Source organism: Mchenga conophoros, linkage group LG2 (genome assembly GCF_057382185.1).
Source record: "Mchenga conophoros isolate Kocher_MC1m ecotype Shallow Benthic linkage group LG2, M_conophoros_male_GT1.1, whole genome shotgun sequence".
NCBI classification, from domain to species: Eukaryota; Metazoa; Chordata; class Actinopteri; order Cichliformes; family Cichlidae; genus Mchenga; species Mchenga conophoros.
Window position 1 is genome coordinate 9,113,823 of NC_140527.1, and position 72,089 is coordinate 9,185,911.

Genomic DNA, 72,089 nt, shown 5'->3' on the forward strand with positions numbered 1-72,089 from the left:
CCTGGTGGAAGGTAACTTGTCTCCAAATAATTGCAGTTAGATTGAACCTGACTGCAGTCACCTCTCAGACAGAGAAGTAAAGATTTGCAAATAACTGCTGTCTAATTAATAAATGCAGACAGACACTGCAATCAGCATGACTCAGTCTGCAGTGATTAGGGACTCAACTGGTTCTATTCCTGTATAAAACCAAGGTTGCCATGTGTCTGTCATTTTGAAGTTAAATCGTCATCAGGCAGCAACTATCTGATCTGAATGGCAACAGATATTGCTGTATTATTGGGGCGACCGTGGCTCAGGGGGTTGGAAAGCGTATCTGTAACCGGAAGGTCGCTGGTTCGATCCCTGGGCTCTCTGTCCTGGTCGTTGTGTCCTTGGGCAAGACACTTTACCCTACCGCCTACTGGTGTTGGCCAGAGGGGCCGATGGCGCGATATGGCAGCCTCGCCTCTGTCAGTCTGCCGTAGCTTGCCTCCACCAGTGTGTGAATGCGAGAGTGAATGAATAGTGGCATTGTAAAGTGCTTTGGGTGCCTTGAAAAGTGCTATATAAATCCAATCCATTATTATTATTATTATTATTACAAACACATTGTATGTAAATGCCAACATGACCCCCATTCAAATGCAAACTGACAACTGAAAGCAGACGACTCCATCTCATTGCTGTTCCAACACTGTATTGTCGTACCAAAGTTGCTTTGAACACGACGACCTGGTCCCTGTATGTTTCAAAAGCGATGATTGTTCACGGTGCACGCGGTGGAAACAGTTTTGGTTATGCCGCAGTCTCCAGCCACTTTTTGTCCTAGTGTGACTGTCGCATTAACAACACTTATTTCTATCCAGGCATTCTAGAAAGTCACAAAGGATGTCAAAATACAAAATTCTAGGCCTCTGGCACTGGAGCACCTACAAGATTCTTCCACTTTATTTTTTTTTTACATTTGAGTTTTGACTAAATACACCTATGAAAATATCATCTGTGATACACGTAGTTTGTTTTAGTGATAATATGTTAATGATTTTCTCTTGGTTTCTTAAAGTACAAAAAAACTCTCTTCTCTTGGACTATTCAGCAGGAAAACTAAAGGAAAGAGAAAAGAAGAGCTCAGGGAGTCCATTAGAAGACTTTTGAGTGACATTTAATTGAATCAGACAACATAAAAGAGAACACAATGCACTGACACGATAAAAGAATAACAGAAATGCTTAATTCTAGCTCCAGAGAGTGATTTACTACAGCTAGCACGCATGGGTATTTAACGACATTCTAACACTGTCTTTAGATTTTACAAGCTGCTGCATCCCACAAAGAGAGAAATGGTCCATATTATTGGTGCTTCTAATGGCTTCTATCTTCAATTTGAGGCCCTGCACACCCATGTATTTTATTTCAACCAGTGCCTCAATAAGAAGTTTATATTGGTTATTTGGTTAGATTTGGGGGGGGGAACAGCAATATAGCTTGTTTTGGGTTAAAATGTGACTTTAAAGAAGTTTGGCAGAAGTTGAATTGAGACCCCTTTTGAAATTTGTTATGATACAGTTAAATTTTAAGGTACCAGTGTTGTTTCTATGGCGTTCTGTCGGCAGTTAGGTCAAACCTTACGAGAACAAAAAGATGTAAGCTGGTTGTACCTTAACAGATGAAGTAAAGCTAGCTGGAGGTTAAGGAGGTGTCAGTTTCTCACAGGAAAAATAATTAAATTGGCTGTTTCAAAGAAAAATGTTTAGAACCTTTGCTGTCAGCATTTAATGTGGTTCAGTATTCATCTATGTGCTAAACAGCTTTTAAATCTCCAAGGAAGTGGTATTCTTTATCTTGGTGTTGAACTTGACAGATTCATAAATATTCAGGATGCAAAAAGATTAAGTAAGCTACTTGACAGCTTGAATTCATGACTCGTGACTCATTTTTCTCCACACTGTAATCATTTGCTTTATGGGTATTTATGTATTTATTATGGTTTGTGTCTATGACCCTAAAACCTCTATAGTCGTGGAAATTAGTTAAGAATGTATAAACTGCTTGTTATATCTTTGAAGGAAAATCATGTATATAGCATCAATAACAATGGTAAAACCATCATCATAATCTCGTAATTACAGGACTGGATGTGGTTTGACAGAATGAGCCATTATAAAACGAAGAAGAAATATCTGATGTTACCTTTATGCATCTTGTTTAGTGTCGAGGTTGTGTTTGAACAGCAGTCTGTGCTGATCAGCCAAATTCAATTAGGACCTTATCTCTTATTCACAGTCAATTAAAATGACAAAGAACTGTCACAACGCTGCAGACTGCCATACTGGCTGCCTGCCGCACCAGCTGCCTGCCAGGTAACTTTTAAAGTCACTTTTACCAGAAAACAACGAACACAAGGCAACATTCACCACAGCACAGCAGAAGGGTTTGGTACTTGGGTTAAATGTGAGTCCATTTTTTTCCACACAAACAAATAAAACTTCTTTCTTCCTACTTTGGCCAAGTGTTTTGTTTTATTTTAAAGAGATCTCCTGATTGTTGAGGATTCTCTATTGTAATATCTTTATATTAGAGTAAATTAAACATCTTGAGGGTACTTTTGTTGTGAATTGGCACAATATAAATACTGATTTGCATTGAGATGAATTAAATAGTCATTTTTCAGCTACAGTTTTTGCGTGGAGTTTATGACCACTGTCATGAACCGAAGTTCCGAGCGCAGGCAGGACCCAGTAGCAGAACACACACACTAGGGTAGGAGCGAATAAAGAAAGTAATTTTTATTGCAACTAAAGGTGTCCCGTGAGGGTAGCCTGAAAAACAACGTATGGAACCAGAAGAAACCGAGGGACCGCGCAGGGAACGCCGAGAGCGGGGCTGTGAGAGGCTGTAAAACAAAAAGAGAGACAGATTACTGGGGTGCGGAAAAAAGGCAGCATACGAGGGAAGGTGGAGTGTGCGTCTCACGGTGATAGCTGGGCCGAGTGAACCAGAGGGGGGTGGAGCTCCAAAAGGGGTCGAGACGGCGAAGCTGATGGTGAACCAAATCTCAGGCGGACAGGTGGACAGGCAGGTGGCTCGTAAACAAAAACACGCCGAGTTGTGATCTGGGTACACAGGGAAAAAACAGTGTTAGGTCCGATGGAGAGTTTGTCATAAGAGTTCTTTTCCCGCAGGCGTACGTTACCGCTGAGAGGCGACTACGGACTGGCGTGGAGCAGCAGGTAGGGCAGGATTAAATAGTCCACCTGATGATCGCCTGGGATGGGATGCAGGTGTGGGGTTAGCAGCCACGCTCGTGGGCGTGGACATCCCAGCAGCACCCCGGACGCCGGGCCGCGGACCATGACAACCACAATGGATGATGTACTTTTAACCTCATGGTATCTTGAAGAGCAACTTCAGAAAGATGTTTTGAAACTGAAAATGACACAAAAAGAACATGCACAGAAAGTGAAAGTGAGTAAAAGGTAAAACAATTTACTGTTGTGCATACAATGTTATAAGGCTTTGGCAGTCTCTGTAATTAGAAAGTATTACTGGCGATTGTATAAATAATAGGAGTGACAAATGGTAAAATAAACATGTTGCGTCATCAGATTTTAATAAAATATAACACAATTGGAAGAGATTTTCCAAAATATTTGCAGTTACTTTTCAGAAGCTGCTTGGTGAGACATTCCCAGTGCAAAAGGCTCAGACAGTGTGTCGTCTTCTGTATGTTTTACTCTCAACTTAAATCGCCTTACAATGAGAACTTGAGAAATATTGAGCAGCAAACTTCCTATATATTTCCAGGCAAATGTTAGAACAAGTTAGAACAAAAGAGATGAATTCAGCTTGAAGTTCAGTCCCGCAGAGCTGTGGTGATGCAAGAACCTCATTTTAACAGAGCTTCTTTGAAATGGCACCGGCTTTGTGTGGTTTTGAAGTGAAAAAGAACAAACAGGCATGTATTCTGAGTTTTTTTTCCTGCACCTTGCAGAATGAGTTCATTGGCAAGTTGCTTTATTTAGAAACAAACAGACGTCTGCTCGCCTTGAGACCTCAGTTTCCCACAGAAAGCCCCGATGTAATATGCTAATGCAATCATGCACTTCTTCTGGCTCTCTGAGAAAGAAGTGCTGCACCCTGGTAACACTTCAGAACCATTTAAACTTGCCATTTGTATAAATCCCCCCATTCAAGTCACTCAGAACTCCAAATAATACTAATTTCTGATCCTCTTTTGAATTTTTAACCATTATAAATGTGGTATTTGCATCCAGATTTGTCTGCATTGATGCTTAGCCAAATGTTACAAAATTGTTTTGTGTTGCAGGGATTTGGGACACACTGAAGGTCCCGCTGGTGCTGATCCACTGCACACAGAACAAGCATGAATCATTAAAGAGAGGCTTTGCTTTGATGTTTATCAGTGGCTGCCTGAGTGTCTATGCATATTCCCCACAGGGATGGGGAATCTCTTCCCTTCCAGATGTGGCTGTAACCTGGAACAACCTGTGCTTTTATGTGCTTGTAGCCAACAGATCTGCTAACTGTAGCCTGGGTCTTAGTGTGTCACTGATATGCTCAGGTAAATTCAGAAATGTGCCCGATCTTTAGATCTTAATATTAATGATGTGATGGGCATTATACATTAACAATTTATATATTTATTTATATAGCTTGACACTTATGGATCAATGGAATTGGGTTGAAGAGGCAGTTTCCTTTGATAAATTTTCACCTGTCAGCATAAGTCTCAAGAAAGAAGGTATATGAAAATATGAGTTTGCCTGGCTATTGAACTGCATTTGATTCTGGGAACTTATTGTTTAATTTGCAAATATGAGTATTGAGCAGATTTCAAGTGGAAACCAGAAGGTTTTCCTGAGAAGATGATTGTGCCCCTTGACAACAGATTCTACTCAGAGAGGTGAACACATCTTTGTGTAGAACACACAGCAGTAACACCAGATTACAGCCTAACGTGTACAGTGTAAGTAATCTAATCCACAACTGCAGGTCCAAAGGAAAAGACTTACATTTTAAGGGAACAAATCAGATCCCGATCTGCTCTCATTATGAGCTATGTATAGCCATTACTGTAGGCTACTTGCTGTGAGTTTGGGGGAAGATGGGATCATTGATTCTGTAACCATTATTATTCAGAGATTGTATTTTTAAATTAACATGGCCTACTTACCAGCACTGGAGGGGGAAAACACAAAATAACAAAGCAAAATGGGGGTAGGCAGAGGAAAGAGGACACACTTCTTTTTATAGGTTTTGGGCTTTTGTTGTGTAACTAGAAGGGAATCTCAGTTTCTGAACACTTCATCAGCAAACTATTGTTTTGATGCTCATCTATGAGTCATATGAGCTCATCAATGATCCACAGGACATCTGAAAATACCCTGCCATCAGTGGCACACAGCCAATCTTGAGCATAATAACTGTTGTAACATAGTGATTGTTCGCTTAATTTGAAGTGCTGTTTAATTTTGCTCAACAAAATGAACATTGTGCTTATGATTTTTGTATAATCTGTATTAAAACATCCCCCAAAATTAGTAAATGTGTGAATTTGATTGGACTACACTCATGGCTTAAATTGAAAATATTATGTTAGTCTATAAATGTTTTCATGGTGACTATAGAACTGCTGCTGGGTGAAGCCAAATCACAATAAGGTACAAGTGTTGACTCTAATGCAGGACTCCAAAATGTAATATATTCTTAATAAAACAAACTCACTAGGAAAAACGGCCCCATAAGGAATTGATTCCACATGACCAAAGGGGCAAAACAAGTATCCAAATAGTCCAGGAAATGGACCGTAAGGTAACGAGGGTTAAGAATTGGAAGGCAGAGACTCCAGAGAATTCCAGAGAAAACAAGGAACAAAGTACCTACAAAGTAGGTATCTATAGATACGTTAGATACGTTTATCCTACCATAAAACAATAAGACAAGGTATGACCTCTCCCATGCTCCCAGAATGTTGGTGTGAATGCCAGAACATTCTGGAATGCACACAAAGCCTTTGTAGACTATTAAGGATCACACATCCTATCACTACACAATCGATTATACACCTCTAAGCATATATGGTTAAATATTTCTAAGCATAAATGACAATAAACAATACAAATCTAACAAGAGCTGTTGCCACATTCACATGATAGGGTTATGTACCCACAGTCTGGGCTGCTGATGGTGGTGCTGGGGTGTTATCTTGGCACAAAGGAAGCTTTCTGGCATCTCCCTGAAAATTTTAAACAGCTCTGAAGACTATTGGGTCAGAGTGAAAGTTCATTTTTGCTCTCAATTAGTATCTAACCATTCAACTTATTATCAAAATATTAAAAGTTTCACATTGAAAAGAAAATACAAATGTACTAAGTTTCTGGAGCAGGACTTGTATTAAACCTCTTCTGACAGAACAGTCTGAACAGTTATTATATATTAATACATTTTTAAATTTGTTGCAGGCCATTTTTTGACAGTATGAGCAAAGTTTTACTGTGAATGGAAATCCAAGATTTAAAAGACGACAAAGCTAGCTGCCCTGTTGCCTCAGAATTCTTACGAATTATTTAGTCTGGCTCTGAAATGACCTGAAAGATGTTTTTCTTGAGCCGCACTGTTTCATGTTTTCCCAGTTAAATTTTTAATGGAACAAAGGGTGAGTAAAACCCCTGCTAAGTAAAGACAGTTAAATACTTTTTTTGGCAGGCGTATTCATTCAAAGTCACTGATGTAAGTGTTTGACAATAGGCTTTCCACACGCCCACTCAGGTTTGCCTATGCTGATGAAAACACACTCTGTGTGACGCTTCAAGTTGATAGTATCTGTCATTTTCTATAAGACAAGAGGCACTGAACTGCTGCTGGGTTTCATTTCTGCTTCCATTGAAGTTTTTCTAAGCCCTGAAGCAGCTGTCCGCCAGTACAAATTTACGAAACCACATTGGTGGACTTAGTCTGCATATGGTGTGGTGATTCAGATCATTATTACTGACCCAGAGGAGCTAATACACATCCAGTGGTACTATAATTGATTAAAATACAAAAGGCTTCCGGTTTACTACACATCTTATGAGTACGGAGCCTTTCAGTATACTCTGCTTCTTTATTAATATAATTATTTACATTTTTCTAAACTCAATAGGAAGTTTTTTGTGCACTGGGATTCATACAAATATTTTGGTTTCTAATACAAAAGCTATAGAAATACATTTCATTGATATTGATGTTTAAATATGCAATGATGCAGAATTCACATTTAGTCCAATTCTATACAAAGTCACAAAATTGAGACCTGGAAGTAAGTTAGTTAACACTAGATTTACTAAACCTGCGCAAATTTGCGTAACTTCCCTAAATCCAACACCTACTAGAATTACTGGCTTTTTTATTTTCTGGTGGAAGTCCCGAGGTGTTAATCACCCCTGCTGAGATTTTCACAGGTCGTCAGCTCTTTCCTCCTCCAGCTTTTGTTGTGCAAACCACCCATTATCCTTGAGGCCTGGCCCGTTTGCATTTGCTCACTCAGAGTTGCTCAGATCCAAGCCAGGCCAAACCTCTGTGTTACAACCTTCAGAAACAATTTCAAAGTGTTTCAAACTTTACAGCATTTGCAGACCCAGTGTTCATCATCCCTGCATTTGGCACAGGTGAATTTCTGACATGTTGCACAGGTAAACCTGCTGCGATTCCTGTTGCAGCTCTCTTGCACCTGGCACTGCGTTGTCTTTCCAGTCCCTGGCACAGCAGCTGCAGCAGCTTCAGCAGCCTGTGCTAATATTTCCTTGTGCTGCATGAATCGGCAACGTAGTTCTTGAGCTAGAAGACTCAGAAACAATCTTCTTTTGCCTGTCCACCCTGTACATACCTTGTACAAAATGTAGGCATTCCCAGCCGCCAGGTCCAGCATATTGTAGAAAACTGCTACTGGCCACCTGCGTGTTGCTGCTCTTACGGAATACATCCGTGCAAGTTGAGGAAGTTCACGCCAGACTTTATTCACCGTGCCCAGCAATGTTGTTTTGCGCTGCAGCAGTCTGTGCGACAGTGACAGTGAAGTAAAGAAATTGTCCGTTGTGACCTTTCTCCTATCATCCAAAAACGGCTCCATCAGTTTCATGACCACGTTCTCTGCCAGCCTCTCTCCCTTCTGACGACTGGGGTCTTTTCCCAAGTGAGGAGATGCACTGCAGACATATTTGGTGTCCAAGTCTGTGGCCATCCAGAACTTGATCCCAAATTTGTCTGGCTTGGTTGCAATATACTGTGTGAATGGACAACAAACCTTGGTAGGGAACAGTTGTTCATCTATGGTCATGCGTTCTCCTGGAGTGAAACTCTTAGCACAGTTCTCGTTGAAGTGTGTCCAGATGTCGGAGATCGCTGCAAATTTGTCTGTTTTCACCCGTTCTGCCCGCGTGTCCTTGTCATCAAATCGAAGGTGTTGCATAATTGAAATGAATCTATCTCGGGGCATTGTCTCTTTGATTACTGGCACCAGAAATCTTTCTGACCAGCAATCCACAATGGCACCAACAGGACACATGATTGCTCTTACAAACAGGATTGAAATGAATGCCATCAGTTCATGAACTGACAAATTCCAGTCCGGCTCTGTTCTGCGGGCTTGATGTACCGTATACTCTCTGATGGTGTGTAGCATTCCCACGTCTAACAGGCAAAGGAAGCTTTGGAGCACACTTGTAATTTTACGCTGTCAGAAGATAAATAGAGAATGGTAAATTTACATGAACCTCACTCTAAATGGGTTTATATAAATATCATATTGTAATGACCTGGCTGGGGTTGTTAGCCAGATGCATTCTGGGTATTGTGTTGTCTGTGTTTTCTATCGTTCTGCTAGTTCCTATGTGTTTGATTCGCATGTTGTGTTAGTGTTATGTTAATGTAAGCCACAGTGAAGTTGATGTGTGTTCTGTGGAGTGGGTTGAATTGGCATGGTTGGCTGACACCGCGACTCTATGTGGTGGGAGCGGGATAGGGGTTCGGTGTCAGCAGCGTTACGTTGTTGTAGAAAAAGATGGTAAATAAACGACTGGTGTGAACCACTACTGCCTCCTGCTGGATCATTTGGGGATTATCGGCCTGCTGCTGAGACGCTCGGGGTCGTGCGGTGTATGAGGCACAAGCGCTCTCCATCCGTTGCGAAGTTTAGCGATAGCCGCTAGCGCCCCACTAGCCGTTTAGCTAGTGAGCAGTTTAGCCAGTTTAGCTCCACTAACCCACGGTCGTTACAATATGTAATATGGCAGTGACAAACCTTAGCAGACTCTGTGGGTCCAGCTTGCACAGTGAAGCACGAGCGATTTGCTCCTGCACTGGGCATTCCAATGTCCTCCTCTACCCACACAGTGCAGTCTTTTGCCGTCTGGCTCAAACAGGGCTTCCCAGCACCACGGGGCCTCTTCCGTGGAGGCATGTTGGGTTCTTGTTCCGTCTCCTTTTCAGATTCTTCTGAGGAGGTATCAGTGGCCTGCTGGACAAATGAAACCTCTCCTCCGTCAGAATCTGCTTCGTCCATTTCCTGAAGCAAGGCCCAAGCCTGTTGCGCGGAGAGGTTCTTCCTGCGTGGCAGTGATACAGAGGCCATCCTGATGTGCGTTCTCAGAAATGCGAACAAGAAATGATTCTCCCTCCTGGTCGGTCTGCTTTTATGCACAGCACTGTGCTGTAGTCAAGCAATGCCACTCCTACACAAACACAAATCTCTCCTGGTTGGGGGAGGGTGTTTTGCGCAACGAAAGCAGGAGAACAATGGAGCTGAAGGCCTGTGAAAATCTCAGCGGGGTGTTAGTACTAGAATTACTGAGCCTTTTTTTCCTGCTGTAAGTCCCTACTACTACATTTACTAACCCTGTGCAAATTTGCGTAAATTCCCTGAACCTATCACCTCCTAGCACCCTGCTGAGAGGCTTTCATCTCCATTGTAGGGTTGTAACACCGATTTTTCTCTTGCCTTGGATCTGAGCTACTCTGAGTGAACAAATGCAAATGTTCCAGGCCTCAAAGATAATGGGTGGTTTGCACAACAAAAGCAGGAGGAGAATCGAGCTGATGATCTGTGAAAATTTCAGCAGGGGTGATTAACACCTCGGGACTTCCACCAGAAAATAAAAAAGTCAGTAATTCTAGGAGGTCTTACGGGGAGGTTCAGGGGATTTACGCAAATTTGCGCAGGGCTAATAAATCTAGTAGTAGGGACTTGCACCAGGAAAAAAAAGGCTCAGTAATTCTAGTGTTAAAGTACTTTTATTCAAAACTAACCAAGTCTGGCAGATCACATTGAATTTTGAATTTAATGACACTTGCTACGCCAGAGTCAGTTTGATGAAGGCAGAGCTGGATCCAGCTCAGGCATACAAAGATGTGGTCTGGTGGAAAAGTAGCCATACCAAAACCAGAACACGTGTGTATTGGTAGTGCTTGGATTCCACATAGTACACATCAGTCATAACTAATCTGGAAGCACCTTTAATAACAGGCCAATGTTATGGCCTCATTTGCATGTAAACGTGAATTCTTGATGTAAAAAAGATGCTTTAGTGGCATCAATGTAATGAGCCTAGGAATTTTCCATATCAACCTCACATCTTGGTCTCCATTTAGACATGACCAGACCTCCCTCTGCCGGCCACTTCCTCCAACTCCCCCAGTGGGACACCGAGGAATTCTCAGACCAGCCAAGAGATGTAACCTCTCCAGCCTCCTCCCACTAGGACATGCCCCAAACGGAGGCATCCCGGTCAGACGCTTAAACCACCTTTACTGCCTTCTTTCAATGTGGAGGAGTAGCAGCTCTACTCTGGGCTCAAGAAGGAGCTCGTTCATTTGGGAGAAGCTCAGACAACCTACAAAAAACCTTCATTCCTATTGCTTGTATCTTCTGTATATTCTTTTGGTCACTAGATTGTGACTGCTCCACTCTCACCTCACTCATGAAGAAAATCAAAATAAGTAAATTCCCATCTGTGAGCACTGGGAGATGCTTAAGCTTGGGCTTTCAAATCATTAAAAGAAAAAAAAAACCCTCTAAACATACTGATGAAGATGATCATGGATTTTGTGCTGCTTTGTAGGTTGGAAGGGTTTGTTTGGTGACCTGCAGTTAGCCAATTAAAGCTCTCTCTCCACAGCTTTTGCTCTCTTCTTAAAAACATTTCCTCTACTAAACAAAAGAACACCTGGAAATAAACACAATGCACTGACTGATTTTCTTTTCACAAAACAACTGCAGTAATTGGTTTTAGCTATAGGGCTGAAAAAGGTCAGAGATTGTTTAGTGCAACATTTATTTAAAAATGTTATGCAAATGTATTCATGGTTCTAGTTATGCTTTTCTGCTTACAACAGGGAATGACTGCTGTTGTACTTTCCTCTGATGGAGGTTTTTGTAACGTTTGATGTTGCAACTTGGAGCCAAATTTGCAGCTTTAATGGAGGAAATGTACTGGAAGACTACACAATGGCTGCCAGGAGTCCAATAAAGTCCTTCCTCTGACTGTACAGACAAGCAAATTTCCTGTGTCTGCATACCTGACAAATGATAACAAAATATTGTTTTGAAGACCATTTCCAAGCACACACATTTCTGTCAAAACAACTGGAGGCAATTGTCATGGTCCCCGCACCTCGCCAGCTGACAGCAGTCAGGCGCTTTGTTTTGTTTATTCTCCTCTCTCGCCTCTGCTCTCGCTTTCTCTCTCGTCCTCTCCCACTCTCTCTTTCTCCTGCCGGGGCGGAGCTCAGTATGGGCTCCCGCTCCTGGCCCACGCACCTGGGGATGATCAGCACACCTGCCGCTGATTACGAGAATTGGAGTCCTACTTAAGATGGCGAGTCTGCTCTACTCGTCGCTGGATCGTTGAGGTATCAGCGTCAATCGTCCTGCACTCTGCAAAGTTTGTTCGTGAGTACGTCTGAACCAGGAGACTAACTGTTTCCTCTGTCTGTGTATAGATTTCCCCTGGACCCGTTTCCCTGTGCACGGTGACTGAGCATGAGCAAGAGTGGTAGAGGAAAGAAGAGGAGCTGTGTGTGTTTGCGAGGGCTGTATGGAAATCTCCCCTCCCTGGACTCCTGCCCCTTTCACTCCAGGACCCTGGAACCCCGGCCCCTTTTCCCCAGACACAGTTGTGTGTGTGTGTGTGTGTGTGTGTGTGTGTGTGTGTGTGTGTGTGTGTGTGTGTGTGTGTGTGTGTGTGTGTATATATATATATATATATATATATATATATATATATATATATTTCACTGTGGAGAACACTGTAAATAAATTCACTTTTGATTTGAAGGAACTTGTAGTCTGCGCCTGAGTCCGCTCCACTAATCGTGACAGCAATGAAGCTGAACAAAAAACAGCTTCTTGTTTTAATCAGCAATTCAAAGTAAAAAAAAAAAAAGTCAGAGATTGTTTATAGGCCTTATATTTCATGCCAGCAGTCATTTTGGATAAAAGAAAGATACCCGTCTTTCTCCCCCCCAAGAGTGAACCCACATTTGCAGGGAATGAACCATAAAAGCTGGTGACATCCATGGGTTTTCATCCTGTTATAAGCAGCACAGGTGCATCATGGCTGTGGTATCACCTCCCGTCATTGGCTGCGCATCACATGGCCTGTCCATGAGCTGGTTGACAGAAAATGTGGCAGCAAAGTGAGGGGGTGGAAATCAAACAGGGAAAAAAAAAAAGTAAAATGGGGTTTACTGTGGCACAATGACAGTTCAATCGGCACGCGGTCTTTGGAGTCTCCGATGGGTTACACAGCCTCAGTGTTTAGCTGTCTCTTTGTAAATGTCATAGACAAAGCAGAAATGCCAGGCTTTGTGTATTTTCTGGCTGTAGCATGTCCTGCAGCAGAACAAAAGGAGTTATTTACATAAACACGGTGCAGATGTCCGTCACGCGTGTGATTTGGCAGCATTGGGCCTCACACAGAAAGGACTACGTGTGGCACGGGAAAATAACTGCTTTATGTGAGCTTCTTTTTTTTAAGGGTCTAAAAGGTACTGTGATTAGTAGGTAGATCTGCTGTGGCTGGTACAGCTTTGTCTCTAAAATATTTTCAGTAGGTTTATTATGCCCGGTTTAAGGGGGCTGAGATGCAAAATGAAAAGCATCCATTTTCCCAGAGCAGCCTCATGAACAGCTAACTAATGATGAATAAAGGTTTTATTTATTAATCAACACTTTTACAAACATAGGAGATTAAATTAGTGTTGGGGTAAGTTAGGGCCAGAATAACAAATCAGTCCACAAGTCCCAAACAAGATAAACCCAACTAAAACACGAAGGCTTACCTTACCCTACCAAAATAAAAAGGCCTATGCCTGCTTTAAGTTTGAGCACAAAGCTCACAGCAGAAGTTGCATAAAACCACTTGTGTTGCTGGTTGGGAGCTGGTTCCTTATGTATGGTGTGGTCATCAGGTTGGAACCAACATCTTTGAACTCAATATTGGCAGACCTTTGCACAAAAGGAGAAAACACCACCTTACCCCCAAATTAAGCATCTTACTGCAATGTTTAATTCAAGAATAAAGCCAATTTAATGAAAAGCAGGTGATTGGTTATAGGTTAATCTATACCCTGGTAGTCTAGTGGAAAAGCATAACTTACACTAAATCGATTGGTGTTAAGCTTAAGTTTAAAAGGAAGAGCAAAACTGGCAAGTCAAAGGATCAAACAAAAGGCTTCAATAAACTAATCAAAATTTTTAGATGAGTCACTAAATCAGTCAGTCGTAAAACAAATCTAAGCTAACAACAATACTTTCCTATAAAACAGCCTTTCTCTCTGCATTTTTTTATTCATTCGTTTATTTTTCATTCCCTTGTCTTAATTTTTGGCACAGGGCCCGCATCCTTGCAGACATTCTGCTGAGCATTTTCAACAAGTTTCCGTTCACTTCTATTCAGTTTAAATTAATTTTTTGTTATAAAACACCAAATCACAACAGCAGTTGCCTCAAGGCTCTTTATATTGCAAGATAAAAACATTATTCGCTATAATATTCCACTAGATAGTGATATATTTTATTAGAACAGCACAGCAATTGCAAACATATGCATAAATAACAATGACAATGTTAATAAAAATCACACAGTATTGACAATACAAGATATTTTTAAAGGCAGTAGCACTCCAAGATAGTGTGTGTCTGTGGGTACCTGTGTGTACACCTATGTGAACACTTGTGTACACATCTGTGTGTGTGTGTGTGTGTGGGTGTGTGTGTGAGCGTGCTTATGTTCATAAGGTTTCTCCATGTAGTGTCTCATAGTGGGTGTGGGGAGCCACAGCCCCTGCCTGAAGCAGGCATGGAGGAGACCTGGACCACAGTCATCCAAAGACCTAAGACCCAGGAACACCTTAGCCCCCAGCAGGGATCTGACAGAGCCAGGGGGCTGAGGCCCGCCAAGCAGCTCCTGGGAGTGAGCCAGCACACAACAGAGCATCCACCCAGTGGGGAGTCTGACTCTTGACCTGACACATAGACAAACAGGCACACACAGTCACAAGCATGCATTCCCACCCTCATGCACACATACACACCCAACATGAAGACACACAGCAGAGAGACATGCAGATGGCCCCTGCCCAGAACCCTAAATGTCCACATGCAATTTAAAATTGACAAGAGCGCACCGGCTCCAGAGGTGAGGCTGAATGAATAGATCCCCCTCTGGATGTCGTTCAGTGTGTCCACCCCTAAGACCCTATATGTATGTGTCTTGAGAATGTAATGAATAAGAGTGTCTAAGTTGTGAAGTAAAATTGAGACACAGACGGCCATGGGGGCAGAGAGAAGGAGGACCTCCTCTGCACCTCAGTGATGCACCTGCACCCCAAGGTCCTGCATGAGTGGGTTGATGGAACGAGAGGAGGGATGTAATTAGGGATGGGGAGGAAAGGACCAGCTGGGCACAATACCGCTGTTACTCAGAGAGGTGTGGTGAGGGAAACATCAGTCTTCACTCTATCTTAACTGAAGTAATTGCTTTTATTATCTCTCGCCAATATCATGCACATACTCAAAGGAGCTTGTAAAGAAAAGCGTCTGGACTTCTTTAAGTGCACATGCACATGCACATACAGACAGCATCTATACTTTAATTCCATTGTTTGTTCTCAAATTCCATCGTTTTCATTTTAATTCCGTTGTTTTCGTTCAAATTCTTTGGTTTTTGATCAAATTCTGTTGTTTTCATTCAAATTCCATTGTTTGTTCTCAAATTCTGTTCGTTTCATTGAAATTCCGTTGTTTTCATTCAAATGCATTTGTTTTCATTCTAATTCTACTCTTTTTATTCAAATTCTATTGTTTGTTTTGGAATTCTGTTGCTTTCATTCTAACTCTGTTGTATACATTCTAATTTCGTTGTTTTCATTCAAATTCCGTTGTTTTCATGCAAATTATTTTGTTTTTGATCAAATTCTGTTCTGTTCATTCAAATTCCATTGTTTTGATTCAAATTCTGTTCTGTACATTCTAAATCCGTTGTTTTCATTCAAATTCCGTTGTTTTCATGCAAATTATTTTGCTTTTGATCAAATTCTGTTGTTTTCATTCTAATTCCGTTGTTTTCATTCAAATTTTGTTCTGTTCATTCAAATTCCATTGTTTTGATTCAAATTCTGTTCTGTACATTCTAAATCCGTTGTTTTCATTCAAATTCCGTTGTTTTCATTCAAACTCTGTTCTGTACATTCTAAATCCGTTGTTTTCATTCAAATTCCGTTGTTTTCATTCTAATTCTGTTGTTTTCATGCAAATTATTTTGTTTTTGATCAAATTCTGTTGTTTTCATTCAAACTCTGTTCTATACATACTAATTTCGTTGTTTTCATTCAAATTCCGTTGTTTTCATTCAAACTCTGTTCTGTACATTCTAAATCCATTGTTTTCATTCAAATTCCGTTGTTTTCATGCAAATTATTTTGTTTTTGATCAAATTCTGTTCTGTTCATTCAAATTCCGTTGTTTTCATTCAAATTCCGTTGTTTTCATGCAAATTTTGTTCTGTTTATTCAAATTCCATTGTTTTGATTCAAATTCCGTTGTTTTCATTCAAACTCTGTTCTATACATTGTAAATCTGTTGTTTTCATTCAAATTCCGTTGTTTTCATTCAAACTCTGTTCTGTACATTCTAAATCTGTTGTTTTCATTCAAATTCTGTTGTTTTCATGCAAATTATTTTGTTTTTGATCAAATTCCGTTGTTTTCATTCAAACTGTTCTATACATTCTAATTTCGTTGTTTTGATTCAAATTCCGTTGTTTTCATTCAAACTCTGTTCTATACATTCTAATTCCATTGTTTTCATTCTAATTCTGTTGTTTTCATGCAAATTATTTTGTTTTTGATCAAATTCTTTTGTTTTCATTCAAACTCTGTTCTGTTCATTCTAATTCTTTGGTTTCATTCAAACTCTGTTCTGTACATTCTAATTCCGTTGTTTTCATTCAAATTTTGTTCTGTTCATTCAAATTCCATTGTTTTGATTCAAATTCTGTTCTGTTCATTCAAATCCCGTTGTTTTCATTCAAATTCCGTTGTTTTCATTCAAACTCTGTTCTGTACATTCTAAATCCGTTGTTTTCATTCAAATTCCGTTGTTTTCATTCTAATTCTGTTGTTTTCATGCAAATTATTTTGTTTTTGATCAAATTCTGTTGTTTTCATTCAAACTCTGTTCTATACATACTAATTTCGTTGTTTTCATTCAAACTCTGTTCTGTACATTCTAAATCCATTGTTTTCATTCAAATTCCGTTGTTTTCATTCTAATTCCATTGTTTTCATGCAAATTTCGTTGTTTTCATTCAAATTCCGTTGTTTTCATTCAAACTCTGTTCTGTACATTCTAAATCCGTTGTTTTCATTCTAATTCCATTGTTTTCATGCAAATTATTTTGTTTTTGATCAAATTCTGTTCTGTTCATTCAAATTCCGTTGTTTTCATTCAAATTCCGTTGTTTTCATGCAAATTTTGTTCTGTTTATTCAAATTCCGTTGTTTTCATTCAAACTCTGTTCTATACATTGTAAATCTGTTGTTTTCATTCAAATTCCGTTGTTTTCATTCTAATTCTGTTCTGTTCATTCTAATTCCGTTGTTTTCATTCAAACTCTGTTCTGTTCATTCTAATTCCATTGTTTTCATTCAAACTCTGTTCTGTACATTCTAAATCTGTTGTTTTCATTCAAATTCTGTTGTTTTCATGCAAATTATTTTGTTTTTGATCAAATTCCGTTGTTTTCATTCAAACTCTGTTCTATACATTCTAATTTCGTTGTTTTGATTCAAATTCCGTTGTTTTCATTCAAACTCTGTTCTATACATTCTAAATCCGTTGTTTTCATTCAAATTCCATTGTTTTCATTCTAATTCTGTTGTTTTCATGCAAATTATTTTGTTTTTGATCAAATTCTTTTGTTTTCATTCAAACTCTGTTCTGTTCATTCTAATTCTTTGGTTTCATTCAAACTCTGTTCTGTACATTCTAATTCCGTTGTTTTCATTCAAATTTTGTTTTGATTCAAATTCTGTTCTGTTCATTCAAATCCCGTTGTTTTCATTCAAATTTTGTTCTGTTCATTCAAATTCCATTGTTTTGATTCAAATTCTGTTCATTCAAATTCCGTTGTTTTCATTACAGTTTCACTCTATTGGTTTGGCTCATTTCTTGAAACCGAGATGACATTCTTAAAACCATAAGGTCATTTGCCCAAACAGTCTTACAGTTCTGCCCAACATTATAGCTCACTAGCAAAATCAAATATCTTTCCCCAAACTCTTCGTCCATGCTTCAAAAGCAGATTCCTTTCTCATATAAAAGGTCAGTACAGTCAAAATAGCACAGATCCTTCTCAATTGCCTTGGCACATCTGCATTCATTTAGTGCTTTTGTCAAAATAACCTGGATGGTTTAGCACAACACCATGGATCCCCTGCAAAAGCTCATATCTCTCCCAAAAGAGTTTATCCATGTGTCAAAACTAAATATCCTCATATAAATAGTCAATGCCCCCAAAATGCATTATACCTTTGGCATTGTTTAAGCACTGCAAGTCAAAATGCTTAGACGTTTTGTCACTGAGGCACAGGTCTAGCAACAGAATACCACTATGAATAAAACTAAAAGATTTTACAGTAAAATCAGCCTCCAATAAACCACTCATACTCAAGGAAACTGTAAACATTTTTATTCGTACAAAGAAATGTTAACATTAGAGAACATACTGTGAAAAGAAAACATATACAGGATTCTGTAAATGTGAACAGTTATAAACACAAACAAAAAAAACAAAAAACTCTAGCCTACCATACTGTAAATAAAGTTTCAGAACTATAGTACAGTAATATTTTCAGTGGTCGCCATTGTCACCCTCTCTTTCCTGGCCACATCCTCATCCCCCTGGCCATCGACGCGCTGCTCTCTGTCAGGCCATAAATTCTCATCCACATCGCAACGGATATTTTCTCTTGCGATGCAGCGAGGGAAGAAACGGCGTGAATCTCTCAACCATCCCCTACATTGATCCCCTGTGATGTCCTCACATGCAGCATCCATTGCATGCAGCAGGGCCCTCTGGTCTTGAGCCTGATGCTCATACACCCTCCACCTCCAAGCTGAAAAAAACTCCTCAATTGGATTTAGGAAAGGAGAGTAAGGTGGAAGAAACTCCATTAGCATCCGGGGATGGGTGGTGAACCAGGTTCTGATGCATGGGCCGCGGTGGAAGTTCACATTATCCCACACAATGACATAATGTGGTAGCTGAGGTCTTTCTTCACCCCTCTCATTTTCTGGGATCAGATCAGTATAAAGGTGGTCCAAAAAATTGAGGAGCTTTTGTGTATTGTAGGGCCCTAAACTGGGAATGTGTGGCCACACCTCTTTCTGATATAGCGGCACACATTGTTATATTTGCTCCTCGCTGGCCTGGGACATCCACAGTGGCTCGGTGGCCAATGATGTTACGGCCACGCCTTTGACCTTTGGCCAGGTTGAAGCCAGCTTCATCAACGAACACTAGGATGTGAGGGGTTTCGTTGCCTTCTAATGTCATTATTCTCTACAATAGAAGAGAAATAAATCTAATCAGTCAAGTAGAGACAGATACTGCAGGGAGGATCTAAAGTACTGTAAAAACAGGGAGTGGAAAACTGAAGACAATTTCTAGGCAAAATGCTCTAGTCACACAAAGCTGGATTCTGAAGGTAAAAAGGATAACGCAAAACAAAAAAACAGTGGTAACCATGTCTTACTGTAATAGTGTTACAATGATAGACAACCAGTAGTTGACTTACATGCACATACTGGTACCGCAGCCCTTTCACTCTGTCAGTTTCTCTCAAATGGTACCCTGTAAATCTGTTTCATGGTCATCTGATGTTTCTTCAATACCCGGTCTATTGTGGAGATGCTGATAGAGTTTATATTTTGGAACATTACATTGTCTAGCAGGATTGCATTACGAATCTGTCTCAGTGTGATGGCATTATTTGCAATGACCATGTTGCATATTTCTCGTTCTTGTTGTTCATTTAGAAGTTTTCTTCTGCCACCCACTTGAGGCTGTCGTCCAATCCTAGACATACAAGTCAAAGGTCAACACTGTAAATTTGTTACAAAATGAGTTACCAATGTAATTGTACTGCTGTTGTATGGTACTAAAAGTGTGATGCACTGCACAGTGACTGGAATACTATTCACAGTATTTTCTCCATTTTTATAGTATCATATAACATCACATGAAGATATTACAGTACTCTAGGCCTACACACACACCAACACTGAATAGTTCAATAGCATAGTTCTGTACCTGTTTTCCCTGCGAAAGGTTTGGATGATGGAGGAGACTGTAGACCGAGGCACATTAGGCTGCACTCGGCGACCTGCCTCTGCCATTGTGAGGCGATGGTTTATAACGTGGTCAATAAGGGTGGCCCGGATTTCATCTGGGACATCATGGTGCCTCTGTGCTCCTCGGCCTCTTCCCCCTATTCCTTCATGCATTCTCACTCCTCCTCTTCCTCTTCCTCTTCCTCCTCTTCCTCGAGCAGGAAGTTGCTGTTGTACTTGGCGAGGTGCTTCCATGTTCACACTGCAAATGAAACTGGCCCCGGGCCAAGCTCTGTCTATATACTTTTGGCAGCAGTCATAATCATAGACAACACCTGTCAGGTATCTAAACAACCTGTTTGATTGGTCATCTGAGATGTGGGAAACTGCTCCTTCGTTAGTTCTAATTTCACCTGATTGTCAAGTACTGTCATAACTTTATCAAATGTTCCAAGATATTCTTTCATGGTATTATATCTTTGACTAATTTTGACAGTTGAACAGACAATTGTGCATATGATGACTTACACAATGAAACCCTGCTGATATGTTTTGGAGTGAGTAACTATTTCACTGAAAAATCAACTAATCAGTTTAGATCGCCAAGATCTATTTATTTGGAAAATGTGCTAAATGTGGGCTCATTGTGCTAACTGTAGCTACTTGTACATAATCATTTGAAAAGAAGCACAGAGTCACTTGAGACATGTACTAAAGCATTTGCAATTTGATAAAACCAGTGAAAAATGACATTCTGTTGTGAACAATTGCAAGGTGGTTTGGAGATTTGTCCATGTTATTTTGAGAATGTCATCTCGGTTTCAAGAAATGAGCCAAACCAATCGAGAAAAACTGTAATTTATTTTGTTCTGATCTTCAATTACTGCTCACATCAATACACACAACTGGGAATCTCCAATGCAGCTGACTTGGAACTTAACACAGACCCTCAAAGATCAAATATTTGGCTGTCTCATGTCACTAAAAGTCTGTTATTCAGGGTAATTACACTCAAGTTTTCAGGATGTAGTGTTATTTGATCAAAGCACAATTTTAATTCAAGCACTGTCAGACAGCAGAGTCAAACAAGCAAATATTTCTCAGCTCGAATAAATTTACTAGGCCACATAAACACGTACTCCTTCAAATTTTTCAAAGAGAAATTTTGTCAGTTTAAAGCTCATCAACTTTTTAAGCTTTTACTTAAATTATGACATGTTTTTTGCTTTAAATAATTTGCAACAGGCACAGAAATGACTGCCTGTGAAGTGAATTTTGCAGTTTGTGTGACTGAAGCATAATGCTCCTTGTCATGGGCCTGGGTGGACCCAGGGCTCATGTGTTATTTTTGGGAGTACTGAATACAGTATGATAAGTCTTATTAGACTATCTGATTGTTTATTGTTGTTTGTGGGTGTGATCTGCTCCTGGTCTCTCGTTTCCCTGTGTACACATTTGAGTGTGTGTGTGTGTGTGTGTGTGTGTGAGTTTTGCTGCCACACCAGGTATGGAGAGTCGTCTCACCTTTGAGCATTCCACACCTGGGAGTAATCACTCACCTGTTGCTGATCAGCCTAATCAAGGAAGCTATTTAAGAGAGTAGTGGAGCGGCAGACTGCATGGCAGTGTTATAGAGGACTGTGGAAACATGTGGACGGAGCAGAACACTGATGTACACAGGCACTGAGGAGGACACAACACTGTGGATTGTTGGCACTGTTTTATGTTTTTTTCTTTGTAAATAAACACACTGTCTTCATCCAGAAAGTCCTGCGTTTTGGTCCTACTTCAACCAACCCTGACACCTTATCATATCTAGTATTTTACTTCCCATTCTGTTGTCACCACTAAACTCTTGGGTAAAAAAGAGAACAACAGAAAAATAGTGCAAGGAAAAAAATGTCACCTAACTGTCACACAACAAGATTTCAGTCTAAAATAGGACATAAATTAGGGCTTGCTTCAGTCATGATTTGAGACAGTCTGCATTTAAACCTGAAGATGTGTGTTATAAATGTAGCCCAGGTTCTGTTACACAATACTGCTTCTCCTCTTTAGTTTGATGAATTCAAAAACTCATCAGACTGAGACTGAAGAAGTCACTTGGATGAGTGACGAAACGTTTCTTCCACTGAAAACTTTACGTCCAGATGAGCAGAATTTAATTTTTAGGATTTCCTTGCCTGGATGATTGAGCGTACATCAAGACAAATCCATTAACACGTTCCCAAAAAGCCACTTGAAGAGCATGTGAGGCTTTGGAGACGAGAATTTTCAGTGAATGAGCGAGCCGTATTCAACACTGCTGACAGAATCTTTTATCTACAGCGAATGCATAAGAGGTTACCTTGGAGAGAAGTGCACTTGTTATAAGTCCTTCAGTTTTCCTGAAATCAGCCACGAGTTGGAACAGTACAAGTTCTTTAAATGTTCCATTTGAGTGAGGCTGTGAAATAACTCAAACGCTGCACTGTTATCGTTAATATTGAGCAGTCTAGTTGCACCGAACGGATCGATAAAGCAACCAGTGGCACAGGCTTCATTAGAAATATCCAGGCTAAATGTTGCAGAAGCTTTGGAACAGTTTTGGAGTAGCACTCGTTTAATTTGTCTCAGGCGACAGAGGTCTTCAAATTAGAGTCAAACTGAAAATCTCCCAGAGACAAAAACATTTCTCTTTAAAACGCAGGAAGTGAAATGAATGAGAAATCTTTTCTCACCCCGTTCTCTCAGACATGATGTTTGAGCCTGTACTCAAAATAATAAAAATGCGTTATTGTTGATTAAAAAAAACAAACAAAAAAACTCCACTTAATTATTACCTGGAGTAAAGCTTCATACCTTAACAAATGCACACTCATATAGCAGCGCTCATTGTCTCTCACCTTTATTTATTTTGAACAATTCATTACGTCTTTGCCCTCTGAGGCATAACCGATTCCTGCTGTAACTATGTCAAGCTACTTTAACATACATTTTGAGTAATACATCACATGGGTTTATGAAATGTTGAAATTTGACATTTGGATATGACAGTGATCATCAGTCATCAGTGTTTTTAGGGCAGCGTCTAAAATATCTACTAAAATGTGTGATAAATCATATCTGGGGCAATTCTTCCCACGTGTACCTTTTTTATCTGACATGACATGAATATTTCAGAATCAGCTCCTTTGTACCAATCTCTGTGTCAACATTGACTCTCTCCCTGTTGTTCAAAAGGAAGCAGAGCACTTGCTGTTTTTGATTTGCTGCTTCACAGCTGATGATACTTTGCTTAAGCAGTTCATGGCACATCCCATCATTAAGGTACTTTTTCTGTAGGTGGTTGCTTATTTTTACCTGCACATATGTATGCTCTGCTAAACCAAAACACTTAAAACACTGTGACAACACTTCCCCCTCTCAGGTAATGTCCCTCCCTCCTGGCTACAAAGTCAAAAGTTGAAATGGCTCCGCACACCCCGGCACTTCTTTCATCTCCCTCTTCCTGCTCTCTCCTTGAAGATGGTGGGCCTTTTCTTTGGGAAAGCCCCAAAGGCAGCCTGGCTTGTGGTCTTTGATGTTTTCTCCCTGTCTCCCATCTTAGAGACCCCAAGTGCTAAGAAAATGGCTGGAGAATTGACATCTGGGATACATGAAAAGACAGGTTAAAATGCCCATCAATTAGATATATTACTTGAAACTTAAGTATTACAAACAAAAGCAGAAAACTTCTAATAAATTATTCATAGGGGCCCTCTAATTGGACCTATTTTCTTAAAATGGCTTAAAATGGATTTTGGCTTCTTTCCCAAGTGGTGTGGAAAGAAAGTCAGCCAAACTCTTAAAGCACTCTTACTAATAATGAAAAACTGAACTGACTCTGAGATATTTCCTTGAGGCCAAGGAGGTCAATATCTTGGAAGAAAAAGTGTTTCAGTTTTTCCCCTTTCTGAAGATAAATGTGTTTGTACCTGTTAATAATTGCCACACAGAGGAAAGGTGAAAAACCTGCCGTCACAAACTCATCCTGGTATCATCACTCTTCCTCTGTGATCTTTTGTAGCTATATGGCTTTGTTACACTAAAAACAGTGGACTGAGATGCACACATGTGGACGCTCTCAAGGAACTCATTAAGCAGCCTGAAAAGAAATTGCAGAAATTTTTTTTCAGTCAATTTACGATGAAACAAGACTTTATCTTAAACCAATTTCTTAAAAATGTTACCCAGAAAACAGCATCTTAACATTTTTTAAAGATTTAGTAGTAAATTTAAAACTTTAAGTCATCATTGTAATGCAGCTCACGCTTCAGTGGTTCAGGTAACATCATAAACATATCCCCAGTGTCACAGTGGGGAAAAATCCATAAATAAATAGCACAAACATGCATACCATTTCTGTTCCTCAGTGAATTCATGACCATAAACAGTCAATCAATCATGTCTTCAATTCAGCTGAAGCCCCCTGGGAAATTTGTGGGGTTGCAGATGATCCCTTGTCGTGGTCTTAGAACCAACTCCCCCTCTGAGAATTACGTTTTTGTGTGACTGTGGGGAAATACTGCAATATGTGCAAAATAAAAGCAGGTGGATATTTTGATTTGAATACACCAACCAATAAAACCACAGATGGGTGACGTAAATAGCACTGATTACTTCATTCCGGTGCAAGTTTCTGCTGGAACACACTTGATACTGTGATCTATCTGGGTATTAGATTGATGTGTACCACTCATCCAAACAGACCTCACATACGGACAACCTCCACCAAGAGGATTAGCTAGTTTATTCTGCAATGTACAACATCACAGTGCATAAGAAAATTAAAATAGGCTCAAGTTTAGTTCAAAGAACATGACAAATGGCCCAAGACGTTACGCAGCCTCCAAAATCATCACATCCCTGAGTGTACAGACTCTGCCAGGCACCAGAGGACACCCCGGGTGTCCTATGACCCTGCCGGCTAACCACGCCTCTGCTGTGCTGGAGGTATTTTTGCCAGAGTGACCTATACAATGCTAGCCAGGCCTTGTTTAAGTTGTGGTTTGTGTATGTGTGTTCAGTGTTGGTTCAAAGTCTCATTTTTCTTGGTCTTTTGTCTTTGAAAATGAGCCGTTTTGTTCTCATTGTTTTTGTCGTCACTCATCCATCAGCAGTTTTCTACCTAATAATTAATATCTGCTGTTATTTCCATCAAATAACAGACAGTGATGCCTATTGATTTGTGAGCATTTGTACTATAAGCATCACACAGTGTTTGAAATAGTTTCTTGTGACATATTCCCTACATTTCTTATTCATTCATTAGGAAGAGTTATCCCCTCCTTTACCTCAAAGAAATAAGACTAGCAACTAAACAGAGACTAGATTAAAGTCCAGTGCTGTAGGTGTTTCAGGATCATGTAAAAAAAAAAAAAAAAGCTTTCTTTACAACCCTGATTTAGTGATTTGGAATTTAAAATGTCATTTAATGTGCCTTAATTATACCCAGATAAAAGTGTAACAGTTTTGTTTCTGTAACTCTATATTTACATCCTCACCAAATTAAAACAGCATCATCTAGCAGCGTGGTTGTTGTCCCACTTACATGTTGTGGGCAGAAGCAGGCAGCTCTGCGGAGAAGAACACTCTCAGCATGGAGGTGGCCAAAAGGCAGAACACTGTTTGGCAAGAACATAATGTGTCTGGGTCTATGCTTCATGGTCCTCGGCTATCAGTGGAGCAGCTTTTAGGTACGTACTGGAAAATAAAATATCTTTAGTCCAATTCTTTTTTTTTTCTGAATACATCACACGAGGCAGTGGAAGCATATTTCAATATCACTGTTCAACACCAAAATGTCTTTTCAGAGATTATATACACACACACACACACACACACACACACACACACACACACACACACACACACACACACACACACACACACACACACACACACACACGCTATTTTGAGGAGGGTTGATAGAGCCTTTACCCATTTAGCCATTTGTAGGAAGATCCCGAGCTTGGCTAGCTGCTTGTTTGTTGTGTAAAACAACACTGAATGCTCTTTCCTGCAGGAGAAAGTGCATGTAGGCGCTGTGTGGAAACGTAAACCATGAAAAGGGGATGTTCGCGCCTGCTGCTGATCTAGTCTGCTATGATAAAGTAACTTTTGATGGCTCCTTTTTTCATAAGGCATCACCACAGGAGGTTGCTCTGCATGTTTGATTTGGGATGGTTGGCAAATCTCCCTCTTCAAATTTGGCAGATGTGTAAATCACTACACTTTGGAGCCTTCTCCTCTAATTGACATGAAGCACAAAAATATACATACATGCTCATCCTCCCAAACCTGGTCTGACCCACATTTTTTAAACGTTTAGACAAAAAATTAGAGAAAACAAAAAGGTCTGCTACACAATCCTTCCTGAAATAATTTATAGACTTAATTCCATGTGAAGGTTTCCCACTAGAGAAAAAAAAGCTTAAATTTCAGTGATTTTCAGCCAATGTCAGGGTTTGTATCTTATTTGATATGAACATTTAAAACAGGCTGAATCCAATAGCACACTTTGGTTAAAGTAAAACCTCAAGCTTGGTAAATGTAGAAATCAATACATAAGATGTTGTAACACTCATTTAATACAGAACAGAGAGTTCAAGGTAGGATTTCAGCTATTTTACAACATAATACGTCTCGGAATGAATGTGGTCTTCATATGTAAATACACGGAGGTACACCATCTGCTGCTCTGAAGCTCTCTCTCTGCACTCTTGTTTCTTTTTAGGGGTTTTTCATTCAAGACTTCTTCATGAATATATTCCTCCTGAGCTGTTACTTTCATCTGCATACAGCTCAGACAGCGCACCCCATTCAGTACAATTTCTACTTCTTGTTGCCCCACTTTTTTCATCCCCCTGCAGAGGAGAATCTATAAAAGCAGCTGTGGCTTCAAACAAAACATACACACTGAGGAAAAAACAGGGAGGTGGTTGAATGATGAAGAAAAAGGAACAACTCTTTAGGAGGGGGAACTATCAGTGCTGTTGCTGCTGATTAACCTTTAATTGTGAAATTTAAAAATGCTTTCATTGCTTCACCGCTAAATGCATCCAAACAGAAGACCTTAAAAGTAAAAGCTTATGTAAAACTGTCTCAACTCTTTGCTTATCAGAAGCTTAAATAAGCTACTTTGCCTTGTTTGCAAGGCGTCTCCACAGTGGATAGCTCCACATGTTAATTTGGCAGTGGTTTTTTTTGCCCTGATGGCCTTCCTGACAGCTCCAAAGGGGATTTGTCTTGAACCATGGATCTTTCTCTTGTTAGGCTAAAATGGGTCAAAAAAAGAAAAAGGTTACGGTTTGGCAGCAGTCAGCAAACATAGATGTGTGCTCAAACACCAATAGCACACACAAGTGCTGCTAAATGGCTGCAGCATAGCGCAATAATAACATTTGACATGTTGCAGGGATCGGTTGGTCGACTGAGGGTAATTGCTTCAGCAGTGCATAGAATCTGACCGTACCGCCGCTGGTAATCCTGTAGGGAATTGTGGCTATTATAGAGATGTAGGCGACAGCCACCTTGACCAGCTCTGCAATGTGGCGAGTGACCTCTAAGCGCAAGCAAGGCAATTAACAGCAAATTAAATCCATGGAAACGACTTGATTGGATTATTTTGGTTGCCTCTGCCGTGATTTTTTTTTTTCAGCATGGGGAAATGAGAAGCGAGCTGTAAAGCACATACCGGGAAACCTATTTTTGCCCCAATTACTGTGGTGTCTGTGTCTTTTACTAGACTGACAGAATGGAGTTTACCATGATACAGCTCTCAGGGTAAGCACAGTAGACCTCTTGTTGTGGTTCTTTAAGCTTTGGGCTACTGTTGCATCAAATATCGGACTTCAAAGGTTTGTGGCGTCATCAGAGAGAGTTCCCTACCAGGTGTGCTGACTCTAAAAAAAGGGCCCAAGCATAGAAAATATTATTGCATGCTCTCTCAAACCTCAAATGCAACATATTCACCTATTATGGCTGAGACAAAAGCATCTCTGTGCACAAATGTAATGCTATCCTAGAAGCTTGGTGGTAGAATTATTAGGGTGAACACTCGTATCCTGCCTCTGCTATCCCATCTGTAGCCTCTGGCTCACATTTTTCTGATTACTTAGTTTAAAGATTTTACCTGTTTACTATGTATGGTGGATTTATTATAGGTGCACCTTCAGGCCATTTATTCAAAGCCTCACAGTTCTCTACTTCAAAAGCATGCATGCAAAGTATCTTCTTTACTTGGACAAACCTATTTGCGTCAGTTCTTTTGTATTTACATGGCATTAGGTCCCCATATGGCACCACATTTTGCATTTCATTACACCGATGGTGTTTTTTTTTGCTAAGCAGGAAGGCTGAACGTAAATGCACTGAATCATTTATCAGCTGAATGCTAATGTAAATGAGTGTATTTGTCTTTTTTTACTGTACCAATCACACAGCGGTCGAAACCCAAACACACTGTTTAAATTTGCAGAGCAAGAGTGATGAGCAGAATGCTATGCCAGGCATCAGGAGTGTCACAGGAGATTTACTTTATATGACGACCAACGTATTTAACACAGGCACTGCCATCAGTATATTGTTCAGTCTTTTGTAAGATCCATGTTTAGATTGCCAGTTTGTCTGGCAAACATGCTTTTGAAATGGCAATTGCTTGAAAGAGCACTTTGAATCTTAATGTCATAAATTGCAAGACTGGGAATCCCACTGACACGAAAAAAATGACTAGCTTTCAAACAAACAAGAGACAGAACAAAGGTTTGGTTTTCTCATCTCTTTTAGTGAGCATCCAGAGCTTTACTCTCTCGGGAGAGTGACTCACAGCTTCTGCACGTATCAGTTCATCCAAGGATTCAAACCGTAGTGGTTCCAATTACAACCCTTTTTATGCTACCTTTACAGTACAGCTGACCTTTAAGTTGGTCAGGAGCTAAGTGACTATTCCTGTAGAAATCCCTGATGAGATTCTCAAAGACAGTGTCAATCAAGACTTGATAAAGTAGACCAAAATAAAAGAGTAGCCTTAATCCTCATGCTGAAACAAGAATCCAAACTCAAACACGCCACAGAACCCTGAGACCATAACATCATTATTTTAATCATCATGATCATAAAAAAGTTATGTTTATGCACAGTTCTTTCAACAAAGGCAGTGAAAAGTGAGTGCTGTTGGTTTAGTTGGTGAATGACCATGGCACGTGCTTCATTTGTATGCATGAGCAATAGGGGGAGTGAATTGCGTAAAGCTGTTAATTCCATTTCAGGGAGAAAAAAAAAACTATTGGAGATGAATGTTGCACCAGTATGATTGGCTCTGTTCAAATTAGTTGCAGTCCTGTAAGGCTGAACTTGTGAAGTTGGAGGAGGAGGAGCATTTAAGCACATGCATCAGGGCTGTAATTATGTTTCTACAAGCCACCGGCACGCCACTTATTGCCTTGGGAAGTAGATGTGAGAAACTGATAAACATGGTCCCTCCCCAGTCACTTGTTCACTGTATAAATTTGCATATGGAGCTTCTCCTACTCATTGTAACAGCTAAGTGTTTAGCCTCGCAGTTTCATCTTTGAAACTGCAGAAATTCACAAATGTAGCAGCAAATCATTCATTTGCCCTTAGGTTTGAAAACATATTTATATATTCTATGAATAATAAATATTCAATGAATCACTTCAACATGTAATTAAAGTTTGAAAGGAAAGCATACCTCTTTCTTTTTACTTTGTTTTTTGTTGGTGGTTCAGCATTAGGCAACTATATTAACATCTCCAGGAAAAAAATAAATAAATAAAATTGGATCAAAATTGGTTTTGAAGATTCTTGTTGTGCGGTGAAATAAATGTTTCTGTAAATTTTAGCAGGTTGAATCTTCCTTCCATTCCAAAAATGAGAATTTTTTTCTTTTTCCTTTTTGAGTTGCTCTTGTTTCTGTCTTATTTTCACAGGTCAGTGGTAATAGATCCTCCACTGTTTCTATTGTATTCTAAATACATTTGGAGTACAACACAATCTATAATTAGAGAATGCTTTGAGATTTGTAATAGCTTTAAATGGGCGTGTGAGAGGTGGAACCTAGACTCTCTTTGCTTGAACTGGGGCATTAAGTGCAGACTGGTGGTGTGACTGACTGTCTTGATTTTCCAAAGGTAGACTGAGTTGGATATTGTAGACCCCTGCCGACAGATTAGACCATAGAAATTGATGTATGTTACTGTGTCAATGTGACGCTTAGTGTTGAGGGTTATGCTTAATCTTTAGGAGAAGACCCTATTTTTGATTCCAGTCAGAAGCTCACAGCAGACCTAACCACCTGTGAAAACTTAATCTTGGGTCTGGGAGCTTAAAACAGATGAAAATAGGACCAATAGAGGTACCTTTTTATTTGTTCCTTAACCATACTCATGCCCTACTCCAACTCAGATTTCCAGGATCGACTGCTGCTTTGCCTACATGAATCCCAGACGAGATGGCTGTGGCTACTGCACACATGCTGTTAAATGTATACCGTCTTAATTTATTTTATTTTTGGAGAGGTTCTTAATTCATTGTTTGCTTTTAGTAATTATGCACAGCATTGTATGTCATGGATATGACGCAGTATAGGAACACTCTTTACTTAAGTCTAATTACCAATTCATCTAAGATAGTTCTTGTAAAGTGTTGCTGATGGCTTTAACAAGTCATTCACTCAGGCTGAGCCTCCTACAGCCCCTGCTTGGCCCCTGCTTGGTGAAGATAACTTTTATTTATCTTGCTCTCTCCCCCAGAAGTTAATTTCCATTACTGGGTGTAATTTTTCACTCCTCCTGACAGCTGGACGAGAATTGAGAAGCAGAGGCCCATAAATCAATTCACTAGGGTGTTTGCCCCAAGACAATGCTTTCACAGCACACAGTAGTAACAATGCTAAATTGGTTGGATAAGGACAAAGGCATGAGGACAATTTAATAGTTTTCATGTAGCCTGGAGTCTGGAGCAAGAAAATGACAAAAGCTCTCACAGAATAAAATATTTTAGAGTCAATATTCAAGAAGGGAGTAAGCTTCCACATCCAGATGAAGACATTTTGGAAGTTTAACCACATTACAGCAGCACCAGTGCCTCATCTCCAAGAGAATCAGGTACTGTTTTTAAAGCAGCTCATTCATCAGTCATCTGTGATTGCACTGACCCAGTACACAGAGGCACTTCATTCACCAAGCATGGGAAAATCAAAAACTCGCAATCATGACACGCGTTTGTTGTTATGAGACACAGATCATAAAAGGGACAACAGCAAGATACAATTAGGACTAACTACAATAAAATATTTTTACATTCCTTATAGCTGTAGCTGACTCTTGTCATATCCTTCTCCCAAAAACAGAAAGAACATGCTGAGCTATCCACTGCAATAAAACAACAAAATATCCCTGTGGATGGTGTTTCTTCTTCAGGCTGTGATTACACTAAATAAGCATATAGATGTAAAACAGGATACAAATTTAATGCACTGGAAGCAAGAAAAATGTGTTCCAAGGCATCCCTAGTCAAGAAAAGTATAATTTTCTTATCTTTGTATCTAGGCCTCAGGGCAACAGACTACAAATCCCATGTGAGTTCCATGCTGGAAAGGTTAGGTAGCCTTTGCCTCCAGGGCCAAGCATGCAGGCAAAGGTATAAAAAAAGCTGCTGACCTGAAGCAGTGGAGCACATATCTCAGATGTTTAGTGCAATTTTCCCTGGACAGATAAACTGTGTTAGTATGTAACATTACCTTCTCCCAGATGTTCCTGGGTTGATGCTAAATTTACCTGAAAAAGGTCACCTTAAAAAAAAAAAAAAAAAAAAAGATTTATAGACAAGGGGAAATTAGCAATTTGTGGGTCTTTTCTGATGCTTCTACACATCTCATAGGTTTGATTTGTCATCTTCCTGTCTACTGAAGAGTTTATAGTACAAACAGAAAAATCCAATTAAACAGCTCGTGTGATAAAGTTTCATCCACAGGAAGTGAATAATCTTGTACTGTTGTTACCTTCTGTAACTACGTGCTATGTTTCTTCATCTTCTTTTCCCACAGCAGCCAGCAGATACAAACACAACCACAAGCACATCTGTCAGAGAGCAATAAAACAGACAGCAATTCCAGCAGCGTCATTGATACAAACATAGACGCAAGCTGCAACTGAAGAGAACCAATACATCAACTCACTATGAGCCTATCACACAGGGATACGAGCCAGCTTGCCATCTTAAGGAGATATGATTATTCCTCCACAAGCTGTAGCTGACAGCACATTTGAAGAAATGAGACCTGACAAATTGCATGTCTTTAGATCTCATGTGTAGCAGGCCCTGACCTGGTAAACGATATCTAGTCAAATACATATTTTCCCCATTTAAATCTTCATGAGTCATTTTAAATTGAAAAACTAAATTCTTCACATTCTGAAAGGGTTTTCCCCATTTTTTTTTTTTTAAAACACAGAGCCTCTGGGATTTTTAAGAGCTTTTCCAAACTGTTTAAACATCCTTGATTTTTATTTTCAAAGCTTACTTTTTTTTTTTAAAACTTTGACCCTGGTATTTTTTGGTTATTGTGAAAAAACGTGTTCTGTGTGCATAAATATTAGCTCCCCTGATAGTAATAGTGTCATGTACATCTCCTTAGAAATTGCAGCCTATTTTTCTTTTGGAATGTCTCAGGCTCCTCAGGCCTGTTTATGCCCTGTCCTTATCTCCAACGTCATGCTGCTCTGCTGTATCTTAATTGCCCTTTGGGGATAAATAAAGTCTTTCTGATTCTGAGATTTGATGGTCTTCTAATATGGACCTTGGTCTTTAGTTCAGCCCACAGATTTTCAGAGGATTCAATTCAGGGTTTTGTGCGTGCCAGTCAGTAAAGTTCACTTTGGACCTTTGGAGGTAGTTCTTCACCAGAAGCAACATATTTTTGGCATCGTTGTTTTGGAAGACAACATAATCCCCTAACCCAGTTTTGCTGCTCACTGCTTGAAGTTTTCTTTCAAAATCTTCACGTCTTTTCTTCATGATTCTTCCCATCTTGACGAGATTTCCAGTTCCAGACTTACTGAAGTCCCCACAGTATAATACTCCCACCACCACCGTTACTGTGGGGGATGCTGTTCTTTGGTTCGTTAAAGTTAAAGAACATCATTATTTTTTTGTGCTATGGCTCAATAAAAATGGCAGCTTTTCAGGGGGCTGATAATATTGGTAATTATTGGAAATATTGGAAAACGGAACAAAACTACTTTGGTTAGGAATGCTATACTGAAAATCACCTGCTCTGTTAAAAACTTATTTTTATTAGCAGTGGTCTATGCATTTTATTGTAATTTCTGGCCATTTGATAAAGAAATTCTAGTTTATGTTTGATTAAATATCTTCCTGCTTTTAAAAATATATGATCCTAACATCAGGGAGTTACCACTAAGTCTGAAACTGTTGGCCATTGAATGGTTAGTCCAAGTTCTTCCTCACCCGTTTCATTTTTACTTATTTTTATTTTTTGTTAGGGCTCCCATCTGCCTTCCTTATGTTGTTCTTTAGTAGTAATTATATTTCTACTATTAAAAGTGTGTTTAACTGCAACAGCATTGTGGCATCTTATGTTATGTTTCTTTGAGTCAGGGATTTAGGAAGAGTAATATAATTGGGGGAGCTGTGAGCGGGATTTGAACACAGAACACTATGGATAGAATGCCAGAGAGCAGAGATTGATGTGAAGTAAAAAACTGGCCACATTCATTTGCTGTGATTCCATCAAATGCACAACGCAAAATAATAGCTAATGTGTTAGCTATTAACATCATAATTAAATATTTTAAAGGAAAAAAAAAAGTTTTTTGGTTGGCTGGGAGACATTGTTCTTCACCGTTTGTGGCATTTCAATGATAGTTTTGTGTCTTTATTGTGCATCTTCCAGCACACTGTCTCCATTGCCTCCCAATGGCGTGTCCAGCGGGGTGGCCTGGGGGGGCACAGGCCACCCCCCAAACCAGACTGGCCACCCCAGGTGCCACCCCAAAGGCAAAACAATAAAATTCAATCAAATATCAAATGTCCGATTATGTTTTCACGGTGACGCTCAGATATCCGAGTGTAAGTGAATGCAGCATCGCTTCTGCTATGCGCATCACGTTAGCAAAGGTAGGAGAGCCAAGCAGAAAGACGGCACTGCAGGAAACAATTTTTCGGTGAAAGAAAATGAGGACAGAATAAATGTCCCGGTAAGTAATATCAAGTTTGTTGAGTTTAGTAAACTTCGGTGAAATTAGAATACCAAGGAAAAAAATAACACTTAAAGAATTATTGCAGCTGTGGAATATTTCAGACAGTATGCTACTGAGGGCAGCTAACATAAGAGTTATGAGTTATAAGATATAATCTAAGTCGTAACATTGCTTTATGGAGCTGCAGATTTGGTTGCAGGTTAACATAGCTGGACTGGCCATCGGGCATACCGGGCATATCCCCAGTGACTTATTTTTTATTTTTTTTGTAATGGCATGAACAATGAGAGGTGGTGGATTGGCCAGATGCAGGTCGATGTGTAGAAATAACTCCGTTGTTTGGTGGTGGCTATGGCGGGGCTTCCACAGAGGCAACAGGTGGATGAGGGAAGGGGAGGCAGGAGGAGAGACCCGAAGCAGCCGCCAGTCCGAGTGTCAGGTGAACTGAACTTCAGGTAAGAAGTTATGACCTGCAGTCTATCTGGGTCAGATATAAACCAAGTTTAGGTGGAGTTTATTTTCATGTTGCTGACTTTTTACTGTCAGTTGCAATAACTCATACTGCGTTCTAGCCAGTTTGACGGAGTTTTTATACAGCTGGGTGGGTGCTATGATGTTACTGATAGTGAACTTTATTTTATTCATAAGGTTAGTAGAGTTGCCAACGGCTCCTTAAAAAAATGGGATGGTCCCTCATTCAGAGAAAATATTACGCGTTTCGTATTGAGCTGAGAAGAGACGCAGTTTGTCCCGGACTTTAGCTAGAATGGAAAAAAGACACAAAGCTGGATTTATTCTGTCTTTATGCTGCACAGCTGCCTCTTCTTCTCTCATTCTCTCCCCCTCCCTCTCCTGTTGCTACTTCAATCATGAAACTGATCAATGATCAGCTGATCGGCTTTTCTCTCTTGTTTGTTTATCGCCCACTTTGCGCCAGAAAGAGGAAACCAGCGGATATTGCGCTAAACAACAGCAGCACGTTTAAGCTTGATCAGCTGTTGTTAGAATGTATTTAATATTAATTTCTAGTATCAGCTGATGTTTGCTGGAGCCACAGCTGTAAAGCTGCTGGTCATGATGTCTGTTTAGATATGTGGTGAGAGGGAAACATGAAGATGAAACCAGGAGATGTCCTTACTGAACCATCAGAGCTGAACAGGTGATGGAGAAACAGGTTTACCTTTTAGGTGACATGAATGAGTTGAAGTTATCAACTGTTTCTGAGAGATAAATAACACCAGGATCCTTTTTTATGTAGCTGACAGCTGGTAACTGTGCAGGGGCGGGTCTAGCAAAGTTTTGCCAGGGGGCCAGGTAGGGCATTAACAGGGAAAGGTGGGCACAAAGAAATACTTTTCTTTCTTATTCTCATTTAAAATACCTAGTTTTTATTAAATAATTATCTAAATCTTACAACCAAAGTTTTTATCTGACGTAAAATGTATAGAAATCATACATATACCAACAAGACTGTACATCACTGTCACAACAGCATTTGTTTTCATTCAAAGGCTTTATGGCTTTAATACCTGGTGGGTCGGTCTGTAGTAAAAATGCCCAATTTTTTTGTCCCAGTCCAGCCCTGCAGGTTAATACTGGCAGTGTCACCATGCCAGCTGACTGTATTTTATCATCAGCCAGTGTTGTTCTTCATACATCAATATTACCAAAGTTTACCATAAGGCAGCATAGAAAGTATTTACTTGCTTTCAGGTTTTATTCAAATGTTAGTCTTTTCAGTTGTCTCCCCACTTTTTTCCTGTTTCAAAATCAAACACCAGTTTGTGAGAAGATTATCTTCTTTTTTTAACAGGCAGATAAAGTTTTGCATTGGCATTGGCTAATTTGTCAATGGTTTGTTACAAATGTTCGTATTTTAATTTTCAAAAATGTTTTTGCCCAAAACATATGTGCACTATATGTCAGTAAAAATACTATGCAAATATTGATGTCCTTGAATGCTGAGTAAGCACTGACAAAGCACTGATTGTATCTCTTGTACTTTATCAACGCAGTATCTAAAAACTTTGCACCGTAGTGGTTAAAATCTCATTCTAATAAGAGTTAAAAGTGCATTTGGTTATTAGGTTTATAGGATTATTGAATTATGGTTAAGGGTTGGTAGAATTTTTTTTTTTAAACATTATCTGCCAATTAAATCTGCCACCCTTCTCCAAATCTGTGCCCCTACCTGGCCCCCCCAACAAAAATTTTCTAGACACGCCACTGTTGCCTCCATCAGCATCGACATTATTCCTCAGTTGTTGTTGTTGTTGTTATGTTCAGAGCTCAAACAAAACAGGTAGTCCTGCTTTCAGCTTAGTTTGCAAATATTAATTTAGGGTAGTGGTGAGCAATTCTGCAAATTTTGGTTTCAATCCTGTACTAAGTAAATAGTATTGTTGATACCTTTTAACCTTTAAAGGCAGGTTATGCAATGTGTCATGATTGATGACATATGAATCATCATTATGTAGACTGGTTAATGGACTGGATCTTACGCAGCACTTTTCTACTCCGAACAGTCAAAGCACTTTTTTCCAACATATCTGATTCACAAGCATACAAGCACTTTTTTCTATGTTAAAATGCTTTTTAACATTCACAGGCATCACACTCCTATGGATGCATCGGAGAGAAACTTGGGGTTATTATCTTGGCCGAGGATATTTGGCATACAGACTGGAGCAGCCAGGGACAGAACCACCAACCTTCTTATTAGTGGCTGATCTGCTCTACCTCCGGAGCTACAACCTGAACACATTTTAATGAGCACTACATCACTGTTATTTATACTTTCCACAATAATTAGTCAATGCAGGAAAAAAAACCAAACAACTCCACACATTACAGCTGACATTTTGAAACTGTTTTTTGGAGACTTTTAATGTAAATCTTTCTGTCTCTAAAGCATGTTGCATCAACTTCTGTACTCTAAATATGCTATAATGTCTATAATGCAGAACTGAAATATAAAAGATTGAGAAGCCAGGTGTCTAATGCAGCCACACTTTGAGTACCAGTAATAAACATGCCAGTGTGTGTAAATTAAGGCTCGAAATACGTCAACACTCAGCTCTTCTTATATTGCCTTTCCCCCCGGGCTCTGTGATGGCTGTTGACAGGCACTGTGACTACTGATTAGAGATGGCACGATACCACTTTTTTATGTCCGATACCGATATCATAAATTTGGATATCTGCTGATACCGATATGAATCCGATATAGTGTTTTTTAATCAACAAAACTGTTTTTTTAAAATATCTTGCTGCATTTTGCAAGTCTGCAAGTTCATACTCAAGTTTAAAACAACAACTACACTAAAGCTATTCTGTTATACCTGTATACAAAAAAAATATTTCATAGTTCAGCAATACTGATCAATCTAATAAACTTAGACCTACACCATCCTCCCTATTCTGGTATTTTAAAGAGTACTTAGCGTAAATATTAAGCAACCTAACTAATAGGGTTCCAACTCCCAGCAACAACAAAAATAAATAAATAAAAAATAGGGAACCACCCCTCACGCTCCACCTCATGATGCTTAATCAACGTAATCAACCTTAATTTGATGCAGTGTGAAAAAAAATGCACAGAAATCAATTATTTTTCAAGAAATATTAAATAGATTCAACATCTTTCTTCAACAAAATTGCAGACTGCACAGATGGTACCTTCCCAAAGGAAAATGTACTATAGCTTACTAGGGTATATATATTAGACTTAATAGTCACTATATACACAGTAATTGACTTCTATTCATTTTACATCAAATTAAAACTTTGGGTGTCAGATAATTATTTATTAAAAGCTAGACATTTTAAATGAGAATAAGAAAGAAAAGTATGTCTTTGTGCCCCCTTTTCCCAGTTAATGCCCTATCGGCCCCCCTGGCTAAACTTTGCTAGATCCGCCCCTGCACAGTTACCAGCCGTCAGCTACGTAGAAAAAGATCCTGGTGTAGAAAGTAATATTAAATAAATTGTAACAACAGCTTATCAAGCTTAAACGTGCTGCTGTTGTTCAGCCGCTGGTTTCCTCTTTCTGGCGCAAAGTGGACCAAAAACAAACAAGAGAGACTCACAACAGAAAAGCCGATCAGCTGATCATTAGCAGTTTCACGATTGAAGTAGCAGCCGGAGAGCGAGAGGCAGTCGCTCGTTAAGCTTAACGCAGGAATGCTTTACAAACATTCAGAGATGGACTTACACACTTGCTTTACTTCTCTCGGGGATAACTTTGTCGGAGATGAAATGCCAGGTTGCTAGCGAAGCTCCAAATGCTATCCAGACCACCGACAGGTCCGGCATGCCACAGCTGCTCTATCACGTGATGCATACTGCTCCGACGTTCTGAGGCGAGTTACGGCGTGTTGCAAGTTTTGTGAGGTGCTTTCGTGATATTTAATGGATCGGATTACATTTTTTATTTTTCTCCGATATCCGATCCAGTAATTTAGGTCAGTATCGGACCGATACCGATACGTAATATCGGATCGGTCCATCTCTACTACTGATGTGCTGTAACTCCCGGTTCAAATCCACTTTTGAGCATTATTTGGAGGACAGCAGTGTTGGACTAGTCTTCCAGAAAAACTTAGGCTCTTTGAAAGCCCATGAGTTCATGCATTACTTTGGGAAAGTTTGAGGCAGGCTGATCAGATTCATCCTTTTTAAGGGAGAACCCAGGAGAGCTAATTTTGATTTATCTGTTTTCACACCTCATTACATTTTTATACTTCTGTGCCCTGAGGCAGAAATGCCTCCTTTCCTTCTTTTGTATCACAGTTTGATGGGAAGACCAAAATGTCCAAAAGAATAGAGAAAAAAACCAAAACGTCCAGCTTATCTTTGAGGCGATGACTAGTGGGGATTCAGGAAACAGTGAAGGCACAAAGAAGCGTTTCTAAAATGTCTTGGTGAGTGAAGACCACCTAACTCAGCAGCTTTCCAGCTCCAGCTTTCCTGGAGCCACACACTCACATTACCCATGAAGCTCAGGGCTCAAGCTGACAGCAGCGTGTACCATGCCAGGCACAGTTAGTGTTGAATTTTAGGTGGAATAGAAATGTCGGAATTTTGATTTGTTGTCTGTCTCCCTCACCAGAGACACTAACTCTACTTAAGAAAAAAACAAAACTAAAATAAAGCTGATGTATGAGTATATTTGCAAAAATTCATGAGAAAAGTCTCTGAGATGTAAAATGAAATTCTGGCCTCAGTTTGAGATCCCCATTAAGTTTTCCGCTGGCACCAGAGTATTGATCCAAAGTCCCAGCACCATCATTGCATCTTTATATTAGACTATTAAAACTTGCGAAGCATTAAATTAAATACAGAAACATGTGACTGCCCAAATATTCATCATTTGCTATGAAAGCTTAATTAAAAGGAGAGAAGTTAAAATCATATTTTTAATAATCTTTTTTCTTTATTTGGACATTTAGCATTGATATAACTAGGAGAAAAACATGCCTGTATTTGCTAAATGTAGATCCTCCTAAATATCCATTATAACAGCTTTATTCATGATTATTTTACACCACTGGTGGGTAAAAATATACACTTTATATAACTATTTGAGATGAATGATGGTCCAGATCTTCAAAGTTCAAGAAATTGTATTGATGAGCAAACAAGACGCCACAGTTAAGGAGCCATACTTTAATGACACCATAAGAACTATGAATAGAAACAAAAACAGAAAGCAGTTATGCTTGAAGATCCTGACTATAATGGCTCAGCTTAACTTACCTTTTACTAATTTAAGTAAAGTTTACATTAATATTAACATTTAGCTTTCAGCACAGCACTACAGTTTAACTGTTAACTGATAATTATGTCACAATGCATTTTAGGTCATGCTACGTGAGTAATGCAAAGGTAATAAAACAAGTAGTGTAATAACTATACTTTATCCTGTGAGTAAGTATGTACTGCACAAATTAATGTTATGCAATACTTTGAGTAACTCCATCATTAATGGAGGAAATTATAAACAGTAGAGACACAACTTCCTGTACAGCGTTGAAACATGGCATTAGAACAATCTGCAGATTTGAGATAATGGTTTACCACTTAATACAGGAGCACAACACGGCAGCTGTGAAGTTTGACAAACTGACTTTAAAGAACCTAGATGTAAAACAAAGTGTAACTTGAAGAGTAAGGGGGGATAGAAATGCAGTGCAGGGCGTCAGTGCACAAAACTGTGACGCTTCCCTGTTTGTGCTTCAGTGCTCGCAGCTCTGGTGCTGAATGTTAGTGAAGCCAGAATGCTGTCAGAACCTCCCTGGCTGTTCTCATGAGAGGTTTACTCTTCAGTTAACAGTGCTTTTTGCAGCCCAGCAAGAGAGATGCTCAGTGATGGACTGGAATTTTTTCAATGGCATACTCATTATTTATGTGTGTGGAAATCTGATATTTTCACATCACAGGTAATAATAAAATGAGACTCTTACTTGTCTGGGCTGTGTTACAGAATTATTAGGGAGACTGTTGATATTAACTTGCGCCATAATGTGCAGTTACTGTAATGGACACTAAAATTTCTCAAGAAAACAAAACAAAACAGTTTAACAGTAATTACAGCCTTTTTGAATACAGTGGGATGCAAAAGTTATTAACCTTATTAATAGTCATTTTCCTGTATAAATCGTTGGTTGTTACAATAAAAAATGTCAGTTAAATATATCATATAGGAGACACACTGATATTTGTGAAGTGAAATGAAGTTTATTGGATTTACAGAAAGTGTGCAATAATTGTTTAAACAAAATCAGGCAGGTGCATAAATTTGGGCACTGTTGTCATTTTATTGATTTCAAAACCTGTAGAACTAATTATTGGAACGCCCTCTCTCTCTGCGACTGTGTGTTTCCTGGGTGAGAGAGCGCCTTTTCGTTGTTGTTGTTGTGCTAAGCTAACAGGCAAAATGCTACAAGCATAGCTCTAAAGAATGTAGCATCATGGGCAGTGTAGTCCGTGTTGCAGGGAGAATGGACTGCCATACACGTTATGTGTCTGTGAGCGCGAGGAGGAAGAAAAAGGGGAGTGGAAAGGTACGAGTTGTCATCGAGCAAAAACGGGAGCTGGAAGCATGTAAATATAATAGTAACCACTTCAGCCAAGAAGAGTGCCTGACGAGCCCAGTTTTAAATACGCTATTAAGACTCGACTGTACACCGTGTTCGTGTTTTCCTCCGAAAACAATAAGTTCCGTTGGAGCAGCCTTTCAACGCCTCTCTCTGTCTCTCGCAAGAAAAGTTGACCCACACAACAAAGTAAAGCTATTTTTCGGCTACGAGCCGACAAGGACCCCGCCATATTAGTCAGAGGTCCCTTTACTACAGTTCGGAGTCGCAGACCTTCAGTAATAGTAATAAATCACACAGCAATAGTACATTCACATTGTTATAAAAAGCATGATAATATATTAAGTAATCCAAAGTATTCGGAATACGTTACTGTCATTGAGTAACGTAACAGAATACGTTTACAGAATACATGCCGCAAAATGTATTCTGTATTCTGTAATGGAATACATTTTAAAAGTAACTTTCCCAACACTGTTGGTAAGCTCAGTGACCCCTGACCTACATACACAGGTGAATCCAATATTGAGAAGAGTGTATGTAAGGGGGTCAATTGTAAGTTTCTTATAATTTTCTCTGAAGAATAGCAACATGGGGGTCTCAAAACAACTCTCAAATGACCTGAAGACAAAGATTGTTCACCATCATGGTTTAGGGGAAGGATACAGAAAGAGATTTAAGCTGTCTGTTTCCACAGTTTGGAACATATTGAGAAAATGGAAGACCACGGGCTCAGTTCAAGTTAAGGCTCGAAGTGGCAGACCAAGAAAAATCTCGGATAGACAGAAGTGACGAATGGTGAGAACAGTAAGAGTCAACCCACAGACCAGCACCAAAGACCTACAACAGCATCTCGCAGCAGATTGAGTCACTGTGCATCGTTCAACCATTCGGCGCACTTTACGCAAGGAGATGCTGTATGTGAGAGTGATGCAGAGGAAGCCTTTTTTCTGCCCACAGCACAAACAGAGCCGCTTGAGGTTTGCTAAAGCACATTTGGACAAGCCAGCTTCATTCTGGAATAAGATGCTGTGGACTGATGAAACTGAAATTGAATTATTTGGGCATAACAAGGGGCGCTATGCATGGAGGAAAAAGAACATAGCATTCAAAGAAGAACACCTGCTACCTACAGTAAAATATGGTGGTGGTTCCATCATGCTGTGGGGCTTTGTGGCCAGTGCAGGGACTGGGAATCTTGTCAAAGTTGAGGGACACATGGATTCCACTCAGTATCAGCAGATTCTGGAGACCAGTGTCCAGGAATCAGTGACAAAGCTGAAACTGCGCCGGGGCTGGGTCTTTCCACAAGACAACGGCCCGAAACACTGCTCAAAAATCCACTAAGGCATTCATGCAGAGGAACAAGTACAACGTTCTGGAATGGCCATCTCAGTCCCCAGACCTGAATATTATTGAAAATCTGTGGTGTGAGTTAAAGAGAGCTGTCCATGCTCGGAAGCCATCAAACCCTATTTTGAGCAGATTCTCCTTTTGCAGAACTTCTCTACCTCAATCAGGTTGGATGGAGAGTGTTGATGCACAGCCAGAGATGTTCAATTGGGTTCAAACTATGGGCTCTGTCTAAGCCATTTAAGGACATTAAGAGTTTGCTCCCAAAGTTGCTCCTTTGTTATCTTGGCCTGTGCTTAGGGTCGCTGTCCTATAGGAAGATGAACCTTAACTGCAGTCTGAGATCCAAATCACTCTGGAGCAGGTTATCATCAAGGATGTCTCTATATGTTGCTGCATTCAACTTTTCCTTGACCCCGACTAGTCTCCCAGATTTGCTGCTGAAAAACATCCCCACAGGATTGTGCTGTCACCACCATGTTTCACTGTATGGATGTTATTGGCCAGGTGCCTGGTTTCCTCCAGACATGACAATTGGCATTAAGGCTAAAGAGTTCGATCGTCTAAATTCTCTAGTCTGAAGAAAAGAAACAAATGGTTGTCCTTCTGGGAGGTTCATCTCTTCGTAGAGCAGTCCTGAAGCTCTGACAGAATGATCGAGTTTTTGTCTGTGAAGGTTCTCAGTCATCCAGGTCATCGTAGTCAAAGGAGCTTGCAAAGAAAAGCGCAGTGCAGCGAGGAATGCTCAGACCTCTACATTGGAGAGACCAAACAGCCACTTCACAAGTGCATGGCACAACACAGAAGAGCCACCTCCACAGGACAAGACTCAGCAGTCCATCTGCATCTTAAGGATAAAGGACACTCTTTCGAGGATGCCAATGTTCACATTTTGGACAGAGAGGACAGATGGTTTGAAAGAGGAGTGAAAGAAGCCATCTATGTCCACTGTGAGCGACCATCTTTGAACAGAGGCGGGGGTTTACGACACCAACTCTCTGCCATCTATAATCCAGTTTTGAGATCCATTCCCAGACGCCTTAACGCCCACTCACATCCTGGGCCATCTGACCTCAGGAATTCGCATGATAAGGTGGGGCCAGGTTTCACAATGAACACACCCGAAACTCTGGCTGATTGGGACCCACACCCAGTTTCACACCTTGGCTCAGGCGATTAGAGGATCATCAGGGGGTCCTTTTGTCCCTCTGTGGGGGGGTTACTCCCACTAGGTTTATATCTGGGACTCTCCACCATTTGACCTTAGAACTGAAGAAGCTTCTCGGATGAGAGGTGAAACGTCTTCAAGCAACTTAAAGAAGTCCAGACGCTTTTCTTTGCAAGCTCCTTTGACGATCGAGTTTTTGGTCACCACCCTGACTAAGGCCCACTCTAATGCAATTGCTGAGATTGTCTGGGCTCCCAGATCTTGGAACAGTCCTGTTGGTTCCAAAATTTAGGCCACTGTGCTCATTGGGGCATTAAATTTGTCTTTGAACAAGTGAAGCAGTGAATACTTTCCAGATGCACTTTATTTGTAGAGTCTATTTTCACAACAGCTTAGGCAGATGCAAGTCTTTTTTGATATAGCTTCACTGGCCAATTCATCAATTACAGGTTGATAGTCCTGGGTTGGAAGAACCCATGTGAAATGCATCTTCATAGAATCAATTCAAAAAGGTGAAACAACAAAAATGCTCCTGAGAGATTTTGGTTCACATTGAAACAATAGCATCAAACAGTTGCTGCAGATTTTTTGGTTGCACATCCATGAGAATCCATTGGATTGAGATCTGGTGACTATGAAGGCCATTAGACTACACTGAACTCATTTTTCTGTGCATGACTCATCCCTATGTGACCCATCTCTTTAAGGGATGGAAATGGATGACTTGACAATCAAGATTCAAAGTCATAGTCTTTGCGGTACTGCTGCCCTTTTTGTCAGCACGCAGCAGTCTGGGAATTCTTCTCTAACCTCTGACATCAACAATGCATTTCCACAAAAAGAATTAAGCTCAATGTGTATTTTGTGCAGAAAATCACAGTAGGTCACCAGTTTCTGAAACACTCACACCTGCCTGTCTGGTACAAACAACCATGCCTTTCTTCCCAATTTTGATGCTCTGTTAGTTCGTGACCATGTCTACATGCCAAAATGGGTTGCTGCAATGTGATTGGTTCATTATATGTTAACAAACAGTTAAACAGGTATACCCAATGAAGTTGCCAGTGAGCGAAAGAAGGATACACAGACTCTGGTCCGGTCTGAAATGCAGTGTCATTTTTACCGCGCATGCTCTTTTCCTGACTGTCACATCCAAATATTCAATTAACTCGAGTTGTCATCCATGACCAGTAATGTCAGCTGATAGAGCAAATCTGTCGCACATAAATTAGTCTTCGAGATACCTCCGTGCTCCCTACATCAAACATGGCTCAACTAATTGGTAGTTTGAAAGTGAAAACACAAAAGTTGAATGTCATTCCAAAGAAAATTAAAGTGCCTTAATGGAATACAAAACAGAAGCCCCAAGAGAGCCAGCTCGACCTGAATGCCTTCGTAGTAGCACATTTTTATTTTTTATTTTTTTATTAACCTTTATCACATCAACAGATGATGAACATGAACTTCTTGGGTGACCTTCCAGGGTTGTCTGTTAGGAAGTGGCGGGGGAAGAGAGAACACCGGCAAGCTTTGAGAATGCTGATGAGGAGGTCAAGAGTTGGAAGCGAGAAAGTTTGACACTTTTTAGCCATCTGGGCCTCAGGTGTGGATAATAGTATGATGCTAATCATCACAGCTTTGGCGGTATGTGACTGAAGTTAATGAGCCTTTTGCTGTGCACATCAAAGGAGGGTAAGACTGAGGCTTTGCTGTCCTTCATGTATCACTGACTCACACACCTGAGTAATAATCCTGCCAATCAAACCCCAAGCTGGACCACAGAGCACCTGCACACAGCTTTTAAATATTCACTATTGAGTTTCTTTGTCCCTCTGATGACTGCATTAATGTTCACTGCATTAATGTTCTGGTAACTGACTGATTTAGGGCACACACATGCTTTTCCATACAGTGTTTTTTGATATAGTTTCTCTTTTCTGTTCTTTTTTTTTGAGCAACAGCCTTGAGATTTTAGGCTCTTGTAACAAAATTCTAGTGACATGTCGAAATTAAAAGAGAAATTTTCAGTGAATAGCTACCATCAGGATGCCCTTTGACAAAGAATTTACCGTAATTGTCGGGCTATAAGCCGCTACTTTTTGCACAAGCTTTGAACCCTGCGGCTTTTAGTCAGGTGCGGCTTTTCTATGGATTTTCCATGATTTTTGTCATATCGTAAGACGATTTGTTTTGTTTGTTCCGCTGTTGTACGGCACTACGTTGCCTGGCGGAAGGATCGGGGTTCAAGAGTGGTATGTTAGTCACATGTCCGTCCGCCAGGCAACGTAGTGCCGTACTAAGTAGTGCGAAAAACAAACTTCAAAGTAGCGCTACGCATTCAGCGGGAGGCGTGGATGACGAGCGGCGATAAACTTGCGAAAAGCAAGTTATGCCCAACTCCACCGGTGGATTCTGACAGCGTGGAAAAGTGCGAAAACATCCACGATCACCAACGGATTTTGAAGGGCTGGACTGCTGCATGATGGAGAGGAGGACACCGCCACGGCCCTTCTGAGGGTGTTCGACTCCGACACTGACAACGAGGATTTCTTTGGTTTTGAAAGTGACAACGAAGGAGAGAAGCGGAGAGTGGATGACGAAGCCACCCTGAGCCTGTTCGTTTCCGACATTGGAGAAGAGGACTTTGGTGGTTTTAGAGCGCAGGAAGAAGAGAAAGATGGTGAATGACTGACTTTTCTTCTTGTTAAAGCCGTGTCACTGCACCTGAGCCTAAAAGGTAGTCCGAATCTATTTTTCTGGTGTGCTGTAGGTTACTGTTATGTACTACATGTGCAAATATGTACCCATAACTTGTTTTTCAAAATATTAATAAAAGGGGTGTGTCTCCAAACAGCCATCTCTTTCCTGACAATTCCCTTTGTGCATATTCTCTTACATATGATAAGTCAACATTGAAACACCTGCGGCTTTTAGTCAGGTGCGGCTAATGTATGTACAAAACAGGATTTTCCCCTGATTTTAGCTTGTGCGGCTAATATTCAGGTGCGCTTTGTAGTCCGGGAAATACGGTAATTGTTAATTGAATGCTATTTATCTTTCTCGCTATGCATGAAAGGAATGGGGGATTAAGCACTGGTTGAATGGATCTCACATGAAAAAAAAAAGTTATGTAGTCTACTGTGTCCAAAGAAAAATCTCAATTAAAAAATAAATAAATACAAAAACAAGATGATGAAAGGACATTTAATTTATGAAAAGACAGACTGCTTCATTATTGAAGTCAAGATGTTACACGTTATGCTATGAACCATCTTACATGCTCATGTCTGACCACATGAGCTTAACTGATGCAGTCAGCTGGCATGTTTTCTTTCTGTTACTTTCCTGGCTCCTCCACCTCTTCACTCTCTCATCGTATGTCTCCATTTAAATCAGATCTTGTGTACATATTCTTTTTGAAAGAAAATGTAGTTCCCTTTATCATGTGACATTAATGAAACTAGACTAAAAGTATCTAAAGAAACATCAGTGATTTTATGACAAGGACAGTCTCAAAATAAATCTCCAACATCTTCTCCCTTTAGGTAGGACATCATCAAAAGTCCTCAGTATCTAAATATGTTTTTATTTTATGTTGAGAGAACCCGCTAGAAGTGGTAGTAGCAGTAGTAGTTGCTTGTTATTAGGGTAGCTGGCATAATTATTATTCCTCAACATTTAGAACAGAACATATTTGATACTGCAGTCAGTATGAGAAACCTTTGACGCAGTATGTTATTCCAAATAATCATTTTCAGAGAATCAAGGAATTTTTGTGTATAACTATATAATGATGACAAAAGTATTTTTATTAAATTTTTAACCAGCATCTAGGCTGGTTTTGTAAAATAAAAACAAAAATTGGAAAATGAAATTGGCCAGACATTAGAAGATTTCTAGGTGGCTGCAGACACACAAAATGTCTTAATTTGAAGGAAAAATTGAAATATGAAAATATCTGACTATCTGACTGAAGTTTGTCCAGTTATCCTATAGCAAAATCCTGTTTGACACAGTCAAATACACATCTGCAACTAACAAAACAAAACACAAAAAACCCAGCTGTGAACTGTGACCTCACTGAATATTTCCTTCAATTAAATAAATTCTCTCCAGTCTTAGCATATATGACTCATCACTCACAAAGTCAATGACTTTGTCCCATTTCTGCCATTTCATCGGCAAGCGGTGACTTTCATTAAAGACGACAAAATATTACACAGCGCCACTGGGGACCCTTCTGAGGTGACAACATGCATTTTCAGAGTCTTGCTACATTCATTTCCCATTTTCCCTTCAATCATATCTTTGTGCCTCTGTATAGAGTGAGCGTGCTCTATAGGGAATTGATTTAATTATGCATGCAAGAAAATTGATACTCTGAGCTAAAGGTGGTCCTTATCATTAATTTTCCTCCTCTTCATTATGCTGTTATAATTCAAATAAATAACTGAAAATTCAATATCGTCAGTGTAATCAAAAGATGTCTCTAAGTGAGGAGTCAGCTCTTCATTTTTAGGTATTATGGGTAGTCATGGGTGAAGCAAGCAGAAAAGAATGAGACTTAGATCTGAACTTTCCCTCTTATCTGCATCATTACTAATTCTTATAAATTGCCACTGCTGTTCAAAATGATACAAGGATGGTGATCCAAGTGAATCTTGATCAAAAGAAACCGCCATAACATACCGTACAAGTGCAAAGTTTGGACCCAAATGCAGAAGCCTGGAGGCAGACTTGGCATTTGTTAGACTGGAAGAACAGTCCACAACAAAACTACAAAATGTGAAAAAGATGAATTTCATTCATGAGCCTAAAGAAAGATTGCCTATTACAGATGACCACAAATGGGGAAACCAACAAAAGACAACCATAACAGGCTCTGTGACAAAGGATGAGGGGAAGACAGGACAATTTATAAACACATGGCTGATCAGGGAAGTGAAAACATCTGGGAAATGAGACACAGGTGTAAACAATCAATAACATCGCAGGGTGACAGTAAAACTCAAGACAGACTCACAGTATACTTGGAATGAGGAAACTGAGACAGGAACCAAAACATCAGTCAACAAATGAGTCCAAACTCCAGACCAAATTAGTGATGTGTTGTTTGTGAACAAGCTAGCTCTAAGTGCCAATTCGTTTTAGCAAACAGCTATTTTCTGCCCTGCTGGAAAACCACGTAAGCCAGGGCGGGACTTCATTTTCATAAGCACACCATGTAGCCAGTGATATGCAAAGACAGACTAGGAACATACCATGATGTGCAAGAAGGAAGGGGGACAGACACTCGAGCTAGTGTAGTGGTGCAGGCCAAGTACTACCTAGTAGTAAATACAATGAAATAAGACTTTTAAGAAAACCCTAGAAAATTCCTTCCCAACACACAAATTATTCACAAGTATTATATGCAAACAAAATTTTACAAAAAATAATTAAATAAATAAATAAAACATTTTTTTACTGACTTTGAGTTCTTTGCAGGTTCCGTCTGCTTTATCTGTGATTTAATAACAACCAACAAACAAGGTAACATACCTAAACTACAGTGACAAACCAAAAGCACTTAAGGCAGCACTCCTACAACCAAAATGTGTCTAATTAGACAAACCTTCAGGATCCATGGTATGGTGGAAGGTGTAATCTAGGCTTGAGGCTTGGCCAGAGAGGCTCTTCACAGGTGCAAGAAAGAACCTTTCAGTCTGTAAAGCAAACCAGCACATAAAAGGTGGGAGTCAAGGATTTCAGCCCACACCTACAAGTTTGCTACGTTAATGACTCACAAAAAAAGAATACCACTGCAGCAAATGTAAAACAAGGTACAGACCTCTAATTAAAAATAGAGAGCAGCAACAAGGTGCTAAAATAAAATCACAACCACCATAGCTAACAGCTTAGCTGCTTCTTTAGGTAGGTGAGATAGTGAGCTGGGGCACCCTGATTGGACCACGTGGCTGGGGTGGCAACTCAATAAGGCACAGTGTGAAGGAAAAGCAGAACTGGAACATGGTACATGCCTACAGGAAGAAAAATAAAACAGGGATACAACACAGTTTAAAGCAGTTAAAGTGCAATATATCTGGCAAGACAATGCTACGTTCTTTCATAACCTTTATGAACTGTTGTTTTCATTTGTATTATCCCCTACCTCTCAGTGCTGCTGACACACAAAGCCACCTGTACATCTTGATTTCATCTTGCAGTACTCTTATCAGTGACCTTGAGGAAAACATACTTGTGACCATGCAGCCTTTTGTATGAGCAAAATCTTCACAAATGTGACTAATTTAAAACAATCTCATTTACACTGTAATGCAAAAACAATGTCGCACACTTAAGGTGGTAAAAGCACAGTGAACAGCGTTAAAAGCTATCATAGGCTATACAGGCTATTGAAAGGGGCCGATCGATAAGAGAGGACCAGTGGGCGTTGGTCAGTGAGGGACTCACAAGCTGCACTGCACCAATCCATCATTTAGAATTTTCTAATCTTTTCCACACCTACTGCATATTGACATAGTGGATAATACAGGGTCATGAGGTACTTGGATTTCATAATACAGTGTATAGATTTTTTTGTTGACAGACAACAACATATATGTCCTTTCAACCACTTCAGTGAATAATTTATTTGCCATCTCTTGTGTGGTAGCTTAAGTGTATGTAGGTCAACATGTTGTGAAACCCCTCTTCTGCTTCCCCACGGTAATTCTGTGCAGTTTGATAGCACTGGATATTAACCAGTTTCCTTTCAGCTCTACAATTGTGGCTTTGATGCCAAGTCCAGTCTGTGTTTTGATCTCAGATCACAAAAGCCAGCAAAAATCTGGTCTGGCAGTAATTTTCAGTTCAGATGGCAGATCAGGGGAGAAAAAATCCAGATCAAGTAAAAACCAGCAATGATCACAAACTGGAAGGTAGTCATCTCCAAGGAAACTCCCCCCAGTCTGTGACTGTTGTAGCGTAAGACAGAAATATGCTTTAATTATAATTTCCTTGCTCTTGTAATTTAGAAAAAGAAGATGATTATTGTGGTTTGTTTTTACTTTTCTCGCATAATGTGTGGTTTTTTTTTTTTATATTTAAAAATAATAATACAGGGTTATCCTAATTATCCTAATATCCTAACCTGTTCCACAGCCGCTAACATCCTTATGGCAGTTCTTCCCTTATAATATCATTCAAAACACTAAGAGAATGGCGGATTTATAATGCCACAAATCAATTTGTAATGTAAAGTTAAAAAAATACAAAATTAATATGGTGTACTATCAGTGTCAGCTATGATATTAGGACGTCTTTTTAAAAGGTTTTTAAATGAATGAAATGCAAGGGGTTATGAACTGTTGATGGGTGGGCAGTTGTTATAATTAACTCTCTCTCTCCAGGCGTGCCGACACCTCCGGAGATGCTGTTGAACAGAGGGGACAAACTGCTCACCTTCGACGGCTGGGAAGAGTGGCGGTTGGTAGCCCAGAGATGCCTCGAAATGGGACACACCGGTGGCAGAAGAGGTAAGGCTGTTATGAGCATATTCAATCCACGACAGTTGCTCGCTCCAGGTTGACTGGTTAGTGGATACCAGGCACCGGAGAGCCGCCTCGAGCTCCTGGTTGGTATGCTCCATTTGGCCATTGGTCTGTGGGTGGAAACCGGAGGAAAGACTGACCTGAGCTCCGAGGGCACTGCAGAACTCCTTCCAGACACGTGATGTAAACTGCAGTCCTCGGTCTGACACAATGTCCGAAGGGATTCCATGGAGGCGAAAAACATGGTTAGTTAGTAGTTGGGCGGTCTCTAGGGCAGTGGGAAGCTTAGGGAGAGCGATAAAATGAGCAGCTTTGGAGAAACAGTCCACAATGTTGAGAATGACAGAGTTACCTGACGAGACAGGCAGGCCGGTGATGAAGTCAATAGCGAAGTGTGACCAGGGACGGCTCGGAGTCGGCAGAGGTCGGAGGAGGCCCGAGGGTGGTTGATGGCCGCTCTTGTTTCGAGCGCAGGTCGGGCATGCAGAGATATATTCGCGGACATCTTTGGCGAGGGATGGCCACCAGGTGAAACGTTGAAGGAGGGAAATAGTGCGGTGGACCCCTGGGTGGCAGGTGAATCTGGCTATATGAGCCCAATGTAATACTTGTGACCTTACTGAAGAGGGCACGTAGAGCAATCCTGGAGGTCCCGTTCCAGGGTCTGGTTCAGTCTGTTGGGCCTCTCTAATGGCTGACTCGATCTCCCAGGTCAGGACCCCAATTACACAGGTGGGCGGTAGAATGGGAGAGTCCCGAGTTGCGTCTTCGGAGGCGGTGAATTGGCGTGAGAGGGCGTCTGGCTTGACGTTACAGGAACCGGGTCTGTAAGTGATAGTAAACTGGAATCTAGTAAAAAACAGGGCCCACCTGGCTTGCCTGGTGTTGAGGCGTTTTGCCGATCGAATGTACTCCAGGTTCTAGTGGTCGGTCCATACCACAAATGGTTGAGCAGCGCCCTCCAGCCAATGGCGCCACTCCTCCAGCGCTAGCTTGATGGCTAGTAGCTCTCGATCTCCCACATCATAGTTGTTCTCTGCGGAGGTGAGACGGCGTGAAAAGTAGGCACAGGGATGAAGCTTACCACCTTGCTGCTGGGAAAGCACCGCCCCCACTCCAGCATCCGAGGCGTCCACCTCCACAATGAACTACAGGTTGAGGTCGGGTTGGACGAGAATGGGCGCCGAGGTAAAGCGGTCCTTCAGATGGACAAATGCTTGTAGAGCCAGCTCATCCCAGCAGAAGGGAACCTTGGGAGAAGTAAGAGGGGTCAGAGGAAGGGCAAGTTTACTGTAGTCGCGAATAAAGTGACGATAAAAGTTTGCGAACCCCAGAAAGCTTTGGAGCTGTTTACGGTTAGAAGGGGTCGGCCAGTCAAAAACGGCTTGAACTTTTGCGGGATCCGTTTTGAGGTTACCATGATCGATGATGTGGCCCAGGAAGGAAACAGTTGAGACTTCACTAACGCGTGGTAGACAACGATCCAGCGATGAACAGCAGTCGCCTCCTGGTTTAAATGCTGATCGTCTTAATGAGACCCAGGTGTCTCATCTGTCGAGGGCGTGGGCCGAGGGCATGAACCCACAGTGAGTTCAGCCCCGGCGATAGAGAGAGAGAGAGAGCTGATCAGCGTGCAGCTGATCCGCCTGGCCGTGACACTCTCCTACTTGAGATCTGATTTCAAGTCAGAGAGTCCAGCCTGTGGCTTAGGCAACAAAGGCACAAGAAAACTCAAATCACATATCTGGATATTAAAAATATCCCCTTTCACTCATACACATCACTACTGCACACAGTGGTATGAAAAAACATTTGCCCCCTTCCTGATTTCCAAATGTTTTATATGTTTTTCACCTTTCAATGTTTCAGATCATCAAACGAATGTCAATATTGGATATAGATAACACAAGTAAACGCAACATGCAATTTCTAAATGAAAGTGTTATTTAATAAGGGGAAGTAAAACCCAAAGCTACATGGCCCTGAGTGAAAAACTGGACCCGGAAGACCTGCTGTGGCAAATGGAACCAAGGATTCTGCTGTCTACCAAAACATCCTGAAGGAGAACGTCCGGCCATCTGTTCATGACCTCAAGCTGAAGCATACTTGGGTCTGCAGCAGGGCAATGATCCAAAACACACCAGCAAGTCCACCTCTGAATGGCTTAAGAAAAACAAAATGAATACTTGAGAGTGAACTACAACAAGTCTGCAAAGTTGAGTGGGCCAAAATTTCTCCACAGTGCGGTAAAAGACTCTTTGCCAGTTATCACAAATATCTGATTGCAATTGTTGCTGCTAAGGGTGGCCCAACCAGTTATTAGGTTTAGGAAGTTTAGAGCCCTTTGCTGCAGGTAACACAAAAATAACCACAACTCAAATATTCAAAATCATGGAGTTATATATACTTCTCTGGGCCTTGACTCACATGTAAAGTCTTTGTTTCGTCCTTGTTTCTTTCATTTAAGGAACCTCTCTAAACTCCAACATATGGTTTCCTCAGCTGAATTAGAAAAAAATGTTCATGCATTTGTGTCATCACGTTTAGATTATTGTAATGCCCTGTTTACTAGCTTGAGCAAATCATCTCTTTCTCGCCTCCAAACGATACAAAATGCAGCGGCCAGGCTACTAACACGTTCTAGTAAACGTGCTCACATTGCTCCCATTTTATATTCTTTACATTGGCTCCCAATAGATTTTAGAATCCGTTTTCAAATTCTTGTTTCAACATATAGAGCACTAAATGGCGAAGACGAAAGGGGAGAGAGCCTTTCAGTCTTTGGCACCACGGCTGTGGAACAGTCTACCACCACAACTACGTTTGGTTGACTCTGTGGAATCCTTTAAAAAGCAGTTAAAAAACTTTTTTGTTTAAACAGGCCTTCTTTTAATCAACGTTTTTGAATTGTTTTGAATTTGCATTGTTTATATCTATTTTATTTTACTTAACATTTTCCATATTTTAACATTTGTGTATAGCGCTTTGTGACTGCCTGTCTAATAAATAAACCTTACTTACTTCCAAATTTCAACAATGGTGAGTAGGGATGGGTATTGATAAGATTTTCACGATTCCGATTTCATTTTCAATTCTGTTTAACGATTCGAGTCTTTATCGATTCTCTCATCGATTCTTTTTAAAAAAGGAGAACACTAAGGTCGATTAGTTTAGAACTTTGTTTTATATCTTCTCTTTGAACAAGATAGAAATTTAGGAGTAACATGGCCTTACAAACCCCCTACAGCTCTTCAATGGGGTGTAACAGGGTCCTCGGGAAAAAAAAATTGTAAATGTAAAATAATAAAATAAATATTCTTCTGTAGCAATAACACAAGAATATCCAGTCCCTGCCTACAATTAAACACATTCACTTACCGAAAATCAGGGCATCTGCTGTGGCAAATGGGTGCAAGCCTTTTACCGCAAACTTAGTCACTGCTCGGTGACATTCGTCTATCCTGGCCTGAAAGGAGACGCTACCGGTAGACTGCAGTGAGAACTGGCAGCATCTGAGCCAGACTCTGTCTGTCTCATCATGGTCACCTAAATGCACAGTAATGGCAGGTTTTGTAATAAGGCCGATCGCGCTAACATAATATGCACTGTTAGTTGATTATTTACCTGCCGCATTAACGGGAGAGGACGTGCAAACGTTACCGCTGCTGCTGGGTTGAGATTCACGAGTCCGGAGCGGAATTAAAAACACAACATTCATTTAAGGTCATCGCGTGTTTTGTGCAAATGCTTTTGCATATTCGTAGTGTTTCCTCCCTTAAATGAAATATCTACTTTGCAAGTATTGCAAGTTGCCCTGTTGTCATCCGTTCTCGTAAAGTATAACCAAAATTTTGAGCGTCTGAGCCGCCATGTTTCCTGCCAGGTAAATAATGTGGTGACGTCATTTACCTGACGTCATTCGAGGCAACTAGAATCGATAAGGGAATCGTTTGCAAAAATGGCAAACAATTCCAAGGAATTGAAACAGTGGGAACCGGTTCTCAACAAGAACCGGTTTTCGATACCCATCCCTAATGGTGAGGGCAGACTTTGTTATGCAAGATTCATATCTAAGAACTAATGCCATTGTGTGGCTGCATCGTGAGGGGATCTGGTGTGAAAATTAAAAACTGCCAAACTCTGCCAAACATGCAGAGCTACCTGCTGTCATGACTTCTTGTGACAAAGGAGCGTCCACAAGTAGCTTTTATATCAGTAAAAATGAAACTTAACCTGACATGTAACACAGACTTGTCGTCACTTGGATCAACATGTGAGTTTTCTCCCTCTTACAGAATAAAAATTCTCCACTCTTCATCTGCAAGTTAAAAGCGAAAATATTTGTCAGATGTCACACATCGTCAGGGTTCTGTGAGAGAAAATTAATAAGATTTTCCCAGTATACCAACGCAGTGTTGTCACAGCTGGACTTGGAGTGGTTCAGTGCCCTCACTGGGGATCCTTGGTGATAAATCTTGTTATTCCTGAATTAATGGCTAACTATAGCACACCACAGGATGACAGTTTGTCATTAGTTTCTGAAATATCAAGCAAAACTGCTTTGCTAAATGAGCTGCTGCTCTAATTTTATTCCCTAACATATGTCTTCCCTTTTTACTATAACAGGACAGTGAAGAAAGTGGTTTGAGTTATTTAGAAGATTCTACTATGTAAGTGTTTCCTGGAGGTGACTGGGACTCTGTGTAGTGCCAGGGGACGAGTACATGTGTGCCCTCCACATCAATGTTTCAGGGTCTGTTCACTCCACTGGTCCCCACAGAAACGAGAGCACTGCTCTTTTTGCTGTAGGCCACCAACAAACACAGTGTATGGATCCAAAGCAGGGGTGAAGCAGGGACTATGTTTTCTGCTGAACTGTTTACACACAGAAACATTTATTTAATAAAACACGACCTCTCGCAGTTCAACAGCTAGAGTAAGACTTTTATTAAACAGATCCTCATGAGCCTTATTAAAAAACTAATTAAAAAATACAAACTATCACCTGTTAATTCAACTCATCAACAGATTAATTTTTTTTAGAGATTGTGAAATATTATTATTTTTGCCTACCACCATTTCTAGTATCAACAATCAAATTTCACCACAATATTTAGAACAACATGAATAAAAAGTCCTTAAGATTGTCTTGAAAATGGAAATATAAATCCTCCATTACGAAGATCAGTAGCTCCCATTGTCATTAACAGCTACAGGAATATTTTTATCAGAACAATTTTCTGTACATTTTACATTGTAACTCTCCCTTCTTGAGTCTGATAGGATACAGTAACTACATTATGAATAAGAGAGAGGATTTTGCAACCCTTCCTGCATTTATTTACACATAATTGTTAAACACTTGGTTATAATCAAGATCATTATGAATGAACTGAATATTTATAAGGCCTAAGAATAGGTCATGTGAAGATAATGGTGTTAAGCAAGTACCAAATGAAATTTAAATGACTGGTCTAATTAAATATCTAAGAGGGCACATGATTCTTTGAAAAGTGCCACACTTGTCTTTATTTCTAATTGAAGCTGCAAAGTCTGCTGGACCTGGAAAATTCTTTGCAAATAATCACCAGATTTTATTCAGTGATGTGACTCTTTGTAAAACACAACTGCATATCTTCATTCATGCTTTACAGCAGTGTTTTGAATCATAAATTGTAATTTTTGCATGAATATCTATTGCAGGAAGAGATAAATTATCCTAGGACAAATCCCCTGGGACCCCTCAGCAGATCTTGTTTACAAAAACACTGAGAATCAATCAAAAGCAAGTCCTGACATGATAAATGGCAGCCCTTACCAACACAAAGTGAATTAAACAGCCTCACAGCGAGGCAGGGGGAAACTGGGTGTCAGGCTACAATCAGAGGCAGAGGCCCCTTGAGGTTAATCTGATCTCTCAAAGAAATCCAATTAAAAGGCCACAACTAAAGAGTCATACATTACTGGGCATCTTTTATTTTACATAGCTTCTGTACAAGAGAAACAAATCACCATGACACCTGGGGAAATAAAGCCTGGTTGCTGTGGCTATTATAAAAGTCAGCATTTCCTATTGTTCAGGGGAAATGTGGAGTCTGTCTGATATGAAGACTCTTTGTTTCTCTGCTCTGATTGTTTTCCTGGGGTCACTTTGCCATCTTTCTTTGAGGTGACAGAAGGGAAACGTTAAGACCGCAGTAGTAGCCACAATTAAAGTAAACAACAGGAGAAACTTTGCACCAAGAACATTCCTGCTTTTACTGGCTCATGTTGTGAAAAGAGGAAATTAAACCTTGAAACCACGCTATGCTCCAGCCAGCCACAAATTATTCAGCATCCATCATGCCCATCGAAACACACAGTCTAAAACGGCCTAGTCGGTGATCTGTGATCTGTATAGATATTAATGTGATCGTAAAATGTGTACCTTTCTACTAATGTTTCTTAAAAAAGGATTCAACTAAGTATCTCCCTGGTCACTAATAAATACAAGCAGTGTGAGAGCTATGTCTCAAAAACTCTATTGACTGTACATGTTATTTGATCTTTATTATAAATTAGGGCTGGGCGATATGGCCTAAAATCCATATCACAGTATAAGTTGAAGCATGTGTGGTAACGATATATATTGCGATAAAAATCCTTTAATTTTCTCAAAAATTGACAGTGTGCTTTATGTATGAATTCTGGTTGTGCTTGCTGTCCTCGAACCGATTTTATGTGGTACATGGTGCGCAGAAATCTGTCAATAAATGTTTTAGTGCGACTTTGGTAAGCTATGAAGCCGCACCGCTTGATGGATTGTCGGAGCATTACGGCTACCGTAATCAGGAGCCTTGCAGAGTAATCTGGGTCCAAACTCCGTCAGCTTGAGGTCCCAAAGACGAACACTGTGGCATCACTGGGAGTTAAAAACTGTCTAAATTCTTTCATCTTTAATAAAATGATCAGCGTTGCTGCTTTACCAGGTGTAACTATTGAGTTTAACATCCAGACATCCATGAAAAAAGAATTTATTAAATTCAACGGAGTTAGAAGTCAGCTCGCTAGTTTCCACCTAAACATGATATAGCATGTTCTGACTGAGAGATTTCTGAAAAAATTTAAACGTACAGCTCTGCTATCACTTCCAACATAAATGAAGATGGGAAACTAAACAGCAGTGACTTTTGTAGGGTTACTGAAGTTGGGCTAGCTGGTATATAATGATGTCCTACATGATCGTTAGCAAAACAACATATTGCACAAACAGCACAACAAACAACTACTTCTTCTGCTCCAAATGTTAACATTAGCAGAGAAAGCCTTGCTCAGAAACACAGGCCTGTGGTGCTGGTATCTGATTTACCTTAAATAAAAAGAACATGAGGTCATAATCACAGATGAATCCTAAATCCTGTCTTAATCCACCGCAGCAGCAACGAATAAGAAAGCTGAGTGAATTAGCTCCTGCGGTTACCCATCTAGCTGATCGCTCCTGAGCACCTACAGTTGATGGTACACCTACATGTGCTGCCATTTTCTACAGATCAGAGAGAAGTGATGCAAGGAAATTCTAAATAATGCAAGAAAACATAAAACTTGAAATGAGGGAATCTCCTAAAACTTGTGAAGAAAGGCAAAACTTATTCAAAGTGATTGTAGAAGTAGATGAAATTCCCAATTTGACGCTTTGGTGCTCTAAAAAGCTGAACATTTCTTGTTGAAATATTGTAGGTATTAAAAGAACTACCCATTCACATTACTGGATAGGGAATGGTTAAAAACACTATTTATTACCTGGAGTTGAAGTATGTGGGCTCAGTGGCGTGTCTAGAAAATTTTTGTTGGGGGGGCCAGGTAGGGGCACAGATTTGGAGAAGGGTGGCAGATTTAATTGGCAGATAATGTTTAAAAAAAAAAATTCTACCAACCCTTAACCATAATTCAATAATCCTATAAACCTAATAACCAAATGCACTTTTAACTCTTATTAGAATGAGATTTTAACCACTACGGTGCAAAGTTTTTAGATACTGCGTTGATAAAGTACAAGAGATACAATCAGTGCTTTGTCAGTGCTTACTCAGCATTCAAGGACATCAATATTTGCATAGTATTTTTACTGACATATAGTGCACATATGTTTTGGGCAAAAACATTTTTGAAAATTAAAATACGAACATTTGTAACAAACAATTGACAAATTAGCCAATGCAAAACTTTATCTGCCTGTTAAAAAAAGAAGATAATCTTCTCACAAACTGGTGTTTGATTTTGAAACAGGAAAAAAGTGGGGAAACAACTGAAAAGACTAACATTTGAATAAAACCTGAAAGCAAGTAAATACTTTCTATGCAGCCTTATGGTAAACTTTGGTAATATTGATGTATGAAGAACAACACTGGCTGATGATAAAATACAGTCAGCTGGCATGGTGACACTGCCAGTATTAACCTGCAGGGCTGGACTGGGACAAAAAAATTGGGCATTTTTACTACAGACCGACCCACCAGGTATTAAAGCCATAAAGCCTTTGAATGAAAACAAATGCTGTTGTGACAGTGATGTACAGTCTTGTTGGTATATGTATGATTTCTATACATTTTACGTCAGATAAAAACTTTGGTTGTAAGATTTAGATAATTATTTAATAAAAACTAGGTATTTTAAATGAGAATAAGAAAGAAAAGTATTTCTTTGTGCCCACCTTTCCCTGTTAATGCCCTACCTGGCCCCCTGGCAAAACTTTGCTAGACCCGCCCCTGCACAGTTACCAGCTGTCAGCTACATAAAAAAGGATCCTGGTGTTATTTATCTCTCAGAAACAGTTGATAACTTCAACTCATTCATGTCACCTAAAAGGTAAACCTGTTTCTCCATCACCTGTTCAGCTCTGATGGTTCAGTAAGGACATCTCCTGGTTTCATCTTCATGTTTCCCTCTCACCACATATCTAAACAGACATCATGACCAGCAGCTTTACAGCTGTGGCTCCAGCAAACATCAGCTGATACTAGAAATTAATATTAAATACATTCTAACAACTGTAAATGCCGGCAAAGCCACTTTACTTTGCACTTTTATTTTGAAGAGTACCTTAGCACTTCCTCTTTTATTGTGTCAGACTTCCTGTTCTGTTCTCGGTGAGGCGACGCAAACACGTTGCTTCAGAGTGAGTAAAAGCGTTTGTTTTTGAGGGTACTCATGCAAAACTATGTGTTTTATTTATCTGTCACATGCTATAACTTTGAAAGTTTACTCAATGTGGTTGAATTCGTTTTTTATTGTGTATGCATGTCATTTGTTTGTGGTGTGGAAAGACTGGCTAAGAGATGCGCATGGAGGAGGTTGGCTAGCTGATTCAGCATGATTAGCACCCTTGGAAGCAGAAAGAGGTTGGTTAATGATTGCAAACGATTGTTTATGTATTTAAGACACAGAAAGGTTGTTGTTAATTCATTTTATTAAATGCTGTAACATAAATAGTTTAAAAACTATTGATTTATGTCAATATCACTATTTGGGTTAATCAAAATAATTTTCTATAGTAAAATGCGAACATTTCTGCACTTTCTACTTGAATGTTTAATGGTATTTGTTTGTGCATCTTTATAGTTTTCACGGTGCCATATTGTCGGTGGTTTAAAGAGGAGAGAATAAAGTTGCATCAGTCGAAGCTCTCTGCGTCACGAGTGGTAATTCCAAGTGGGCAGCTACAGTGAAAACTCCTTGACTGCAAGAGACCTGCCATCCCTGCAGAGATCCTGACACCATTTCATCAGAGATCCAGCTACCAACCTGTTACCAGCCAGCTGATTCCACTCGCAAGGTTAGAAAGAACAGCATACTAAAGCTCAAGACTCCAGATACTAAAAGAGACATTGACTACCAAGAAGAAACACGGGACTGCTTACACACATGCACAAGCTTAATGCATAACTAGAAACTCTTTAAATAATGTTACGAGGCCAAATTAATTCATGGACTGCCAACACATAATATTCCTGAATCTGGTTAATGTTTCTTGGTGAGCGAAATGTGTTTTTTGTGGAATAATAATTCACAGGATGTCTGTTTATGAAAAGGTTTAAAAGGTGAAGCTCATTAGCTAATTTATGAACATTTGTTGTTGCTGTCTTACACTAAACATACCTTTGAATGTCCATAATCAGTAAATGTTTGACACAGCGTTACTCTGTGGTAAAGATTAACTACAGCTTTAAAGTATAGTCAAGCAGTAAGGCAATCAAAGCTACAATCGACTTAAGGCAGCTACAGAAACAAAATGTCACTACCGGAAGAGCAAACAGACAACCCCACAAACGCACCATGTGAATCCAGCTCATCAGAAGAAGAAACAGGCAACCCTATAAACGCACCATGCAAATCTAGCTCACGTGAGAGAAAATTAACAGAGAAAGGCCTAGAGATGCAAAAGCACGATATCAGAAAGCGTGAAAAATCATTCAACAAGACTTATAACTCTTGGAAGCTCGTAGCAAGGGAAACTAGAACAAAACTAAAATCCCTCTGCTCAGCAGAAGACCTCAATAAACTGCAGCAAAACATTGAAGCAAAGCACGACGCTGTAAGTTCACAGTATGAACCTATCCTGCGTAACAGTAACACCACACCTGACATTGTCAACAAAATGGACGCCTGTGTTACGCTAACAAAGGAGGTATGTAACCTCATAAGTGACCGTCTAAAGACCGTTCATGAGGAATATAATAACCATCTTGAGAAAGAAAGAGTAAGAGAAGTGTTAAGCAAGAACGAATATGGGTCTGTTTTTGGCAACAGCATAACAGAAACTGCAAGCTCTATAGAGTTGTCAGAGCAATTGAGCCGTCACTCTGGCTCATCCTGTACCCGCAACAGTAGAGTAGATGCAGAAGCAGAGCTTGCTGCCAAGCTGGAGCAATCAAAGGCTATGGAAGAAATTCAAGCACAGCAAGCACATCTTCACAAGTTAGAAAGTGAATGGAAACTCAAAGAGGCAAAAATGTTGTCAGAAATTAAACTAAAAGAGGTGGAAATGCAACAACAGTTGGAACAAGAAAGAGCAAAACTACAGCAGTTACAAGCAGACAAAGAAGTTGCTATAGCAATAGCTCGCGTGAAGGCGTACAACAGCCTTGAAGGGTTTGAGAACCACAACGGGGAAATTGATAGTAAAATTAGCTCTGCTTGCTACAGAAGGCAAATTGAACCTCAGCTGAATCCAAATGCCGCATCATTCCAACCCCACCAAGCAATTCCAGAAATGACAACGACCCAGGAGTCTGTCAGCTTAGCACAAGCAATCGCTAGCTCATTAAGTATGAATCGCTTGCCAGTTCCTGAGCCTGCCACATTCAGTGGGGACCCTTTGCAGTTCACCGATTGGAAAATGTCATTCATTAATCTGATTGACCGAAAACCCCTTCCAGCAAGCGAGAAGATGTTTTATCTGAAAAATTATCTCGCAGGAGAAGCACGCAAAGCGGTAGAAGGTTTCTTTTACCAAGATTCAGAAAATGCATACAAGGGAGCATGGAAGGTCTTAGAGGACAGATATGGGAACCCATTCATTATACAGAAAGCATTTCGTGATAAACTCATGAGATGGCCGAAAATCAGTGCAAATGACCCACTAGCGCTACGAGAGTTTGCTGATTTCCTCAAAGGATGCTCTGAAGCAATCCCACACGTCAAAGGACTAGCTATCCTAAACGATTGTGAAGAAAATCACAAATTGCTCAAAAAACTGCCAGAATGGATCGTGCGCAAGTGGAGTCGAATTGTTGTAGATGAACTTGACGAATGTGGCACCTATCCAAATCTTGCATGCTTCACAGACTTCCTGAGTAGAGAAGCACGGATAGCTTGCAACCCGATAGCTTCTCCACTGTTGATGAATTTCAAACCTGTAGATGATCGAATCCCAAAGAGAGCCAAAGTCTTCAACACAAACATGCAACCAAAGAGTTCCGCTCAGGAGAAACAAGACACAAACATTAGTAAACCAAAATCACCTTGTTCTGTTTGTAAAAGTGAAACTCATGGAATCTCAAAGTGTCCCATCTTTACAGCTAAGAGTGTTGAAGATAAAAGGGCATTCATCCATGAAAACCGGCTCTGCTTTGGATGTTTAAGAAAAGGTCATATCACCAAAGATTGCAAAAGGCGACACACGTGCAACATTTGTGAACGTCGTCATCCAACCTGCTTGCACGAAAACAGAAAGCGAAACCCTGCAGAAGCAGTAACAAATAGCTCCACTCCCAAGGAAGAACCTGTAAACCAGGAAACACACAAGGTCATGTCTCATACATCAACACAACGCGTTTCGGCTACCTCAAGTATTGTCCCAGTCTTTGTGTCTTCTGTACAAGAACCACAGAGAGAAATACTCACCTATGCATTGCTAGACACACAAAGTGACTCAACATTTGTCTTGGAGGACATACTTGATAAGCTGAATGTGGATGCCCAACCAGTAAAACTGAAACTCAGTACCATGACGGCTATTGACACAGTCATCTCGAGTAAGAGTGTTCATGGTTTACAAGTTAGAGGACTCCACTCTGAGAGTTGTATCCAACTACAACAGGCTTATAGCCGCGACTTTATCCCAGTGGACAAGTCGTACATCCCAACAAAGGAAACAGCATTACTGTGGCCTCATCTCAGAAGCTTGGCGGAAAAGTTGCCGCCTCTCCAAGATTGTGATGTAGGGCTCCTGATTGGATATGACTGTCCATCTGCGCTGGCTCCTCTTGAAGTCATCATAGGTGACAAGCATGAACCCTTCGCACAAAGGTCAGAACTAGGATGGAGTATAATTGGCTCATCAAACCCCCACCTAGACAGACAAGGAAACCAAAGCTTTGTGCATCGGCTCACAGTAAAAGAGTTGCCTGTTCCATCAGCGACAGATGTTCTAAAAGCCCTGGAATCAGATTTTGCTGAGAGAACCTATGAGAACAAATATGTGTCCCAAGAAGATGTCCATTTCATACAGTTCCTCAGTAATCACATCACACAAAGGAAAGACGGACATTACGAAATGCCTCTCCCTTTCAAAGGGAACAGCCCACCCAACCTGCCAAACAACAAGAGGTTAGCCACGGTACGTCTACAGTGTCTCAAGAAAAAACTAAAGGCCAACAAACAATACTACGATCAGTACCGAACATTCATGGAAGAAACCATCAACAGGGGTGATGCAGAGCCTGCTCCAACAGCATCTCAGGGGCAGACTGAGTGGTACCTACCACATCATGGAATCTATCACCCCAGGAAGCCGGACAAACTAAGAGTTGTTTTTGATTGTTCGGCCAAATCCCATGGTGTCTCTCTGAATGATACCCTATTAACTGGACCTGATCTTATCAACCCTCTGGTTGGAGTGCTTTGCAGATTTCGGAAAGAAGCCGTGGCCGTAATCTGTGACATTGAAAGAATGTTCTATCAATTCGCTGTCACCCCTGAATCCAGAAACTATCTGAAATTCCTCTGGTGGAAAGAAGGTGATTTGGAGAAAGAACCTCAGGAGTACAGAATGGCAGTTCATCTGTTTGGAGCTGCATCATCTCCAGGATGCGCCAATTTCGGTTTAAAGCATCTTGCACGACAACATCAAACCGACTATCCTCTAGCATCAGCCTTTGTGGAGAAAAACTTCTACGTTGATGATGGATTAGCCAGCGTTTCATCAGTTGAGGAAGCCAAAGAACTGATCATTCAGTCACAAGAGTTGTGCAGAAAAGGAGGCCTGCGCCTTCACAAATTCAACTCAAATGAAGAAGCTGCTCTCTCCAACTTAGACCCTTCTGAAAGAGCAGCAACCATTGAACCTCGTGGGTTTGACCCATCCCCTTCAGAACGCGCTCTTGGCATTCAGTGGTCGATAGAGGACGACACCTTCAGTTTTAACATCAGCCTGAAAGATCAGTCTTCGACTCGCCGTGGTTGTTTGTCCGTCATTGCCTCACTCTACGATCCACTTGGATTTATCGCTCCATTCAGCCTAAGTGGAAAACTTATCCTACAAGAGCTTTGTCACAGAGGCATTGGATGGGACGACCCACTCCCAGAAGATGTGAAGCCACGGTGGGAGAAATGGATAAATGGTCTTTTCAAGTTGAAGGAGGTCTCAATTCCAAGATGTTACCACCCACACGACTTCCAAAACATTGTCAGAGTAGAGCTACACCATTTTTCGGACGCCAGCTGCTTAGGATATGGTGCATGTTCTTACCTGAGATATAAAAATGACAAAGACGAGGTTCATTGCAGCCTTGTGATGGGAAAGGCAAGGGTGGCACCCTCAAAGGTCACAAGTATCCCGAGGCTTGAACTCGCAGCAGCGGTGGTTTCTGCAAAAGTAAGCGTCCTGTTAAAGGCTGAGCTTGACATGAAAATTGATGATGAATTCTTCTGGACCGATTCCCAAGTGGTACTTGGTTACATCAACAATGACGCTCGCAGGTTCCACATATTTGTCGCAAACCGTGTTCAACTCATTAGAGACAACAGCAATCCCAATCAATGGTATTATGTGGACACCTCAGAAAACCCAGCGGATCATGCATCCAGAGGGCTTCATGTTTCAGACATCCACTCTACAAACTGGCTGCAAGGACCAAAGTTTCTCTGGGAACGTGAGTTACGTCTAACACCTAGCACTCCAGCTGAGTTACTTGTTGGTGATCCCGAAGTCAAGACAATTCAGGTGCTCGCAACTGACGTCAGTACCTTCAATGATATTCTCGATCGTCTGAATCAGTTTTCATCTTGGACAAAACTCATAAAGGTGGTTGCAAGAATCAAAAGACTGAGATCTCAACAAAAGCATACTGAACATGTGACGATCGAGGAGCGTGAGAAGGCTGCTGAAGCAGTGATAAAGATCGTACAGCAGCACGCCTTCCCTCATGAAATAAAAACGTTTCAAGCCAAAGGTGACCTTCCAAACTCAAGCTCTCTCTTCAGTCTTGACCCCATCTGGTCTGATGGACTCTTGCGCATTGGTGGGAGATTAAAGTGGTCGTCTCTTTGCCACAAAGTGAAGCATCCACTCATCGTACCAAGCAACAGTCATATAACCAAGCTCATTGTGTCCCACTACCATGCTAAGACATGCCATCAAGGTCGAAGCCAGACACAAATGGAGCTTAGAGCAAATGGATTCTGGGTCATTGGTGGGAGCAAGCTGGTGGCCAAAATGATACACACCTGTGTGCTTTGCAGGAAACTTCGACGACCTACAGAGAGCCAGCGAATGGCTGAACTCCCTAAAGAACGTCTTGAAGCCTCAGCACCCTTCACATTTAGCGGCATGGACTGCTTTGGCCCGTTCATTGTGAAGACAGCACGCAAAGAACACAAAAGATATGGTCTGATTTTCACGTGTCTGTATTCAAGAGCTGTCCATATTGAGATGCTTGAAGATTTGTCAACAGACTCTTTCATCAATGCATTGAGATGCTTCATCAGTCTTAGAGGAGCTGTCCAACAATTACACTGTGACCAAGGTTCTAACTTTGTTGGTGCTAGGAACGAATTCAAGGAAGCACTTAAGCAATGCGACGCCAAGCAATTGGAGACCTTCTTATCTGAAAAACAGTGCGAATTTGTCTTCAACGCCCCTTCTGTCAGCCATGCAGGAGGTGTCTGGGAAAGGCAAATAAGAACGGTTAGGAATGTGTTGAATGCAACCTTCGCACAGTGCCCAGGTCGGCTTGATGATGCCTCCCTCAGAACGCTGCTATATGAAGCCATGGCTATTGTCAACAGTCGCCCATTATCAGTTGACGGAATCAACGATCCTCATGCACTGGAACCTTTAACGCCGAATCATCTCATCACGATGAAAACAAAGGTTGCTCTTCCACCCCCCGGAGTGTTCATGAAAGAAGATTTGTATGCTACAAAAAGATGGAGAAGAGTCCAATACCTTATTGAACAGTTCTGGGGCCGCTGGAAAAGGGAGTATCTGCTCAACATATCAACAAGGCAAAAATGGCACTTACCTCGGCGTAACCTCAAAGTCAATGATATCGTTGTTATCAAGGACGACAATCTCCCACGAAACCATTGGCAACTAGGTCGAGTTGTGGAGACCTTTCAAGACCATGATGGCTTAGTCCGTCGAGTTAAAGTGCGAGTTGGAGAGAGAAAGCCTCAAAGAAAGCAAGATGCCCCTTCTAAACCTTCAATTATTGAGAGACCAATCCAAAAACTAGTACTACTCCTTGAGAATTAAATAAAACAAAATATGTTAAGACAATAATAGTTATGTTTATACACTACCTCAATGCATAAAGTACACTTACCTGTATACCTCTAATAGTTCAATTCAGTCATCCATCTATTAGTATAAGAAATCCTGTACAACTCACTTGCTTTGTGAATTTGTTCGTTCATTGTATCAGGATTTGGTGGGAGTGTAAATGCCGGCAAAGCCACTTTACTTTGCACTTTTATTTTGAAGAGTACCTTAGCACTTCCTCTTTTATTGTGTCAGACTTCCTGTTCTGTTCTCGGTGAGGCGACGCAAACACGTTGCTTCAGAGTGAGTAAAAGCGTTTGTTTTTGAGGGTACTCATGCAAAACTATGTGTTTTATTTATCTGTCACATGCTATAACTTTGAAAGTTTACTCAATGTGGTTGAATTCGTTTTTTATTGTGTATGCATGTCATTTGTTTGTGGTGTGGAAAGACTGGCTAAGAGATGCGCATGGAGGAGGTTGGCTAGCTGATTCAGCATGATTAGCACCCTTGGAAGCAGAAAGAGGTTGGTTAATGATTGCAAACGATTGTTTATGTATTTAAGACACAGAAAGGTTGTTGTTAATTCATTTTATTAAATGCTGTAACATAAATAGTTTAAAAACTATTGATTTATGTCAATATCACTATTTGGGTTAATCAAAATAATTTTCTATAGTAAAATGCGAACATTTCTGCACTTTCTACTTGAATGTTTAATGGTATTTGTTTGTGCATCTTTATAGTTTTCACGGTGCCATATTGTCGGTGGTTTAAAGAGGAGAGAATAAAGTTGCATCAGTCGAAGCTCTCTGCGTCACGAGTGGTAATTCCAAGTGGGCAGCTACAACAACAGCTGATCAAGCTTAAACGTGCTGCTGTTGTTTAGCGCAATATCCGCTGGTTTCCTCTTTCTGGCGCAAAGTGGGAGATAAACAAACAAGAGAGAAAAGCCGATCAGCTGATCATTGATCAGTTTCATGATTGAAGTAGCAACAGGAGAGGGAGGATGAGAGAAGAAGAGGCAGCTGTGCAGCATAAAGACAGAATAACTCCAGCTTTGTGTCTTTTTTCCATTCTAGCTAAAGTCCGGGACAAACTGCGTCTCTTCTCAGCTCAATACGAAACGCGTAATATTTTCTCTGAATGAGGGACCATTCCATTTTTTTAAGGAGCAGTTGGCAACTCTACTAACCTTATGAATAAAATAAAGTTCACTATCAGTAACATCATAGCACCCACCCAGCTGTATAAAAACTCCATCAAGCTGGCTAGAACGCAGTACGAGTTATTGCAACTGACAGTAAAAAGTCAGCAACATGAAAATAAACTCCACCTAAACTTGGTTTATATCTGACCCAGATAGACTGCAGGTCATAACTTCTTACCTGAAGTTCAGTTCACCTGACACTCGGACTGGCGGCTGCTTCGGGTCTCTCCTCCTGCCTCCCCTTCCCTCATCCACCTGCTGCCTCTGTGGAAGCCCCGTCATAGCCACCACCAAACAACGGAGTTATTTCTACACATCGACCTGCATCTGGCCAATCCACCACCTCTCATTGTTCATGCCATTACAAAAAAAAAATAAAAAATAAGTCACTGGGGATATGCCCGGTATGCCCGATGGCCAGTCCAGCTATGTTAACCTGCAACCAAATCTGCAGCTCCATACAGCAATGTTACGACTTAGATTATATCTTATAACTCATAACTCTTATGTTAGCTGCCCTCAGTAGCATACTGTCTGAAATATTCCACAGCTGCAATAATTCTTTAAGTGTTATTTTTTTCCTTGGTATTCTAATTTCACCGAAGTTTACTAAACTCAACAAACTTGATATTACTTACCGGGACATTTATTCTGTCCTCATTTTCTTTCACCGAAAAATTGTTTCCTGCAGTGCCGTCTTTCGCGCTTGGCTCTCCTACCTTTGCTAACGTGATGCGCATAGCAGAAGCGATGCTGCATTCACTTACACTCGGATATCTGAGCGTCACCGTGAAAACATAATCGGACATTTGATATTTGATTGAATTTTATTGTTTTGCCTTTGGGGTGGCACCTGGGGTGGCCAGTCTGGTTTGGGGGGTGGCCTGTGCCCCCCCAGGCCACCCCGCTGGACACGCCATTGTGTGGGCTAGCTGATGCTCCCAAATGATTGTGGGGACCGAAGTGTTCGAGTGACCCATGCTCTTCTTTTTTCCAATTATAATGACATGCAAGTAGATCATGTTTGTTCTCAGTAGTCCTACGTCATACTATAGACATGGCGGTTCACTAAATAATTTGGTACTGTGCTCACCTGGTGTCCTTCAAGGTCATTTTCTATTTTTAGTTCCAATTAAATCTCTACTGTTGAATTCTCCACAGAGAAAATTGCATGTGTTTTAGGTGCACTCAAGCAATCGCATGCTGTGCCTGGCTTAATGAGCAGTCTTATCTGGAGCTTCTAATATTACTGGATGCAAGTCGAATGTGTTTAATGAAAAGGCATGTCGCTTTTCTAACTTATTTTGATTGAAGAAAATCATTTTGTTTGGATTTATTTGTTCCCAACAATCATTAACATTAGTATGCCTTTAGATGCTGTGTGTTGTAGATCTGTTAACAGACTATTTTAGACTCACATTGTCACCATTTTATCAGCTCTATGATTTCTAGGTCAGAAAATCCACCTATCCCTAATATCAACACAACCATCTTTACTACATTTTCAGTTTATTCTTGCTGAAGCTGAACATCCATATGGATACAGAGATAAGGAATGTGCCACAATAAAAAACAAAAATATGGGTGATATATTTTCATCTCTAAATGGGAAATTTTAAGTGATTGCAAGATGACCGTTCTAGTTTATAATCCGACATCTGATTTTAAAGACTTCAAAAGAGGAGCCCATGAGAAAAATCAGGTCAGAAATCTTACAGGCATCGGCATGGAAGATTACCTAGACAGGGAACTGGACCTGGGAACCAACAACACTCAGATTTCTGATCCAGTCGATGTATGATGTTCTGCCAAACCCTTCTAACTTGCATTGTTGGGTTCTTGCACCTAGCACACCCAGTGTGCCAGGCAGGTTGTTTCCTTGAGCATGTTTTGAGCTGCTACCGCAAGCCTTGGTAAAGTAAAGAGATGCATGGCGCCACAATCAGTATTTGAAGGCAGTAGCTGACGCCATCTGCACCTGGATCCAACAGGCCTAAACTAGCCATCAGCAAGGTGAAACATTGTCTTCACTGAGGCAGCGTTTCTTTAAACAAAGGTAACTTCCAGTCACAGAGCATTAAAATGAAATGTTGTATTTCAGTGTTAAATTTTGGATTAACAGTATAAAGCAGGGTTCTGCTCCCTAACGTAATTGGGAATCTGCATTTTAAGCACATAAATCTCCTAAAACACACTGCACTGACAGGGATCTCAAATTAAACGACCTGCTCTTTAAGTCACTGGCTTCTGATTGAAGATCATAAGCTGCCCACTGGTTCCTCTTATACAAAAGCCAGCATTTCAATTTCAAAGCTGCCCATTTGTTCAAAGCAACACAGCATCTCTTCTGCATAAATCGCAGCCCATCTCTTGACAGTGGAACAAATGAACGACTTAAATTAAATTTGAGTCAATTAGGCTGTCTGCTATATGTAATTGGTTTTCTGGATGGATCACAGTGCCAGCTAAGGCTTGGATAAGAGGCAATGTGGGTGGATTCAAAGATGCAACAAGGGGGAACTTGGACTGATGGTTCCAGATGGTTCAACAAATAAAATACTAATAATATTTTATTAGTATTTTATTATTTTATTTTATTATTTACAGTTTTTGACTGGGGACCTTTACCTCCTAGTCTGATTTCCTCTTTTTATTTTTTCCACCTTTACTACATTCCCAACCCACTGATAGCCATATAGATAGTGATTTACCTTACAGCGCTCTCTGCCACAGCTACTTCAGAGTGAGAATTCAGACATCAGGCTCAGAGCATTACCCTCTGTTATCAAATTTCCATAGACGACTGGCAGTTCAATTTTGCAGCTCAGCAGAGCTTATTCCAAAAGAGCACTTTCTGGGAAGTAAGGCTTCAGATTGAGCTCGGCTAAATGTACTGTTATAGTTCATGCATCACGTTTGAAAGTAAGTAAGAGTACACTGAGGAAGGTAGACCAAGACTCTGATGTTGTGAGATACAAGGAGGCCTTTTTGATGACCATAACATGTAATGTACTGTGTGGGATCAATAACTAAGAAATAAAAGAAAAAAAAGTGTCACATATTTTTTAACAGACACCAAGAGAACAATGCATGGAATCTTTTTAAGTTTAAAAGGGAACATTTATGATCTCCCTTGTCCACTAGAAATAGCATAAAAATGTAAATGGAGAAGGCAAGTGAAGATGCCTAAAATGAAGTTAATGCAATCAATGAATGAAATCCGCACAGATGATTTTTCCTAATGTGTTTTAAAAAGCGGCGTCAGTCAGTCTCTAAAGACTGTTGATGTCTCTGAGGCAATGGGCCATAATTTCCATGCTCAATCAGTGTAACATAGTTCCAGTTTTAATTAGAA

At 40.4% G+C, this 72,089-nt stretch overlaps 1 long non-coding RNA gene across 1 annotated transcript; it reads right to left on the reverse strand.

The window, feature by feature from the left end:
• Nucleotides 1-22,454: 22,454 nt before the first annotated feature.
• LOC146581663 (uncharacterized) lies at nt 22,455-49,762 on the reverse strand. Its single transcript, XR_014893706.1, has 4 exons — nt 49,583-49,762; nt 49,367-49,457; nt 23,827-23,996; nt 22,455-23,498 (listed from the first exon to the last, which is right to left on the reverse strand). It is a non-coding gene; the product is annotated as an uncharacterized LOC146581663 (long non-coding RNA).
• Between the last annotated feature and the right edge of the window lie 22,327 nt (nt 49,763-72,089).